Below are 72,089 nucleotides of genomic sequence, written 5' to 3'. Positions count from 1 at the left end.
AGCTCATAGAGTCACCAGAAAGCCTGAAGAATTAGGCTCAAAAAATTGGCTGAAAATGAAAGCATATATCCACACAGACACTTGTACACAGATGTTTATTGTGGTATTATTCATAATGGCCAAAAAGTAGAAAAGGCCCAAATGTCTATCAACTGTTGACAAAATAAACAAGATCTGGAACACAGTAGAATATTATTCAGTCATAAAAAAAGAATGAAGCACTAACACAAGATACTGCATGGATGAAACTTGAAAAAATTATGCTAAATGAAATAAGCCAGTCACAAATAACTATATACTATGTGATTCCATTCATATGAAAGGAATAGGGAAACCTATAGACAGAAAGTGGATTAGCAGTTGCTCCAGGCTGGGGACAGGCATAGGGAGGGAGAAGCAGGAGGGGTGGGAGTGATAACTAAAGAGAATGAGGTTTCTTTTAGAGATGATAAAAATGTCCTAAAATTGTCTATGGTGATAGCTGCACACATCAGTGAACAATCTAGAAAATGAATTGTATATTTTAAATGGATGAATTGTATAGTATATGAATTATATCTCAATAAAAGTATTAGAATAATTGGCATAAGCAAAGGGAGTCAGGGCAGGAACAACCTCATCCCTAATCTACCATGCTACAGAACTAATTCAGTAAGGACACCACTACCATCTCTACGCCTGCCCTGAACACTGGACCCCGAGGCCACCACTCACTCTGCTGGCATTGCTGCCCTGAAACCTAGATGTTGATGCCCCAGCCCCCACCACTGCCAAACTCCATCATCCCTGCTTCTTTGCAATACAAGTGTCTTATTCTAAGTTCTAGGAGAATGTACCTGATTATAGAGTCTAAATCAATACGCATATCCTAGCTGAAAGGGAGAGCTGGAAAGCAAATTTCTGGCCTTTTTTACTTCTATAATAGGAGACAAGATCTGCCTTTCTCCAAGAATCCTAAGGTGGAGAATTCTCCAAATATAAGAAAGGGGTTTAGAGTTGGGCAAGTAGGCAAACCAACCAACAAAACAACAGACAAAAATAAAAAATCAGGCCTCTAGACATATATATAATCCCAGTTAAAATGCAAATATATCAATTAACCTGTCCTTCAAATATTCATTCATTTATGCCTGCAGTCACTGTAAGCACTTACCAAGTACCTAAAAACTCTTTTGAGGGCCCTATGCTAAGCCCTGTGGAATCAGAAACAAATAAAACATTGACCTTGCACTCAAGTAGCAAGCAGAAGAAAAAATGGAGGGTTATGGGACCCAGGCTAAAAGGGTAAGGAGGGAAACAGGGGCACAAATAAGGGATTGGTCAGTTCTCCTTGGGATAAAAGTTAGAAAGTCTTTGCAGAGCAGAATCTTTGAAGAGAAACTCAAAAGGTGGGCTGGTAAAATAATAATAATAATTAATTAAATTAAAATTTTTAAAAGTGGGTTGGTGCCTTGCTAAGCAGAACAAGGGAAATCAGGGCACGGACTAGCCAAGTATATTAGAGGAAACCATGGGCAACACTATGGTATAGGCTTGGGGTGTGAGACCACACAGCAAGAGAGGGGCTGGACAAGTTCCCAAGGGCCAGATCATAAGGGGCCATAGAGTTCAGACTTCCCTCTTTTTCGTAGAGAGCTATTGATGGATATTTTATCTCAAAATATCATTTGGATGCTGTGTAGAGGATGAACTGGAGGAGACAGTGTTGCAAAGAGGTCAGTGAGCAGGTAGCTGCTATAGTCTAGACGTTACCGACAGCAAAGAACTAGGGTGGTAGCAGTGGCAATGGACAGGGACAGAGATGGAGATGAGCAAGGAGAAATTGAGCAGACCTTGTCAGACTGCTTAAGTGAGAACAGGACCCTGATAACCAACTCTCCCATCTACACATTCACTCACTCGACCCCCAACATGTACCGATGTGTAAATGCTGGGGGTGCAGCAATGCCTCCTGCTTTCAAGGGGCTTTGTCTAGAGAGAACAGGCATTTCAATAGATATAAGGAGCACGGTGGCTGTAGGGAGACTGCTGGCTAGAAGATGCTATGGGAGCATTGTGACTAGGGAGTTCAGGGAGGCCTTCACCCAGGTTTGAGACTTTTTTTTTTTAAGATCAAGAGGAGTTAGCCAAAAAGAAAAAGTTGGAAAAGAGGTGTTGCAGGTGGAGAGAAGAGCACATATGGGACCATGAAAAGCTGCCTTGCAGATCTCCAACTATAGGAGTGTAATAGACCAAGGGCCCCATGTAGAATCCACCACCTGTTTGTGCTGATACCACACCACCTTTGAGCGGCTACCATCCAAGGACTGTGTGCAGCACGGAGACTAAGCAAACATATTCCTGAGGGACACAGTCTCCTCTGACAACCAACTCTGGCTTCATGACAGCTCAAACTTCTTTAGAAGTTGTCTAGGACACTTTCTACCCAAACTTCCCTCCCCTTCTGCTTACTTAGGGTCAGAATTGCATGGAGGGTTTATGGTTCAACCAACCTCTCCCTTCTCATTTTTCTTTTTCCCACATGTTGTTATATGAGCAAAATCCTTGCATGTTTAATCTCCTCTTGGCTCTGCTTCTTGGAAGACCTGAATTAACACATCTGTGTAAAAGCACAAATTCTTTAAGAACTCTGGACTTCATTCTGGATGAATTCACAACAGCTGGAATACCTTTAGTATGGTCTATTGAGACAAAATAAAATTTGGAGTTTGGGGGTGGTTGGTTTAGAGTTATAGAGAAAGTGGAGAAGGGATGGGATAACAAACATGTGTAATTATTTTGGGCTGCGGAGTTTTTGGACCGTTTCATGTTTGGAGAGGTCCCATATTATGAGATACATTATAGAAACTGAAAATGCCAGACTCGCTTGCCCAGAAACCCCCGCAACTAAAGCATGGCACATGACCCAAGACTAGTCAGTCAGACGGACCTGCCTTAGGCCAACCTTGAACTAGAAGCTAGTGAGGCAAAGAAACAGGGGTGTGCAGAATCAGTGTGAGCCATGGCTGGCAGCAGAGGCAGCAGCTGAAGTGGTAGAGTCCAGGATCTGGCATTGGCCATCTTGATGTGCAGGCAGTGGAACCCACTCCCTACAACAGTGGCTGTCATGTTTACTGGGCCAGGTCTATATAGTGAATTGGGGAGTTCATCCTGGGGTGAAAGCTTCTCTGGCCCTCCAGGAAATTGTGAGCAACCTGACATCCCTTCAACAAGTCCTTTTCTGTTTTTTGTTTTAAAGATTTATTTATTTATTTATTATTTTAGAGTGCCCTAAAATATGCATGAGCAAAGTAGGGGGAAGGGCAGAGGGAAAGGGAGGGAGAATATTTCAAGCAGACTCCTCACTGAGTGGGGAGCCCAACACAGAGCTCAATCCCAGGACACTGAGACCATGACCTGAGCTGAAATCAAAGTCAGAGGCTGAACCAACAGAGCCACCCAGGTACCTTTCCTTTTCTATTTAAATAAGACAGAATGTGGTTCCTGTTTACAGCAAAGAATCCTTTTTATAAAGGTAAGAAGAAATACGACCTATCAGCAGCTTCTGTGGACGAGGATGGAGGATAGTAGGACAGTGTGATATGACGTGAAAATCCTTAAGCTCTGCAGCCAAGGGACTTAATCTGTATCCTAGCTCTGCCCTTACGCATCAGTTAGCACAGGCTGCTGTAACAAAAAACGTAGACTGGCGGGTTTAAAAAAATCTTGATTTCTCACAGTTCTGGAAGCTGAGAGGTCCAAGGAGAGCCTCTTTCTGGTTTGCAGATTGCCACCTTCTTGTGGCATCCTCACATAACACAGAGAGAGAGAGAGTTCTAGTCTCTTCTTGTCAGGGTACTAATCCTTCCTGAGAAGCTCCACCCTTATGATCTCATCTAAACCTACTTACCTCCCAAAGACTCCACCTCCAAATGCCACAATGGGGATTAGGATTTCAACATATGAATTGGTGGGGGAGACAAATTGAGTCCATAGCAACCTATTATTAGCCAAGCTCTTTCTGAGCTTCAGTTATCTTACCTATAAAATAGGGATACTGAGTTTTACCTCCCTCGGAGGGATGTTGTAAAGATCACATGAGAAAATAGGTATGAAAATGCCTTGCAAATATAAAATGAGCTTTATGAATGCTTACAAATTCTCTTAACAGTGCTTAACACAAGGTAGGGCAAACAGAAGGTCTCTTTAAATGTTTGAAGTAAGGGGGTGCCTGGGTGGCTAAGTCAGTTAAGCATCTGACTATTGATTTCAGCTCAGGTCAGGATCTCAGGGCCCTGAGATTGACCCCCTGCCTTGAGCCCTGCCTAGGGCTCCCAGCTCAGCGGGGAGTCTCCTTGAGGATCCTCTTCTTCTCCCTGTCCCTCCACCCCTCCACCCACTCCACACTGGTGTGTGCTCTCTCTCTAAAATAAACAAATAAATAAATAAATCTTTAAAAAGAATGTTTTAGGTAAGAGAAAAGGATAGTAATTACTGTAGGAGCAATCACAGTGTGCCAGCCACTTGGAGAAATCCTTCCTCAGCATTACTTCCCCAATAGCTCAACGTGACCAGCCTTCCTGGTTTGTCTGGGTGGGACTCCACAGGTTTACCACTGAAAGACCCACACGGGAATCTCCTGAGACACAGATTTGAGTACCATGCCCATTTTACACATTAGGAAACTGAGGCTTGGAGAGACTGTCCCAACATGCCCCAAATCACATTTAGTAAATGGCAAAGTCAAAGTTGAACCCAGATCTGTCCAGAGGAAACATGGGAGGAGAAAGATCTCCAAAGAGATCTTTAGCTGCGTGACTCCAGCTCAAGCCCAGTCTGGTCTTAGAGGCTGGGGTTGGGAGGTTTCCCAGAGAAGGCCCAAAGATGGATGAGCCCAAGGTCACCTGTTCCTTCAGGGCAGTCCCTGGCAGGTCTTTGTTTTGCTTTTACTTCATAGGAACTCTTCTGTTTCTATAGAGTAATTAAGCCCTCATGCCTTATCCTGTTTACATTTTGCTTTTGTGTTTTGTTTTGTTTGTCAATGAAAGAACAGTCAACCTTGTTAATCCAAACCACTTGACCCCTTAAAGCAGGTGTTTTTGGGTCTTAAGTAATAGCATTACTATAAATACTGATACAGAGGTGGGGATTTCTGTGCCCAGCCAGGGTCAGAAGCAGAGTATTTCTCAGATCCTGGTGGGTAAATTTTGCTTGGCGTGCAGAGGAAGGATGGTCAGGAGAAAGGAAAGCCTGGTTAAGCTCAGGGTCGTACTTCCGTTCTGCTCAGATACGTCTGTAGTTACCCCACTTTATCTCCCATCGATTCATCCTATGCCGTGCCCTTGGATCTAGAGTTAGGAGGCTGGCACAGAGTCCCATCTCTGCCCCTAGTGAAGTGTGTGACTTGGACCATCTCCTCCCTCTCTGAGCTTCTCTGAGCTTCCCTCTCTGAGCTTTCTCATCTGTCAAGTGAGGGAATCAAATTAGCAAATGAGGTGCTTTCCTAGGGGTCCTTGTGGTGTTGACACTCTAGGACACTGTAATGACACACATAATTGAACTGCTTTGGAAGGCAGGCTCTGGACTGGTGGTGTGTGTAGATGTGAACATGGGTGCATATTTGTGTAGATGTGAACATGGGTGCATATGTGTGCATGAGAGTTGGAGTGTAAATGAGGATGTTTGACTGGGAATCTGCATGTGGGTTGTTCTCGAAAAACATACACTCAGGGCTTGCTTGAAATTCTAGCTCTGAAAAAAATCTTAGAAAAAAAAATGGGGCGCCTGGGTGGCTCAGTGGGTTAAAGCTTCTGCCTTCGGCTCAGGTCATGATCCCAGGGTCCTGGGATCAAGCCCCACATTGGGCTCTCTCCTCCACAGGAAGCCTGCTTCCTTCTCTCTCTCTGCCTGCCTCTCTGCCTACTTGTGATCTCTGTCAAATAAATAAATAAATAAATAATCTTAAAAAGAAAGAAATTCTAGCTCTGGTCAAATCCTTTCATCCCACTCCCACCTAACTCTCCTGAATCACTTTTCCAGACTCAGTTCTCCCATATAGTGGAAGTAAAAGCATTTCTTCTGGTAGACAGCTCTGTGGACCAGAAGGAGCACTAACTCAGGAGTCAGATTTGGGTTTGGATCCTGACTCCACCTTGTAGCTGGTAAGTAGCCTTCAGCAAAGTATTTACCTAAGCTTAAATTTCATCAGTGGTAACAAGGAGCAGACAGTCCCTAGGTCAGCACAGTTAGAAGTTGGAATGACACAAGTATGCCAAGTACCTGGCTTAGACCCTAACACATGGGACACTCTCAACCAGGACCCACTGTGCAATTTGTGGGGCCCTGTGCAAAATGAAAACATGGGCTTCTTGTTCAGAAATTCTCAAGAATTTGAAGATTAACAGCAGAGTGTTAAACCAAGCATGAGGCACTTTTAAGCACAGGCCCTGGGTTCCTAAAAAGGTGATATCCTATCGATGTTAACTTTCTTTCAGGCAGGTTAGCTAAGCTATTGGGAGAAGAGTGATGGATGGAAGGCAATGTCACAGGTAAGGATTCCCAAATAACTCAGCAAGCAAAAATTGAGGATTAGAAATCACTTCCATGGGGCATCTGGGTGGCTCAGCGGGTTAAGCCTCTGTCTTCAGCTCAGGTCATGATCTCAGGGTCCTGGGATCGAGCCCCACATTGGGCTCTCTGCTCAGCAGGGAGCCTGCTTCCTCCTCTCTCTCTGCCTGCTTCTCTGCCTACTTGCGATCTCTGTCAAATAAATAAATAAATAAAAATCTTTAAAAAAAAAAAAGAAATCACTTCCATTCTCACCCACTCTCTGAAACTACCTTGGCCATGGGAAGGCATAGATGAAGGTCAGAGCAGGTGACTCACTTGCTTCCTTAACCACCGAGAATATTTTTCCCACTCTGAATTCAGCCTCCCTCCCTCCCAGAAACGGAGACTTAGCTTAGGATAAGACACCATGCATCCTTTCCCAGAGAGTCAATCTTCATTTCTTATACCCCTTTTACGTCACCTAAGTCCTTCTGGATCCTCTGGAAAGGAACTGAGGGCCTGGGGCTCAATGACAAGGAAGGAGTTTCTGAGGGAGGTCACTGTCTGCTGGGCAGAAGGGACCCTCCAGACAAGAGTATTGCTGAACACTTGGAAGCTGGGAAGTCAGCCAGTGTTTCATCTTTTGTTTTTTCCTCCTGGGGCTTCCTGTCCCAGAGGTGGATGGAAAGGGGTCATGGGGGACTTCCTGATCGCTACAAATAAACCTTTCCGTTGTCGTTGGTCAGGGAGCACTTCCAGTCCAGACAGACCAGATTAATGGACAGTAGCAGAGAGGAACAGCAAGGCTGTCTTCAGAGAATGCTCAGCCTTAGTTCCATCAAAGGTCCCAGCAAGAGGAGGTTATGCTCTGCTGGGGTAGAAAGGGTGTTCATTGGGGAGGCCAGGACTGACTGCCCATGGGAGTGAGGGATGAGTGGGAAGTGGGTGGGGAGAAGCATGTGAGGGCTGGAAGGGCCCCCAGAGGCCATCTTGTTTGTTCTCTGCTGACTCCCGATGCCCAGAACAGTTCCAGGCACACAGTAGAGGCTCAATGATCATTTACTGAATAAATGTGTGAATCCACTCCTTCATCATCATTTAACTGACCCACGGAACAAAGGTCCAGAATGGAAAAGAAAGTTTCCCAAGGGCATAGTAAGTCAGACTAGAGCTCAGAGTTCCTGAATCCCACACCAATGGTCTTTCGCCTGAATAGCCATCAGTACTTGGAGCAAAGGGTATATTCTCCTCCTTCCTTAAGCCAAGGGAGATAGAAGACTTCCAGAAAACCACTCAGAGAACTTGACACATGATTCTCGAGTTTGGGGATCATAAGACATAATTTGACACAAGCTTGAGGAACTTAGTGATGAGGGACTGATTGAAACCTGTGGGACAGGGGTTCCTGGGTAGCTCAGTTTGTTAACAATCTACCTTCAGGGATGTCTGGGTGGCTTAGTTGGTTAAGCCGCTGCCTTTGGCTCAGGTCATGATCTCAGGGCCCTGGGATCGAGTCCCACATTGGGCTCCTTGTTCAGCAGGGAGCCTGCTTCTCTCTCTGCCTCTGCCTGCCACTCTACCTGCTTGTGCGTTTGTGCTCTCTCTCTCTCTCTCTCTCGCTTTCTGTGACAAATAAAATCTTAAAAAAAAAAAGAATCTACCTTCAGCTCAGGTCATGATCCCAGGGTCTTGAGACTGAGCCCCACATTGGGCTCCCTGCTCGGTGGGGACTCTGCTTCTCCCTCTCCCTCTGCTCCTCCCTACTCCACTCATACTCTCTCTTTCAAATAAATAAATATCTTTTTTTTTTTTTTTTTTAAAGAAAGAAACTTGTAGGACAAGGAGAGAGATGGTTGTGTTAGAGCCAACTGTTGTCCCACTAGCTATGGGGCAAGACAGGTGTGTCCTAGGGACTGATGTGGACTTAGAAGAAGGGCGTTGACTGGGATATTCTTAAGAGACACCTGCCCTCAAAGAATCACATGGAGGGCACAATGATCCCAGCAAAGAGGATGGACTGCTAGAAACTCAGGAGCTAACCTAGAGGAGAGGCCTTGCCTTGTCAAGGGAAGTCCAGGTAGAAGCTCTAGGGGAGGATCTCCAAAAGATCTGCCAAAGCCTTCCAAAGAGAAAGAATTGGTTTAGAACATCTGACCCACCCTACACAGTGACATCATACTGCAGTTGATGGCCTGTGTTCCTCATCTTCCTTCCTTGGAGCCAGAGATGGATATACCTTGAAACTAACAAAGCTCATGTTTCAGGGTCCCTTTAGGCCCCTTTATAACTTTGGATTCTTTTTCTTAAAGAGTATATTTGTTTTCTATTGATGTGTAACAAATCACCCCAAATGTAGCAACTTAAAGCAACACAGATTTATTATCTCAGTTTCTGTATGCTGGAAGTCTGCGCATGGCATGATTCAGTTCTCTGTTCAGGATCTCACCAGGCTAAATTCAAGGTGTTGGTTGGGTCTGGGCCTTAGGGTCCTCTTTCAAGCTCTGATTATTGGCAGAATTCAGTTGCTTATGATTGTAGGACTAAGGTCCCTGTTTTCCTGCTATCAGCTGGAGACCACTCTGAGCCCCTAGAGGCCAGTCCCAACACTTTCCATGTGGCTCCCTGTCATGTACTGAATGTTTGTGTCTCCCTCTCCTCCTATGTTGAAGTCCTAACCTCCAGTGTGAATAATATTTGGAAATGGAGCCTCTGGGAGGTAAAATTAAGCTTAAGTAAGGTCATAAGTGTAGGACCCTAATCCAATAGGATTAGTGTCCTTACTAGAAGAGACATGAGAGCACGCTCTCGCTTTCTCTCCATGAACATTCCCTGCAGGAAGGCCATGAGAGCACAAAGAGAGGAAGTGGCCATCTGCAAGCTAAGAAGCTAACCATGCTGGAATCTTGATCTCGGACTTCCAGCCTCCAGATTAGTGAGGAAATAAATTTCTGTTGCTTAAGCGACCCAGTCTGTGGTATTTTGTCATGACAAAATACCTTAGCGGCCTAATATACCCCCTATGCAGTTTCTGACACAAATGCTTGCTTCCTTCCAAACCAAACAAGGCGCATCTTTCTACTTTTGTCTTCTTTTTGATATTTGAAAGCACTTGGAGATCTCTCATTACCTGAGGACCAAAACAAAAAAATAAAAAACCTAATACGATCTCTCCAAGATTTCATTTAGTAATAAGGGAAGACCTATTCAGTAAACTGAACTTTAGAGAAACTTGGTGAGAGCAAATAAAGTTTTTCTGCCTGCAGAAGTGAGCAGTGTGAGATTGATTTGCTCAACAAACTAGTTACTCTAACATTATGACAGAGGAGACATAATATAATATGATTGATATGATATGATATGATATAATACAATATAATATAATATAACAAATATACAGCACAACAATGACAACAAAAACATGTAATAGTTCAGCAAGTGCTCAGAGTAGAGAAAATCTGGATTGGAAGTTGGGAGATTGGGTTGTAGTCCTGATTCTTTATTGACCACTTTAGTCACAGTGTGGAATGTGTAAAAGGTGAACAACCCACAGAGAAAAATGGGTAGATGTTATGAATAGGTAATTCACAAAAGAGGTGATGCAAATGGACAGGAAACCTGGAAAGATGCTCAAACCCACTAGTTGTTAGGGAATGTTAACTTTTAAAAAATAGGATGCATTTCTACAAAACATGACTGACAAAAATTATTTTAATTTTTGAGAACAGCCAGCTGTTGTTAGAGAGTAAGGAAATAAGACAGCATTACACATTGCTGGTGAACATATAACATTATACCATAATATCTTTGGAAAATATTCTAGAAGAATCTATTAAAATTTTAAATATATGTATTCTTTGGTCCAGTATCTCTCTTTTTTTTTTTAAAGATTTCATTCATTTATTTGAGAAAGAGACAGAGAGTGTGAGAGAGAGAAGAGTGAGTGGCAGTGGGAGATGGGGAGGGCAGAGGGAGAGGAAGAAGCAGGCTCCCGGCTGAGCAGGGAGCCCCATACAGGGCTCAATCCCAGGAGCCTGGGAACATGACCTGAGCCAAAGGCAGATGCTTAACTGATTGAGCCACGCAGGCACCCCTAGTATCTCTCTTTTAACACTCTGTATTACTGGAGTAAAGGTGTGTGTGTGTGTGTGTGTGTGTGTGTGTGTGTGTGTGTGTATCTGTAGGAATATTGTTCACAGGGGCAAAAACAAACAAAAAACTGGATATAACCTGAATGTCCAAAGAAGAAAAATGAGAGCATTTTTGTGCAGTTACATCATATTATGGAATATGATCTAGCTATGTAAAATATGAGGTAAATTTAAGGTCACCTGGGCGGCTCAGTTGGTTGAGCATCCAACTCTTGGTTTTGGGTCTGGTCATTATCTCATGGGTCATGGGATTAAGCTCTGTGTGGGACTTCATGTTCAGTAGGGAGTCTGCTGGAAGATTCTCTCTGCCCCTCCCCCTGCCTGTACTCCACTCTCTCTAAAATAAATAAATAAATCCTTTAAAAAAATAAATAAAATATGAGTTAAATGTATATATCCTGACCAGGAAGAATGAACATGAAACATTAAGCGAAGAAGCAAGTTTCATAGTAGTGTGTACTACATGTAACTGCTTTTGTTAAGAAAAAAATCCTTTTTTTAGGTTTTTATATTTGTATGAGCAAGAAGAAAGGTGTAGCAAGTTATATAGCACAGTGTTAATATTGATAATTAGGGGTGGGATGGAAGATGGTAGGGAGGGAAGGTGAAGGTATTAGTGGGAAATAGGGGGAATTATTAACACGTGTTTTATATGTTAATTCTCCCATTGTTTAACATATTATAAAGAGTATATATTACACTTCTTAGTTTTAAAAAATTATGTTTAGGGGCACCTTCCTGGCTCAGTCAGTGGAGCATGCAATTCGTGATCTCAGGGTTGTGGGTTTGAGACCTAAATTAGGTGTATACATTACTTAAAAATAAAATCTTAAAAAAAACCGGTATGTTCAGGGGTGCCTGGTTGACTCAGTCATTAAGCATCCGACTCTTGATTTCAGCTTAGGTCGTGATGTCAAGGTTGTGAGATTGAGCCCTGCATTGGGCTCTGTGCTGGTCATGGAGCCTGCTTAATGTTCTCTCCCTCTCTCCCTTTGCCCCTCCCCTACTAAAAGAAACAAAAGCAGGCAACAGAAAATGCCTATGAGAAGCCCTACTTAGATGTCAGATTCAATAGACAAAGACTTCAAAGTAGCCATTTTGTTTTATGCATTCAACATTCAGTATTCAAATTTCAAAGAACCCAAAGAAAAGAGGTGGAAGAATTTTTTGCCAGCAGGGCTACCTTAAAAGAAAAGCTGAAAGAAGTTCTTCAGCCTGAAAGTAACTCACCTCACATGGTAATTCAAATCCAAATGAAAAGACAAAGAACACTGGTAAAGGTAATTATGTTATCTTTTATAATGATAAAAGACAATATAAGCGCATAATTCTCTTTTATTCTATTAGCTGATTTTAAAAAGCAATTGTATAAAGCAACATATATATTTCTTAGAGATAACATGAAAAGCTAAAAGAACAAAAGAGAAAACAATTGGGGCATCATCAAAATCTAAAACTTCGGAGCTTCAAAAGATATCAAGAAAGTGAAAAGGGGCACCTGGCTGGCTCAGTTGGTAGAGCATATGACTCATGATGTCAGGGTCATTAATTTCAGCCCTGCGTTGGGCATAGAGATTACTGAAACAACAACAACAACAACAACAAAACACCAAAAAAACCCCTCACCCAAAAAACTGAAAAGAAAGCATACAAAATGGATGCATCAGATAATTCCTTCCACGTTTTTGATTCTTTAAGTACTGTTCTTATTTATCTTTGCTTCTATTTGTTTTTACATATTTATGAAAGGGTCCTGACTCCCCTCAAGGGCAGAAAGTATGTCTTAGTCATTTTAGCATGGTTCAGGGGTTACTTTGATTAATAGTTTTGGTAGTGAAGCTAGTCTGAGCACACCACTGTGGGGAAAGGAGATTTGAATAGGGGAAGGGTTTACACATGGACTTGGGAGAATTTGCCAAGCCCTATTGTAATCTCCTGTGGGAGCCAGACGGGAGGTACCCTGAAGCGGGCTATGGCTCCATCAGTGCTAACTGATTATTTTCCAAAAGAAAAAAACAAAAAACAAAACAATCTCACAGGCTAAGGAATCTTTCTTTCCTGATAACAGTCTGTCCACTTAAGTTTCTGGTAAAATGCTCTGCAAAGTCCAGACAGGAACAAGAGCACTGGCCCTGGGCTCCTGGGAGCAGTATGGGATCTGGGAGCCCTGGGAGCTCTGACAGCAGGTATATCCTGGCTTCTTAATGCTGTCATATCTGCAAGATCCCCCAATGAGCATGGTACCGCTTAGGCAGGTTTGGGAAATGAAGGAATGAAACTTCAAGAGAAAACAAAATCATTCAGGGCCAGAAATAGAATGTGTCAAAGAAGTTTTTCTAATAGGAATACATCAGCCTATACGAGAAAACATCAGGAGAAAATATCACAGTCATCTTCAGGTTTTTATAGCCTGTGGCAGTGGTGCTGGCAAAATGTTTAACCAATCTCTGGAAAAAAAAGCAAGTTTGCAGATTTCCATGGTGTAAATACTCCTCAAAGGCCAATTTACAAACTAAAACATGAACACAAGAAGCTGAGAGCCAGTTCACTGCTGCTTGCACTATATAAAGTGTTTCAGTGCTGGAGCACATGTGTGTGGTCACATTATTTTTCTTTTCTTACTTTATACTTCCCCAGACACTCCCAAACTTTGCACCTTGATCTGTTTAGTCTCCAGCCTTTTACCCAATGCTTAACTCCCCGTGCCTTTTTAAAATTTTTAATTAACATAGAATGTATTATTTGTTTCAGGGGCACAGGTCTGTGATTCAGCAGTCTTACACAATTTGCATTGCTCACCATAGCTCATACCCTCCCCAGTATCCATCACCCAGGCACCCCATTCCTCCCACCACCCTCCCCTCCAGCAACCCTCAGTATGTTTCCTGAGATTAAGAGTCTCCTACGGTTTGTCTCCCCAGTTTCATCTTGTTTCATTTTTCCTTTGTCTCCCCAGTTTCGTCTTGTTTCATTTTTCCCTCCCTTCCCCTATGATTCTCTGTCTTGTTTCTCAAATTCCTCATATCACTGAGATCACTCCCCATACCTTTTAAACTTTTTTTTTTTTTTAAGATTTTATTTATTTATTTGACAGAGACACAGCAAGAGAGGAAACACAAGCAGGAGGAGTGAGAGAGGGAGAAGCAAGATTCCCGCAGAGCAGGGATCTCCACGCAGGGCTCGATCCGAGGACCCTGGGATCATGCTCTGAGCCGAAGGCAGATGCTTCACACTGAGCCACCCAGGCGCCCCGCTCCCCCTACTTTTTAAGACAGTTCAGGAATCAGGGCGCCTGGGTAGCTCAGTGGGTTAAAGCCTCTGCCTTCAGGTCAGGCATGATCCCGGGGTCCTGGGGTCCTGGGATCCCGCATCGGGCTCTCTGCTTGGCAGGGAGCCTGCTTCCCTTCCTCTCTCTCTCTGCCTGCCTCTCTGCCTACTTGTGATCTTTGTCTGTCAAATAAATAAATAAATAAGATCTAAAAAAAAAAAAAAATACAAACATGCATTTCTTTAAAAAAAAAAAAAAAGTTCAGGAATCACCTCCTTTGAAAGAAGCCAAAATATGACTATCCCAACCGGATTAAGTGTCTCCCCTTGCACTCCCACAATCCCCTGCGGTTATCACACCTGTACCATTTTGTTTGCTTGCCTCCCTTTCCAGCCTCTCCCTTCATGCCTGCCAGGTGGTCCTGGTGGGAACTGTCCACTACAATACACCTTCTCCTTAGTTAGTTCAGGGGGCTACAACCCACTTTAGATGAATCTGATCCTGCCATAGTAGGTTTTGAACCCGAGTTGCAGAGTTAAGGCTGTGACGTATGAGATGGGAATTTCGTTCATCAAGGGGAAGGTACTCTGAGAAAATAACTCCAGTATGCAAAGTAAAGCAGAAATGGGTGGATGGTTACTTGACACATTAAATATAACAAAGTGGAACCATGGTAAAATCTAAGCGGTGGTGTACCTGTGTAAAGACCTTTCAACTTTTCTGTTTATTGAATTTTTTTTTTTTTGAATGTAATTTCTATGCCCAGTGCGGAGCTTGAACTCATGACCTGGAGATTAAGAGTCTCATGCTCCACTGACTGACCCAGTCAGGCACCCCTGAAATTTTTTTATAATAAATGATTGAAGAAGGGAGGAAGAAATAGACAAGAGCCAGAGAGTGAGAGAATCCTGAGGAGATTCCAACCTCTGGGTCCAGTTATCTTAAAGGGTCCAGCTGCTTTCTTACCCTGCTCATGATTATATTGGAAAAAATTTCCCTTTATACTCTGCTCTGTCTAATTAGAATTCTGTCACTTACAATCAAGGAAATCCTAACTAAAAGGATAATATAATGCAACTGTTTTCACACTTATTTCCTCCACTAAACTCTAACCTCTGAGAGCACGAAGGTCCTGTAGTACCTGATTTTGTCCTCTCACCTTTCCAAGCCAGGCAATTCAGTGGAGCACTAAGAGCTTGGCCTCAGCCATCAGGGGTCTGCATGTCGTCTGGGCGCCATCTCACCATGGGGTTTTGGGAAACTGCTTCTTTAAATCTTTCTCATAAATGGAGATAATATTTGCTGAATAGACTGTGAAGATAAAAGAGGCAGTGCACGTGGAGATTTCAGCCAAACTTTAGGCCCACGACAAGCATTTGATAAATGTGAGCCATCCTCATTGCTAATGGCTGACATATTACCTCATATTCTCTTATGCTCCGTCCTTGGTTTTTAGAATTATTCAATCCTCTCTAAACTGCCATTGATTAGAGTTTATCATAAAAATAAGAAAATAGGGGCGCCTGGGTGGCTCAGTGGGTTAAAGCCTCTGCCTTTGGCTCAGGTCATGATCTCAGGGTCCTGGGATCTAGCCCCACATCGGGCTCTCTGCTCCGGGGGGAGCCTGCTTCCTCCACTCTCTCTCTGCCTGCCTCTCTGCTTACTTGTGATCTCTGTCTGTCAAATAAATAAATAAAATCTTTTAAAAAAATGAGAAAATAGTAACACACTGTGTATATGGACAGATAGTACAATTTGATGGCTTAAAATATGGGTGCTAGAGAAAAACCATCTGTGTGTGTGTGTGTTTAATTCTTTTTTATTCTTTTTTTATCTTTCAAGTAATCTCTACACCCAACAAGGGTCTCGAACCCACAATCCTGAGATCAAGAGTTGCATGTGTTCTACCAACTGAGCCAGTCAGGTGCCCCAGATTACCTTTGTTTTAAAGACCTTTAATAAATTACTTAACTTCTCTAAGCTCAGTTTCTCTATTCAGAAATGACAACTGTTCCATATGTTCAGAAAGCTAAATACAGGCATGGAAGACATTAAAAAAAAAAAAAAAGACACAAATCAAACCCTTGGAGATGAACCTCAGGTATCTGTGATGACAAATACACTGAGTGGGAGTAACAGTAGATTACACATACAAGAAAAGATTAGTGGATTTAAAGGCACAGCAATATAAACCATATAACGAAATACATAGAAAAAATGAATTAATAATAACAGAAAGAGGGGCACCTGGGTGGCTCAGTTGGTTATGTGTCTGCCTTCAGTTCAGGTCATGATCTCAGGGTCCTGGGATGGAGTCCCACACTCAGGCTCCTTGCTCAGCGACGAGCCTGCTTCTCCCTCGGCTCCTAGCCCTGATCCTACTCTCTCTATATGTATATCAAATAATTAAATAAAATTTTTTTTAAAAAGAAGAAGAAAATATTAGAGAATTTAAAGTCACAGCAATATAAACTGTATAACTGAAATACATAGATAAAAACGAATTAAGAATAACAGAAAGAGGGGCTCCTGGGTGGATGAGTCTGTTAAGCGTCTGGCTTCAGCTTGGGTCATGATCCCAGGATACTGGGATCAAGGCCTACATAGGGTTCCTTGCTCAGGGGGGAGCCTGCCTCTCCCCACCTCTGCCTGCCTCTCTGCCTACTTGTGATCTCTGTCTGTCAAATAAATAAATAAAATTAAAAAAAAAAAAAAGAATTGTTAAAAGGCAGGTAAGATTTCTATAGGTGGAGCTAGCAGAGCATGAGTACTTTGGGCAATAGTCACAAGCAAGGCCATTTGCCTGAGGGTTAGGTTTGATTCCCAATGCAGCCAACTGAGCAAATTCCTTTTACCTCTCTGAGCCTGTTTCTTGAGCTATAAAATTTAGATTAAACTATCATCATGCAAACTAGGGAAGATGAAGTAAGGTAAAGTAGGAAAATTGTTTAACATTAGTGGTGGCTATTGGAACTGTTACCACTATATCCCCAGGAGCTTGCCCAATTAATCCTCACAACAGCCCTGAGATGTAACATTTTATTAGCATAATTGTTTTATAGATTAGGGAAGTATCTCTTGGAGAGATCAAGGACTTTGCTCAAATTGCTTACTAAATACTGCTAAGGTACTAACCTCTGCAGCCTGGCTGAAGGTACATATTGGGGGGGGCAGGGGGAAAATGGTAAAATAAATGTCAGATGTGCCTAACTCTGGAAGATGGAGTTACTTCCTAGAGGTCCTGTGGACTTTTTTTGAACTGCATAAAAATAACCTCTTTCTGGGGGTTATTTTGACCCTAGGTGACAGGAGGAAAGACTCGCTTTAGACTCTAAGAAGAAATTCTTTTTTTTTTTTTTGAAGATTTTATTTATTTGTGTGCCAGAGAGAGAGTGTGCACAGAAGCAGGGGGAACGGCAAGCAGAGGGAGAAGCAGGCTCCCTGCTGAGTAAGGAGCCCGAGTGTGGGACTTGATCCCAGGACCCTGAGATCATGACCTGAGCTGAAGGCAGATGCTTAACCAACTGAGCCATACAGGTATCCCTCTAAGAAGAAATTCTTTTTTTTTTTTTAAGATATTATTTGTTTATTTGACAGACAGAGATCACAAGTAGGCAGAGAGGCAGGCAGAGAGAGAGAGAGAGGAGGAAGCAGGCTCCCTGCTGAGCAGAGTCCGATGTGGGGCTCGATCCCAGGACCCTGGGATCATGACCTGAGCCGAAGGCAGAGGCTTTAACCCACTGAGCCACCCAGGTGCCCATAAGAAGACATTCTTAACAATGAGAATTGTTCACCAAGCAGCTAACAGAATGTTTTTCAAACTCAAGTAATGGATGGGCCATTCTTCAAAATTCTCACAGTCTATGGGTGCCTGACTGGCTTAATCAGTAGAGCATGTGACTCTTAATCTCGGGGTTGTAGGTTTGAACCCCATGTTGGGTGTAGAGATTACTTAAAAATAAAATTTTAAAAAATTGTTTTTAATACTCATGGACTCACTCTGAAGTTGATTTATTTTTATTCTACTGCCACTTACATATTTATAAGCACAAAACTCACTATACATCCCTTGTGCTTATAGTTCTAATACTCTGAACCAAGACAAATGGAAAATAAAACTATAAAACCTATAAAATTCAAATAAAGACTTCAGTTGAATGTGACAGAAGACATTGTATTGCTGAAATGAAATTGCCATGTGAAACCTGGCTGTGCCTCACATAGCTACTACATAGTTCTCTCGAGTCTGCAAGCTCCCAGCACCGTATAACTGCTGGCAGCTCCCACTATGCTTCTCTGGTCAGACTCATGGAAAATCTTCATGTTGCTAGTACTCCAAGAACCCATCTGACTTTCACCTGGCACAGCAGCAGCATTTACAATGAATCCACCCCGCTGTGTTCCTGGCCAGGCTCTAACAATGAAGGTAGCACTCCCGGGCACCAGAGCAATCATAAACATAAGGTCAAGGTCAAAGTGACATGGTAGGTAGTGGTCTTGCAGACAAGTCAGAACATATTTATTTTAATGTATTAGGATTATTACCAGAATGAAATATAACATTTAAAGTTCTCATGGACACATTTTACGCTTTTAAAAATACATCTAGGAGCCCTGAGGAGTGTACAGATTCAGGTTTGAAAAGCTCTGGTCTAATGATTTCCAAAACTCTGGGATGTCTTTACCTAAAGAACTAGAAGGAAGAACATCAGTCCTCTGAGACTGAAATGACAAGGTCACTTGTGCATATGATAGTCTGCTGATTCTCCCCTTTTATCTGCCTGGTGACCTTCTTCTTGTCCTTTGAATGTATTCATCCTCTGGAAGCCTTCCCTGGCTTCTAGAAGCTGAGTGAAGCTTGCCCACTCTGCACCTTTACCATACCCTATATGCTCAGTCTCCAACCCTCTAGGCTCTGGTGGTATAATTATTCATTTACCCTCTTGCCTTGCCCCCATATCATCCCCTCCATCCTTTAGACTGCAAGCTTGGTGAAGGTGAGAACTGCATCCGATCCATTTGTGGTCCTCACTTTCCTACACAAGAGCCAGGGACAGGGTATTGCTCAGATAGGAATACAGAATACATGAACAAATGAATGAATGAATGAATGAGTGAATGAATGAGCTAGGTGACTTCTCTTTTGGCTCCAGGATATTCAGCTCTACCAACGAGCTCAGCATTTTCTTTCCTGTCTTCAACTCCCACTGTTGTTCTCTTCAAGTGCTTGAAAAGAATATATCCTAGACTTACACTATCAGACAGAGCAGCACCTAATGAAATGAATACAACAACTAAAATGCAGAAAGGGGAAATGATTTGCCCCAGGGAACCCAGCTAGAATATGAAAATACTAGACCAGGGACATGTGCTCTGATTCTCATTTCTAGGACATTATTTATTTTTGGTTAGGCTCCCTTGGGGGAAAGCCATGTTCCCTTGTGACCTCACCTCCCCATGGCAATGTTTTGGGAACAAACTGGATTCTCACGGTTCTCCCAATGGTGGCAGGGTGCCCATGTCAGGCAACGTATTTTTCATAATGAAAAAGAAACAAAAATAGCGTCAGACCTCATTTGTAATTTCCCCATAGCAGCCAGAATCTTAAATCTCTTTGTTTCCCTTCTCAGTTTATTATGCTGCCCTTGTCCTTGGTAAAGTGGAGGGAAAGAGTGGATTTGAGGGCTTTTAAAAAAAATCTGTGCTTACTTATTTACGTAATACTTACTCACAGAAGCATTTATTTTTGTAGCATAGGCCAATACAGACATCCTGCAATTCCCACCCGCCTTTCCTTCTTAATTTGGATGTCTCACTTCTCTTCCATGGCTAAAAACACTAGTGTCATCCCTGACCTCCGGATATCCTTCTTCCTTTCAGGCAGAAAGGCAGCCTGGCTCCTTAAGCCAGACCTTCCTGGTGGGCCATCCTGGCTTTGACCCCACCACCACCAGATCCTCATTCAACATTTAATCACTTCCTCTCTCGACACCCATCCTGCTCTCCCTCATCCTGCCTCTTGGCCTTGGCCCTGGACCCCAAGTGAAGATAAATCCAGAAGGAAGGAAGGAGGAAACTCAGAGAGATCACCCACTGTGTACCTGAGACCATGCTTTTTTAGTGCGGGGGGGTAAAGGGGTCTGACTTCTCTCATTCTGGATTGATTGACTGATTGATTTGTATTGTGGTAAAATATACATAACATAAAATTTACCATTTTAGCCATGTTTTAAGTCATTAACGACATTTACACTGTGGTACAACCACCACTATTATCTATCTCCAAAACTTTTTTTATAATCTCAGACTGAAGCTCTGTACTCGTAACTCCCCATTCCCCTCTCCCCAGGCCCTGGTAAAAACTTTTATAGGCATTATTTCATTTAGTCCTTACATTTGCCTTATGAGGGAGGTACTACTATCCCCACCCTTGACATCTGAGAAGTCTGAGGCTCAGAGAGGTTACGTCACTTCCCCAAGTCACTCAGCTCCCAAGAGTCCAGGCTGAGATTAAATTCCAACTGACTAAACTCTTCCATTCTTTTCATTTGTGTGCTCTTTCTCAGGCAGTGAGAGAGTGAGAAGTGATGTGTAAGGAATGGTCTTTGCCATTAAAGAGCCCATTCTTTCGAGAAAAACAAGTTTAGCTTGTCTAAATGTGTGGCTCAACACGCACAGAGCCAATGGAGTCAAGGTGGGGCTGTGGTAAATACCATTGGGACCGTGCATTATCATCCATTCCTTCAATGTTCACTGGAAAATTGCTCCATATCAGGGCTCTGCTGGGCCGGGAGAGCCACCGGACCCCACCTTAACCTGGAAGAAGCTGGGATCTAAACAGAAGTGTACAAGGCAGTATGTTCGTTCTCCTCTCTACAGAGAGCCGTGGTAGGTAGAACAGGAGGCAGAAGGCTGCAGGAGGAGGAGACAAGTGAGGATGAGGAGGAAGGTGGGCAGTGTGGAAGACATGGTAGAGCATTCCAGGCAGAGGGCCTAGCATGTCCTAGAACAAGGCATGATCAGGAAGCAGCAAGAAGGCAGGGGTCCCAGCAGGGAGGTGGCAGGAGATGGAACTGGTAAGATAGGTGGGGGCTGGATGATCAGCGTGAGGGAGTCTGGATTTGTGTTGGCAGTGGGGAGCCAACATTTCCATGTCCAGACCAGACCTCACCTCCCAATTTCTATACATTTATATAGCATTGATGTTTCCACTTGGATGTCTTATAGTCATATCTAAATTTACATTTCCCTCGGGGCACCTGGGTGGCTCATTGGATTAAGCCTCTGCCTTTGGCTCAGGACATGATCCCCGGGTCCTGGGATCGAGTCCCACATCGGGCTTTCTGCTCCGCAGAGAGCCTGCTTCCTCCTCTCTCTGCCTGCCTCTCTGCCTACTTGTGATCTCTCTGTCAAATAAATAAATAAAATCTTAAAAAAAAATAAATTTACATTTCCCAGAAAGAAGCCTGACTTACATGCTTCCTTGCCCAGCCCCACCAGCAGAGATATTAAAAATATTTAGGGCAGAGGCACCAGCAGGTCCCCCGGGTTTGGGATCAGCATCCCAAAGGCCCATAGCTATGCCAGCTATCATCAACACTGTAGATACTGGAGAGTGGGAGGATCTGAGGGTCCCAGGGGAAGTCCAGGCAGCTGCGGTAGCAAGGGGGCTCACAGTGGCAATGGTTTTCCTAACAGGCACAGTCATACTGTGGTCCGGAAATGCACCAGCCGTACATCAGCAGTGCCTCCATCAAGCATAATCCTCCTGTGCTTTCCCCATCTCAGTAATGGTACCATGCAAGGACTCTTGCTGGAAACCAAAGCATTATCTCCTGGCCCAGGCCAAAAATACAATGCCATGATGCTAAATATTTAAAAAGTTATACATCAGATTAAATCAATTACTTGTTTATTAAGAGAAAAGGTCTCCTTAATTTTTTGAGGTATTTTTGCATAGAATAAGATGCACACATTTTAAGAGTATAATTTGAGGAGCATTAACAAATACATTGTGTGGCCATCACCCCAGTCAATTACCATTAGCCTAGCAAGTTTCCTTATGCTTATTTGCAGCCAATTTCCCCTCTTCTCTCCTGCAGGCAACCACCCCTCAAATTTCTATCACCATAGATTAGTTTTGCCTATCACAGACTTCATATAAATGGAATTAGGCAGTGTACTCTGGCTTCTTTTGCTCAAAAGCTATGGCTATTTTATGGTTGAAAGCTGGCAAAACATCAAAGATGACTGAATTTAATGGTTTTGTTTTGATGGGTAGTAATATATGTATAAAAAAGGAATATATGATTTATAAATGATTATATATTTCATAAAATTTGTTCTCACCCTCATTTTAACAAAATCACCAATTACATTGTTATAATCAAGAGTTTCCAAATAATTTTGTTTGATTGACAATAAGGTCCAAAATTAAATAAACTTTGTTGAAACACTGTATATTTTAGACTTTTTTTTTTTTACTTACTAATTTCAATTTGGAAAAACTTTCCACTAGTAACTGGAATTGTCAACAAACATCTTTTTTTTTTTAATTGTCATTTTGTTACTTGCTGATGGTTTTTTAAAAATTTATAAATTTTTTTATTAACATATAATGTATTATTAGCCCCAGGGGTACAAGTCTGTGAATTGCCAGGTTTACTTTTCACAGCACTCACCATAGCACATACCTTCCCCAATGTCCATAACCCAACCACCCTCTCCCAAACCCCCTACCCCTGGCAACCCTCAGTTTGTTTTGTGAGATTAAGAGTCTCTTATGATTGGTCTCCCTCCTGATCCTATCTTGTTTCATTTATTCCTTTCCTACCCCCCAAACACCCCACTTTGCCTCTCAACTTCCTCATATCAGGGAGATCATATGATAATTGTCTTCCTCTGATTGACTTATTTCGCTAAGCGTCAACAAACATCTTAAGACAAAATTTAGGTTAAAACAATGTATCCTGGGGATGCCTGGGTGGCTCAGTCGGTTGGGCCACTGCCTTCGGCCCAGGTCATGATCCTGGGGTCCTGGGATCGAGTCCCGCATCGGGCTCCTTGCTCAGTAGGAAGCCTGCTTTTCTCTCTACCTCTGCCTGCTTGTGAGCATTCTCTCTCTCTCTCTTTCTGACAAATAAATAAATAAAATCTTTTTTAAAAATTTCATTTATTTATTTGTCAGAGATCACAAGTAGGCAAACAGGCAGGCAGTGGGGAACGGGGGGATGGGGGAAGCAGGCTCCCCGCTGAGCAGGGAGCCTGATGCGGGGCTGGATCCCAAGACCCTGGGATCATGACCTGAGCCGAAGGCGGAGGCTTTAACCCACTGAGCCACCCAGGTGCCCCATAAATAAATAAAATCTTAAAAAAAAAAACCACAATGTGTCCTGAATTTTATATATTGTGGTCAAATATTGTTATGGGAACACATAGTAAATTATATATTTCATAATAATTATATATAAAAATAAATTTATATCAAAAGTATGAACAATTATATTTATATATAAAAATAAACATAATATATATAATAAATTGTAAAACTGAGAGCTTTTTCCCTAAGGTCAGGAACAAGACAAGGATGGCCACTCTTACCACTTTTATTTAACATAGTACTGGACATCCTAGCCAAGGCAATCAGATGACAAAAAGAAAAAAAAAGGCATCCAAATTGATAAGGCAGAAATAAAAGTTTCACTATTCGCAGATGACATGGTATTATATATAGAAAACCCTAAGGACTCTAGAAAAAAATACTAGAACTGATAAATGAATTCAGTAAAGTTACAGGATATAAAATTAATGTACAGAAATCTACTACATTTCTATACAGTAATCATGAAGCAGCAGAAAGAGAAAGTAAGAAAACAATCCCATTTATAATCACACCAAAACTAAAAAATACCTAGGAATAAACTTAACCAAAAAGGTAAAAGACCCATACTCTGGGGCGCCTGGGTGGCTCAGTGGATTAAAGCCTCTGCCTTGGGCTCAGGTCATGATCCCAGGGTCCTGGGATCGAGCCCCACATCGGGCTCTCTGCTCAGCAGGGAGCCTGCTTCCTCCTCTCTCTCTGTCTGCCTCTCTGCCTACTTGTGATCTCTGTCTGTCAAATAAATAAATAAAATATTAAAAAAAAAAAGACCCGTACTCTGAAAACTGTAAAACACTGATGAAAGAGATTCAAGATGGCACAAAGAAATGTAAAGTCGTTTCATGATCATTGGTTTGAAGAGTATTGTTAAAATGTCTATACTACTCAGGGCACCTGGGCAGCTTAGTGGGTTAGAGCCTCTGCCTTCGGTTCGGGTCATGGTCCCAGGGTCCTGGGATCAAGCCCCGCATTGGGCTCTCTGCTCGGCGGGGAGCCTGCTTCCCTCTCTCTCTGTCTCTGCCTGCCTCTCTGCCTGCTTGTGATCTCTCTCTGTCAAATAAATAAATAAAATCTTTAAAAAAATGTCTATACTACTCCAAGTAATCTGCAGATTTAACATAATCCCTATAAAAATACCAACAGCACTTTTCTCCAAACTAGAGCAAACAATCTTAAAATTTGGAACCACAAACAACCCTGAAGAGCCAAAGCAATCACAAAAAAGAAAAAAGCTGAAGACATCACAATTTTGGACTTCAGATTACATTATAAAGCTGTAGCAATCAAAACAGTATGGTACGAGGGTATGTGCTATGGTGAGTGCTGTGAAGTGTGTAAACCTGGCGATTCACGGACCAGTACCCCTGGGGATAAAAATATATTATATGTTTATAAAAAATTTTAAAAAAACAGTATGGTACTGGCACAAAAATAAACACAGATCAATAGAACAGAATAGAAAACCCAGAAATGAGCCCACAACTATATGATCAATTAATCTTCAATAAAACAGGAAAGAATAGCCAGTGGGAAAATGTCTCTTTAATAAATGGTCTTGGAAAAACAGCAACATGATAAAGAATGAAACTGGACTACTTTTTACACCATACACAAAATAAATTCAAAATGGATTACAGACCTAAATGTGAGACCTGAAACCATAAAAATCCTCGAAGGGAGTACAGGCAGTAATTTCTCTGACATTGGCTATAGTAGCATTTGTCTCCTGAGGCAAGGGAAACAAAAGCAAAAATAAACTATTGGGACTACATCAAAATATAAAGCTTCCACACAGCAAAGGAAGCAATGAGCAAAACTATAAGGCAACCTACTGAATGGGAAAAGATATTTGCAAATGGCATATCTAATAAAGGGTTAATATTTCAAATAGACAAAGAACTTATACAACTCAACAACCAAAAAAACAAATAATCTGATTACAATGGGCAGAAGACATGAACAGACATTTCTCTAAAGAAGACATACAGATTGCAACAGACACATGAAAACATGTTCAATATCACTAATCATCAGGGAAATGCAAATCAAAACCACAGTGAGGTATCACGTTATGCCTGTCAGAATGGCTAAAATAAAAAACGCAAGAAACAAGTGTTGGAGAGGATGTTGGTGGGAATGCAAACTGGTGGAGCCACTGTGGAAAACAGCACAGAGTTTCTTCAAAAAGTTAAAAATAGAGCTACTCTACAATCTAGTAATTCTACTACTGGGTATTTGCCCCCCAAATTCAAAGGGATATATGCAACCCTATGTTTATGGCAACATTATTTACAATAGCCAAATTATGGAAGCAGTCCATGTGTCCACTGATAGATGAATGGATAAAAATGTAGTATACATAGACAAAGGAACATTATTCAACCATATAAAGGAATGAAATCTTGTCATTTGCAACAACATGGATGGAGCTAGAGAGCATAATGCTAAGTGAAATAAAGTAGTCAGAGAAAGACAAATCCCATATGATTTCACTCATGTGTGGAATTTAAGAAACAAAAGGAACAAAGAAAATAAAAAGAAAGTCAAACCAAGAAACAGACTCTTAACTATAGAGAACAAACAGATGGTTAGCAGAGGGGAGGTGAAGGGGGTGGAAATAAAACTAAATTTTAAAAAAGTATCAAATGTAACAAATTACAACAAAAAATAATCCAAAATCTTTTCATTATATAAACCATCAACAGTTATACTGTGTTTTTCATCATTTCTTAAAGCAATATCTAAGTCCACAAAGAATCAGTATCATGTTCACACATGCTCTAATCAGACCATATGTTTACATATAAACAAATGTAAGAGTAGTATGAATTTTTTATAATCAAAATATTTATTAGCTCCCATGTGCCACTGTTACATATACCAAGCAACTCTTGAGTTCCTCCTAGACCACAAATTGGAACACAAAGAGAAGCAAACACTCTGGGAAATGATGTCCCATTACGCATTCGTGTTATTTGAGGAAATAGATTCCGCAGAACCTATTCGTGTGTTTCTCTCTTCCTCTCCCCAAGATCTCTGCCACTCACATGGTCAGAATAACCCAGAGCAGTGTCCAGCTCTGATGTGGGCAGCAGCACAAGCCACGGAACTCCAGACACAGCTGCCATGTAAAGAAAGTGGTCTATATCCATGATTGAGGGAGATGGTTACACAGATGGATACACTCATCTCCTCACACTGTGTACTTAAATGTGTGCATTTTGTTGCATGTAAAACACACAATTTTTTTGTATTGAGGCTGTAAAGCAAGACAGATGAAGTGTTTCCCTGGGGCCTGGATGAGTTTACACACAGAAGGGAATGTTCCGTGTATAGGACATGCAGCCCCAGCACTGAGCTCCAGCTCCTGAGTGTCAAATCAACCATGCTTTCTTTACTGAACTCTGGGGGGTGTGGGGAGGGTGCATGCCAGCAAGGGAGGGGATACATAAGGCTTCTAAAGTGCAGGGTCCAGGGAAGAGATCCCTCCTGCACTAGTCCATGGGTGGCATTGCATCCTGATTCCTACTTTTTTTTTTTTTTAAAGATTTTATTTACTTATTTATTTGTCAGAGAGAGAGAGAGAGAGAGAACTAGCAGGGGAGCAGCAGGCAGAGGGAGAAGCAGGCTCCCTGCTGAGCAAGCAGCTCCATTCGGGACTCGATCCCAGGAGCCTGGAACCATGACCTGAGCTGAAGTCAGCTGTTTAACTGACTGAGCCACCCAGGTGTCCCTTGATTCCTCCCTTTTCCTCACTCCCCGCATATCCAGTCCATCAACTGGCCCTGTGGTTCTGCCTCCAGAATATATCTTACATCTCTCCTCGCTCCATCTCTGCTGGTCCCCTCCAGCCCAGGATGTCATCATCTCTCACTTGGAGTACAATGATCTCTTGGTTAAACAGGCCTCTCTGCTTCCTCTCTGACCTTCCTCCTACCTGCTCTCCCCATAGCAACCAGCATGATATTAAAACATAAATAGCATCAGAATTGCTATCTTGCTGAAAACCATTCAACTGTATTCCCATTGCTCTTAAGATAAAGACCCACAACTTTAGTGACCTTTAAGGTTCTGCAGGACCGGCCTTGTGCAGTCCTGGCCTCAAGAGTCTGGCCTCAAGCCATCCTCCTGGTTTATTCTCAGTCAGCATACCCCGTTTAGTGATTTGTGTGATTGCCACCAGGTCTTTCTGTCTTACCCGCCCACCCAAGGCCGGCAGGAACTGTTTTGTTCGTGTGCTGTTGCCCATCACAATGAAAGCATTGGATAAATACCGTTGGCCAAATAGGTGAATGGATGTTTTTAAACTGGAGGGTAGCACAGACAAGTCTGGGTTTTTGAAACGTATCTGGATGTAGTGTGAAAGATGAGATAGATGGAAACAGGTTGGAGGGAGGTGGCTGCCATTTATGCATAAGCTCAGGATCTCACTAGACCAACCTCCATTGTTGAGAGTGAATGATAAATAAAGAAGTGACTTTAAGGCTGAGACAGGGAGAGAGAGGCCAAGAAGCAGAGGCATTCTGCCTTATATAATGGAGATCTATGTAAAATTTCAATAAGAAGTCTCCATTACTAGAAACGGATTTCAGAACCACTGGGCTGGTAGTCAGGATCCCGGAGTTCCAGTCGTGTTTCTTTCCCTGAATAGACTTGTGTAAGTCCCTTGCCTTTCTCTTGCCTCAGGGAGAGCAGAGATTGGAATGACTTCTGAGGTCCATACAGCACTGACAAGCAGAGTCTACACAAGTGTGGCAGAGCCCTCATAGGCCTGCTTTGGCTCAAGTCCTTCATTTTACCTGTAACTCCTTAGAAGCTGAGAAGAGGGTCAGTGATACTAGAGATCAGGGAACCAAGAGGTGTCGTCAGGTCTATGACATCACATGCTTAGGGTTGTGCTGGGCCCCTGGCCATTGCCGATCAGGAGGGGGAGGGAGCAGATGGAATCTGGCAAGGAGGCCATGGTTGGCTATGACCCTGGAGCTAACAGTTCAGGATCAATAGTCACAATCAGTGTCTAAGGGGTATGTCTCAATCTAGGGGCATAGAAACCAAGAAGAACACCAGGATTCAGAACACAGACAGTGCTATGGATTCTCAGAGCAAGATGGCAGCCAGCAGCTGGGAAGACACACTATTCTGCCTCCAGCTACATGGACTGGAATCGGGCAGGACCGTAACTACTCATTGAATTGATGGATAAAGGGAGGGATGGATGAATGGACAGATGAAACAACACACTAACCCTATACACTGAGGAAAGGCTGGCAGTCAGGCCCTCCAAACACCCAGCTTCTCAGTTTATTGCTTTTGTTTATTTATTCAACAAACATTTTTGTTGAGTAGCCTCTATGTGCCAAACTATGAGATGCATGCTATGGGGTATTTGGATCCCGGTTAAGGGCAAGGATTCTATAGCCTGATTACCCAGACTTGAATCCTGTCCCTAGCTCATAGTAGTAGCTTAATAGTAAGCAATATATTCACTTTGTGTCTCAGTTTCTTCGTCTGTGAAATGAGGAAGATAATAGTACCTACTTTATGGGTTGTTAAGATATTAAATACATTGATAGTTTCAAAGCTTTTAGAGTCCCGAGCACATGGTGTTAGCTTTACTCTGTATTCTCAGGTCACAGGTCAAATGGGGGGCAGGAGGATGACCAACCCAACCTACAATAACCCAGGCAGACTATATATTCGCAGAGGTACAGACAAGTTGTTGAGGGATGGGCCAGGGTGGCACTATGGAAAGGACAGTCTTTGCACTGAAGCTGATAGGATGATTTGAGGTTGATTCAGCATACTATGAGATACACACTTTTTAGGATGATGGTAACCAAACATCCATCCTCATGTCCTGAAAGTTTAGTATCACTAGGGACCTGAAGGCCACCTTGATCCACTGTTTCCTTTTATGGTCAAGACCCCGGTAAAATGTCCCAGTTCAAGGACACACAGTTGTGTATATATAAATATAAATAAATAGTTATTTATTTAACAAATCATGCCTTCGTTCTCCAAATATTCACTAAAAACTTACTGTGTGCCAGGCACTAGGGTAAGTGGGGATCTAGGGATCAAATTATGTGTGACCTTCCCCAAAGGAGTTCATATACTCAAATAAATAGTGATAGATACAGAACATGAGCCCAGATCCCAACCTCCCAGCCCAGGACTCCTTCTAATTCCCATTAGAACCTTTACAGACTGAGATCATCTTCTCCAAGAGCTGAGTCTTGAGTTACTTTCCTAATCCCATAGCTATTTACTAATGAACTACAGATACCCTGGGACAGGGCTTATGAAGTTTAACCTCTATTCTTCCCTCAGAGCCTGGAGCTATCTAAATGCTATGTTTATTTTTAAACAACAGCACTGTCACTGATGACGCATAATGACTTTTGTAATTTGCTCTGAAACCTACCATTGTATATGTCTGTCCAGGTTATTTTGTCTCCCTTTCCAATTTCTTGGCCCTGAGTCTTATTCTAGTTATTATTCCCTTACCCCTACCTTCCCATTTCCTCCTTCCCCACCCCTGTGGCTATTCCCCAGCTACACAAGGATCAGTTGATATCTCTCTCTCTCTCTGGCTCTTGCTTTTTTTTTTTTTTTTTTTTTTTTTTTTTAGGAGAAGTTGATATCTTTGTCTAAGTGTTTATATTCCTCTAGCCCCACAACTTGCATATTGAAATTGGGCCCAAGTCCTTTGAAAGGCTACCTTCTTGTCTAGGATAGGGGCTGGGGCTGAGAGAGATCATACCTTCCCTCTCTCAGTGGTTTCATTATCCTCAAATATCTTGTATCCATTAGGTACCACAAGCTGGAGCTGACAAGCTTCTTAAGGGTCCCCAAAAATGTTTAGGATCACTCCTCTCCCATTTTTTTTTAAAGAATTCAAAATACAAAAACTATGAAATCAAAAGCAATAAATATTTAAACAAATGTCTACAAATGTATATTTTTTATCACTTTGTTAGTTTTTCAATGTAATTGTGACAGTTCTTTATTTCTTTATTCTTCCTTTATTAATAGATTGCCTGAATTTTAACTAGGCATAAGATCACCCAGCAACTATACTTATAAACTCTCTTAAAGCTAGATGTGGTCATGTGACTAAGTTCTGGACATAGGAAGTAAGTACAAGTGATACCTACTACTTTTGGTTGTGTAGTAGATGTGGGCCCATATTCATCTTCTTCATAGTCATAGTACTTAAGAATCTTTTGAGCCACAAATTATCCTACTCATGCAAGATAGTTTGTCCATTTTAATTCCTGAGCAGCATTCCATTGTATAAATATACTGCAGTATATCCATTCTAATTGATAAATACTTGGGCTGTTTCCAGTTTGGGAGTATGATGAATAAAGTTGTATTGAACATTGTTATAAAAATCTTTTTGTGGTATAAATATTTTCATTTGTTATGGGTACATTCCTAGAGGAAAAAATGGGCCATAGGATGGGTGTATATTTAGTTTCATAAGAAATGCCAGACATTTACCAAAGTGTTTGTACCATTTTAACCCACGGAGCCACCCAGGCGCCTTGTTTGTACCATTTTACACTACCAACAACATTATGTGAGATTTCTGGTTGCTCCACAATCTTGTCAACACTTGATATTTTCAGTTTTTTTTAAATTTTACACGCTCACCAGAGTGCGTAATATCATTTCATTGTGGTTTTGATTTACATTTCCTGACAATGACGTTAAGCACAGGAAGACAGTAAAAAGAAAACAGAGAAATAATAATAAAAAAACAGAACAAACAGAAAAATGAACTTAATATAGAAATATATCAATAATTACATTAAATCTAAATGACCTAAATATACCAATTAAAAGACAGAGATTGGTAGAGTGAGGGGGGTAAAGCATGGCCCAACCATACGTTATCTGTAAGAAACTCACTTTAAATATAACAATAAAGACAAATTGAAAGTAAAAGGATGGAAAAATATATATGATGCAAAAGTAATCAAAGGAGGCAGGAGTGAGTGACTACAATCCAATCAAAGTAAACTTCAGAGCAAAGAATAGTATCAGAGACAGAGAAGAACTTTATAAAATGATAGAAGGATCAACCCACCAAGAAGACAGGGCAATCATAAATGGATATATACCAAACAAAATATGTGAAACAAAGAGTAATAGAACTCAAGTGAGAAATAGGTAAATCCACAATTAAATTTGGAGACTTCAACACCCTTCTTTGAACCATTGGTAGAACAACTAGATAGAAAATCAGCAAGGATATAGAAGAAAACATCAACACCATCTACCAATAGATTCTAATTAGCATTTAAAAACTACTGTACCAGGGCGCCTGGGTGGCTCAGTGGGTTAAGCCGCTGCCTTTGGCTCAGGTCATGATCTCAGGGTCCTGGCATTGAGTCCCGCATCGGGCTCTCTGCTCAGCAGGGAGCCTGCTTCCCTCTCTCTCTCTCTCTCTGCCTGCCTCTCTGTCTACTTGTGATCTCTGTCAAATAAATAAATAAATAAAACTTTAAAAAAAAAACTACTGTACCCAACAATAACAGAACATACATTTTTTTTAAAGCTTCCCATGGAACATATACCAAGGTAGACCATATGAGGCCATTAAGAAACATTTTTCTTTAAAGAATTGGAAACATATAGTGTGTTCTCTGTCCACAGTGGAATCAGACTAGAAATCATTAACAGAAAGATAATAAGCATGTAACATACTTAGAAATAATCCATGGGTCAAAGAGGAAGTCTCAAAGGAAATAAAAAGATACATTGAACTGAATGAAAATGATCATACACTATAGCAAACTTTGTGGATACAGCCAAAGTCATACTGAGAGGGAAAAATGTGCAGCACTAAATCCACATACTAGAAAAGAGGGGGAAAGTCTAAAAGCAATTACCTAATCTCCCACACAGAAATCATTTGGAAAAGAAAAACAAAATAAACCCAAAGCAAGCAGAAAGAGGGAATAATAAAGAGCAGAAATCAATGAAATTAGAAACAAAAACAATGGAAACAATGAAACAGAGAATGAATTCTTTGAAAAAAATAATAAAATTGACAAATCTCTAACAAGACTAACAAACAAAAGAGAGAGAGAGAGACAACACACATTTTCAACATCAAAAATGACAAAATGGACATCACTATAGACCACGTAGGTATCCACAGGATAATAAGTGACTACTACAAAAAACTTACACGTATAATTTGACAACTTAGATGAAATGGACCAATTTCTTGAAAAACACAAACTACCACAACTCACCCATATGGAATATATAATTTTTATTTACTTATTTATTTTTGAAGTTGATAATTTTAATAGAACTACAACTATTTTTTTTTTAAAGATTTTATTTATTTGACAGAGAGAGATCACAAGTAGACAGGGAAGCAGGCAGAAAGAGAGGAGGAAGCAGGCTCCCCACTGAGCAGAGAGCCTGATGTGGGGCTCGATCCCAGGGCCCTGGGATCATGACCAGAGCCGAAAGCAGAGGCTTTAACCCACTGAGCCACCCAGGCGCCCCTAGAACTACAACTATTAATAAAGTCGAATTTGTAATTTTAAAACTCCATGAAAGAAATCTCTAGACCCAGATAGTTTCAGAAATTCTACCAAATGTTTAAAGAAGAATGTAGAAAATCTACACAATCTCTTCCAGAAAACAGAAGAGGAAAAACACTTCACAATTTATTTATGAATCTAGTATGTCCTATACCAAAACAAAAGAAGCACAAAAAAAAGAAAACTTTCAACCAATATCTCTCATAAACTTAGATGCAAAAATCCTCAACAAAATATTAGCAAACCAAATACAACAATGTATAAAAAGAATTATAAAAATGTATAAAATGAATTATACACCATAACCAAGTGGGCTTTATTCCAGATATATATATATATATATTTTTTCATTCATTCATTCCAAGGCTAGTCAACATCCAAAAATCAATCAATGTAATCTAACACATTAACAGATTAAAGAAGAAAAATCACATGATCATACCAATCATTGCAAAACAAAACAAAAAAAACTTTTGACAAGATTCAACACCTTCATGATAAAAAAAAAAAACCCTCAGGAAAACAGGAATAGAAAGAAACTTTTCAACTTAATAAATTATCTACAACAAGCCTACAACTAACAATTTATCTGACAGTGGAAGAGTAAATGCTTTTCCCCTAAGACTGGAAAAAGGCAAGGAAGTCTGCTCTTACTACCCTTATTCAACATAGTACTGGAAGTTCCGTTCAGTACAATAAGGCAAGACAGAGAAATTAAATGCATACCCAATCAGAAAGGAAGAAAATAGAACTGTTCCTTTTGCAGATGACAAGATTATCTACATAGAAAATCCTAAGGAATCTACCAAAAAATTCTTAGGGCTAATAAGTGAATTCAGCAAAAATCAGTTGCATTTCTATATATTTGCAACAAACACATGGACACAGAAATTAAAAACACAGTACCATTTAGAATCACTCAAAAAGGAGAAATATTTAGGTACAAATCTGACAAAACATGTATAGATTTGTTTGCTGAAAACTACAAAATGCTGATGAAAGGAGTCAAAGAAGATGTAAATAAATGGTGAGACATAACCATGTCCATGGACTGGAAGACCCAATATAGCAAATATGTTGATTCTTCCCATATAGATATAAAGGTTCAATGCAATTCCTATCAAAATTCCATCAATATTTTTTAGATATAGATGAGGTTATTTTTTTTTATAATTTTTTTAAAAGATTTTATTTATTTATTTGACAGAGAGAGGAGACACATCCAGAGAGGGAACACAAGCAGGGAGACTGGGAGAAGTAGAAGTAGACCCCCACTGAGCAGGGAGCCCAATGTGGGACTCAATCCCAGGACTCTGGGATCATGACCCGAGCTGAAGGCAGATGCTGAACAACTGAGCCACCCGGGCATCCCTTTTTTAATGTTTTTAATTTTTTAAAAAATTTTAAATAGTCTCACACCCAATGTGGGGCTTGAACTCACGACCCTGAGATCAAGAGTCACATGCTCTACCAACTGAGCCAGTCAGGTGTCCCCTAGGCAAGATTATTTTAAAATTCATATGGAAAGACAAAAACCTAAGACAATTTAGAATAACTAAAACAGTTTTGGGAAAAAAGAAGAATAAAGTGGAGGAATGGGAATAATTGATTTTAAGACTTATTACAGAGTTACAGCAATCAGGAATAAATGATATTGGTTTAAAGAAAGACACATAGATCAATGGAAGGGAATCCTAAAATCAGCCCCTACAAATATGCCCAACTGGTGTGTGTGTTTGTGTGTGTGTGTGTGTGTGTGTGTGTGTGCGTGTTTAGCACAAAGCAGTCTCTATTATAATGACTGAAGTAAACAAAACATGATCATTAAAATAATTTTTAAATTTTTTTATTTTTAAATTCCAGTATAATTAACATACAGTGTTATATTAGTTTCAGATGTACAATATAGTGATTCAACAATTCTAAACATTACTCGGTGTTCATCATAATAACTGTACTCTTAGTCCCCTTGACCTGTTTCACACACCACCAACACCACCACCACCCCCCGCCCCCACTGCCTGGTAACCATCAGTTTGTTCTCTATAGTAAAGAGTCTGCTTTTTGGTTTGTCTCTTTTTTTCTTTGTTTGTTTTGTTCTTAAATTCCACAATAGAGTGAAATCATATGGTATTTGTCTTTCTCTGACTGACTTGCTTCACTTAGCGTTATACCCTCCAGATCCATCCATGTGGTTGCAAATGACAAGATTTCATTCTTATTTTTGTGGCTAAGGAATATTCCACTGTATACATATACATCTTCTTTGTCCATTCATCTATCACATGGGTTGTTTCCATATCTTGACTATTGCAAATAATGCATTTTTTAAAAGATTTTATCTATTTATTTGGGGGGGCACAAGTGGGAGGTAGGACAAAGGGAGAGGGAGAAATAGATTGCCCGCTGAGCAGAGATCCTGACATGGGGCTCAATCCCAAAACCCTGAGATCATGACCTGAGCCAAAGGCAGACACTTAACCAACTGAGCCTTCCAGGCATGCCTGCATGTATCTTTTTGAACTAGTGTTTTCATTTTCTTTGGGTAAACACCCAGTAGTATAATTACTGGCATAGGGTAATTCTGTTTTGGTTTTTTTTTTTTTAAGTTTTTGAGGAACCTCCGTACTCTTTTCCAGAATGGCTGTACCAGTTTGCATTCTCATCAACACTTCAAGAGGGTTCCTTTTTCTCCATAACCTCACCAACACTTGTTGCTTGTGTTTCTGATATTAGCCATTCTAACAGATGTGAGGCCATACCTCATTGTGGGTTTTGAGTTGCGTTTCCCTGATGGTTATTGATGTTGAGCATGTTTTCATGTGTCTGTTGACCATCTGTATGTCTTCTTTAGAAAAATGTCTGTTCATGTCCCCTGCCCATATTTAATTGGATTATATGTGTTTTTCTGGCATTGAGTTATGTAAGTACTTTGTATATTTTGTGCATTTACCCCTTATTGGGTATATAATTTGCAATTATCTTCTACCGTTCCATGGGTTTTTTGTTTTGTAGATGTCTCCTTCACTGTGCAAAATCTTTTTGTTTTACTGTTGTTCCAAAAGTTTATTTTTGTTTTCGTTTCCCTTGTCTCAGGAAACATATCTAGAAAAATGTTTCTACAGCTGAGGTCAAAGAGATTACTGCCTATGTTTTCTTCTAAGAATTTTATGGTTTCAGGTCTCACTTTTAGGTCTTTAAACTCAAAATAGAGTTTATTTTTGTGTACGGTGTAAGAAAGTGGTGCAGTTTCATTCTTTTGCATGTAGCTGACCAGTTTTCCCAGCACCATTTGTTGAAGAGACTGTCTTTTTCCCATTGCATGTTCTTGCCTCCTTTGTCATAGATTAATTGTTCATATAACCAAGGGTTTACTTCTGAGTATTCAGTACTGTTCTGTTGATCTATGTGTCTATTTTTGTGCCATTACCATACTAGTTTGATTGCTACAGCTTCAATCCAAGACTGTGATAGTTTTGTTCTTCTTTTTCAAGATTGCTTTAGCTATTTGTGTTCTTTTGTGGTTTCATACAAAGTTTAGGATTATTTGTTCTAGTTCTGTGAAAAACGCTGTTGGTATCTGCTAGGGATTTATGCCCAACTGGTTTTTGACAAAGGTGTGAGAGCAATTAAATGGAGGAAACATAGGCTTTTGAACAAATGGTGGTGGAGCAATAGGATATCCATAGGCAAAAAACAAAAACAAAAAAACTCCAAAAAAAAAGCATGACCAAAGTTTCCAAACATAGGGAAAAACACAGGAGAAACTCCCCAGGATGTAGGGCTAGGCAAAGAGTTTTTAGACCAAAATCTTGATCCATTAAAGGAAAAGTAGATAAATTGGACTTTATCACAGTTACAAACATTTGCTCTTCAAAAGATATTAAGAGGATGAAAAAACAAGCCACAGATTGGGCAGAACTATTTACAAACCATGTATCTGACAAAGGACTAGAACTGAGAATATATAAAGAATTCTAAAAACTAAACATTAAAAAGCCACAATTAGAAAACGGGCAAAATACATGAACAGACATTTCATTGAAGAGGATATTCAGGTTGAAAATAAGCACAGTAAAAATGTTCAACATCCTCAGCCATTAGGGAAATATAAATTAAAATCACAACAAAATACTACTACTAGAATGTCTTTTAAAAATGATGACAATGTCAAATGCTGACAAGGATGCAGAGAAATTAAATCACTCAAAGATATATTGCTGGTAGGAATGAAAATGGGACAACTACTCTGGAGAGCAGTTTTTCTAAAAAACGAAACATGCAAGCACCATAAGACCCAGCAATTGTACTCCTCAGCATTTATTCCAGATAAATGAAAACCTATGGTCACACAGAAATACCCTGTATACAAATATTTGTAGCAGTTTTATTCAGGTTCTCTGAAAACTGGAAATAATCTAGCTATTTATCAGTGGGAAAAGAGATAAACAAAATGTGTTCCATCCTTACCATGGAATACTACTCATCAAAAAAAAGAAACAGACTATTGTTACATGCAACCACCTGGAAGAGTCTCCAGAAAATTATGCTAAGGAAAAAAAAAGTGAATTCCAAAAGTTTATACATTGTGTCATTCCATTTATATAACACAGATTTGTGTTTCCGTGGGAGTGGGGGTGGATATAAAAGAAGAACATGAGGGATCCATGTGATGATAGAAATGTTCTGTGGGGCGCCTGGGTGGCTCAGTGGGTTAAAGCCTCTGCCTTCGGCTCAGGTCATGATCCCAAGGTCCTGGGATTGAGCCCCGCATTGGAATCTCTGCTCAGCGGGGAGCCTGCTTCCCCCAATCTCTCGCTCTGCCTGCCTCTCTGCCTACTTGTGATCTCTGTCAGTCAAATAAATAAAATCTAAAAAAAAAAAAAAAAGAAAGAAAGAAAGAAAAAGAAATGTTCTGTATCCTGACTATATCAATGTCAATATCCTAATTGTGACATTGGCAAGACATTACCATTAGGGAAAACTGGGTAAAGGGTACAGAAGATCTCTCTGTATTATTCCTTACAACTGTATGTGAGTCTACAATTTTCTCAAAATAAACAAAATTAATTAAGATGTTACCTTTGTGGTTTCTCTCTTGTCTGAACCCTGAATGATGCAATACCCTTCATCAGACTGGGGAATTTCTCTTCTCTTCCTAGTTTGTTCCAGTTTGTGGGGAGTTTTAGTCAGGGTGGGTGTTGATTTTTGCCAACTGCTTTTTTTGCACCTACTGAAAATAATCATATGGTTTTTCAAATTATATTATTTGATTTTATAATGTTAAACCAATCTTGCATTCCTGGGATGAACATTACTTCATCATGATGTATTAATTCTTTTATACATTGCTGGATTCAATTTGCTAATATTTGCTTAGGATTTCTACGTCTATATTAAGAAATGTCTTTCAGATAGCTAAGGGAGGGAAGTTACTAGTTTTCTAAAATTGAAAAAGACCTAAGCAAAAATAGTAAAATATCAAAATTTGACAAGGCTGGATGGTGGGTAAACAATAATTTGTTACATTATTGTCTACAATTTCCTGCTTTCTTATTTTCGTTTTTCTTTCTTTTCAATTGAATAATCCATGCCTTTAGCTTGGAAGATAAATTCAGAGGACAGATTGAGGATCTAATAACCAAGTTGTTTACGCTATTAGGACTAAGGGGTGGGATAGCCTTATGTATCCTCTTCACCTGGAAATAGGCCTAACAAAGTTGGTACTCAGTGAAAGTTTATTGAATTAGTTCAATTTATTTGAATGACAATCTGAAACAACAGAATGGATACTGTGGTGCAGCTCCACCCTCAGGACCCAGCCGGTCATTCCCCCAGCTTCTGATAGTAGGCTGCTTGTGGCTCATAATTCTTCTCTGGGAATTGCCTTCCACAGAAGTTGCCTTGCCGAGAGTTACAGATAGAGCCTCTATCACAGCTCAGTGATAGGAATGAAAACTTCTGGCCCGTTCTTTAATTCGGAATAACTCTTAAAGGTCATCCCCGGTTCAGAGCATTCTTTGAGATAGGTTGAGGCCTCTACAGCAACTGTTTCAGGTTAACTTCTCCCGCTGCGAATCCTGGTTCCATCACTCTTAACAGCTTCCCATCATAACTTTCTGCACGTTCACCTCCTTTTCGCTCTCTTCCTCGGGTAATTCCACCCAGGACACACATTACCCTATTTTATATTCTTTTCCTAACAGTTTTCAGTATGTGAGATAACCTTATTTATTTAATGCTTTAATACTTGCTTATTGTCTGCAATTAGACTGTAAGCTTCCCAGCACAGACTTTTCCCGCCATACACTGTGCACCACTGTATCAAGCGCCCACTGGTTGTTGAATGAGTGGAAGAGACACACCTGATACTGGGTCTTGGGCCGACAATCTCTCTATAGCCTGCGACCAGCGCTTAGGAGCGGCCACTGGGGACGTGCCTCTGAGTCCCCGCCCCTTCTGTCTTGCTTCCAGCCCAGGCAGGGGGCGGGACCTCGCAGATTCCCCCGCTGAAGCTATGCGGCAACCAGCGGTACGCCTGGTGCGGCTGGGCCGGCTACCCTACAACGAGCTGCTGGCCCTGCAGGAGCGCTGGTTGCGGCGGCTGCAGGCCGAGCCAGGCACTGAGGCCCTGTCAGGGACTGAGGCGGGCGCACTCCTGCTCTGCGAGCCCGCGGGGCCCGTCTACACGTCCGGGCTGCGCGGGGGCCTGACGCCGGAGGAGACGGCGCGGCTGCGGGCTCTGGGCGCCGAGGTACGCACCACAGGCCGCGGCGGCCTGGCCACCTTCCACGGCCCAGGCCAGCTGCTCTGCCACCCAGTCCTAGACCTGAGACGCCTGGGCCTGCGCCTGCGCACCCACGTAGCGGCGCTGGAGGACTGCGCCGTGCGCCTGTGCGAGTTCCAGAACTTGCGGGGCGCCCGCGGCCGGCCTCCGCCCTACACCGGCGTCTGGCTCGGGGAGCGCAAGATCTGCGCAATAGGTTAGTGCGGTGGGCCGGGGGCGGGGCTTGGTGGGACTGGACCAATGTAGAGGAGAGCAAACTTGGGCTGGGCGGAAGTGTATCTGGCGCGGGCTTTGAATCAGAACTACCAGCTGCGTTTGATGTTTTAAGCTTTCTCACTGATCTCATATTCGCAGCCTTCAGGAGGGCCCTCAGTGGTTATCCCATCCAACATTCATCTTTTCGAGAAGTGAATTGCCAGGTTACTTCCAATGAGTCACAATGCCTGGACGATAATGGAGTTTGGTAATCTTAAAAAAAAAAAAATTTTTTTTTTTTTAAAGCAGCAGAATCTCTGTTAAAAGACATTTTCTGGAATCTCCATAATAAGTGCAGGAGCTGTGGAGCCACACACCCCTCCCCAGCCTCCCCCCCCCTCCACATCCATGCCCAAGCTCTTGGGTGGCTCAGAAACAAAGCTGGAAAACCAGTGATGGAGGCCAATTCCTTCATCAGACTGAGGGGGATCCTGAAGCCTGCGAAGGGTATCTACTCTGAGGCCCTTTTTCTTGTCTTGCAGGAGTCCGCTGTGGAAGGCACATCACATCCCACGGCCTGGCTCTGAACTGTTCTACAGACCTTGTGTGGTTTGATCACATTGTCCCCTGCGGGCTGGTTGGGACAGGTGTCACCTCTCTGAGTGAGGAGCTCCAAAGGCATGTCACTGTGGATGAAGTAATACCACCTTTCCTTGATGCCTTTAAAGAGACCTACAAGTGCACGTTGATCTCAGAAAACAGCTCCAACTGATGAGTGTTCATGTTATCACAGCTGGGAGGTCCTGCTTGAAAAGCACCCAGACTGACTTGGGAGTCACTGAAACCCAGATTCTAGAGTTGGCCCTGTCATTCATTCACTATGAGACTATGAGCGAAGTATGAGCTCTTAACCATTGTTTCCCTATGTCTGCTGGCTTATTTATATCTTCTCACCTACCTCAGATATGGTAGATGCAAAAACATTATGAAAAGCAACACATGATGTATAAATGGAAGACATTAGCACTACTATTGACCCCCCATTTTCTCAGCTTAGAGAAACTCAGATATAGAGAATCAGTTTTCAAGTATTTACCACTTTCTAAATAATGTATTTAATTTGGTGATTCTGGGCTCTAATTCCTTTGATTTTGGGGGGAATCATATCTCTAGATAGCCCAGGTGAAAGTGATATGGTGGGGAGCTTTCCGCAATAAAAGGAAAAGGGAAAGGAATCTTTAAAGAATAAAATGGGATCTTGACTTCCTGCATTGGATTGCCAAGCCTGATAGCTATTTTTAGTTAGGTAACCTGAGCCAGACCAGAGGCCAGGAAAAGACAAGAATAATTTCTCACACTGTACAAATGCCAAAGGTAGAAGTAAGTTTTCCTTAAGTGAGATCTCTAAATTTATAAGGCTGTGTATTAACTACTCATTGCTATGTAACAAATCACCCCAAAACTTAATGACTTAAAACAATAAACATTATCTCATATATTCTGTGGGTCAGGTATTTGGGAAAAGCTTAGCTGGGTGATTTCTGGGTTGAGATCTCTCATGAGGTGTAGTTAAGATGTCTGCAGGATCAACTGTCATCTGAAGGTTTGACTGGGAATAGAGGCTCTGTTTCTAAGATGGTTCACTCTGCCTCGTTGGTACTGGTTGATGATGGGGCCTGTGTTCCTCACCATGTGGGCCACTCCATAGAGCTACTTGTTCCCCCAGAGCAACTGATGCCAGAAGAGATAAGGTGGAAGCCACAAAGTCTTTTAACAGAGCCTTGGAAGTTACACAGTCATTTCTACCATTTCCCAGTAGATGAACCCGACTCAGTGTGAAAGGGACTACACAGGGTGAGGGAAAGTGAAGATCATCAGGGACCATCTTCGAAACTGGCCAACATAGGCAGTTACGGTGGAAAGATCCTTGAATGAAAGTCAGGTGACCCAGGCTTCAGTCCCAGCTCTTTGGGCAAGTCATTTACCTCTCCGGGCTTCAGTTTCCCCTATATAAGCACTGTCCAATAGAAATATAACATGAGCCACACTGTAATTTTGCTTTTACAGTAGCCACATAAAAAAAGGAAAAATAAACAGGTTGACATTAATAACACTGTAATTAACCTAATATAAAGATGTTTTACATTCTTTTTTTTTTATTTATTTATTTGACAGACAGAGATCACAAGCAGGCAGAGAGAGAGGAGGAAGCAGGCTCCTTGCCGAGCAGAGAGCCCGATGCGGGGCTCGATCCCAGGACCCTGAGATCATGACCTGAGCCGAAGGCAGCGGCTTAACCCACTGAGCCACCCAGGCGCCCCGATGTTTTACATTCTTTTCTCCATGCCATATCTAGATATTCAGTGTGTATTTTCCTTGTAGCTCATCTCATTTTGGAATTTTCACACTTCAGAAGTTCAGTAGCCACATGTGGCCAGTGGCTACCACATTGCAAAGCGCAGCTTTAGGCAATGTATCTGAAGACCTGAGCTTCCAGGGTCCTATGGCCCCATTGGCTTCTAGAAGAAAGGTGAGTCTTCCCACTTCTGAGGTTTGATGTTTAACTCTGCACACAATTTTTATCAGTTATTCAAGCTGGAATGGACTTTGGAGGTATATACCTGCCTCCTCATTGTACAGAGATGAAACCAAGACTTGGGAAGAAACTTATTCAAGGAACACAGAGAGTCAATCACAAAGCCAGGATTGGGTGCCAGATATAAGCCCATTCTCATGTTCTTTTCCTGCTGTGCACATTGACTTAGCACTCAGGACAGTATGATTTATAAGTCATGAACACTTGGTCAATATTAGTTGATTGGTGGTTTGTCCACCCATTATTTACCCATATCCCTTTTCTTTTGTTTTCCCTCTATGGAGCCAACAGTGCTATTGTAGGAATGTGGGGGGTGGATAGTAGTTGATAATTACTTTGCAGTATTATTGCCAAAAAGGGAAATAATTATTCCAGGAAAAGTGAGTTAGATTCTCATGGTTGGAAGGCTGTGCACAGTGTTGCTCCCCATCTAGTGTTCAACTACCCTCTCTAGCAATGCTCATAAAGTGACTATACAGGCTCGTCTTGAATTCCTCCAGAGACTGGGAAAGAAACATTTATTCAGCACTTATTTTTAGTACCAGGTACTGTGTTAGCCCTCTTAAGTACATTGTCTCAGTCAGCAGCCTGTCCCATGTTTCTGGAACACTGGGAATCATTCTACATGGTGTAATGACTGAGTTATCTGATCTTCCTGAGCCTTCATTTCATTAGTCCCAAGGCTTGGCACAGAATATACATCAGGAAATATATGCTAACTATTAATGTGGTTCACCAGATATTTCAGGCAGGACTGTACTGCGTGACTCCCTTGTGGTTGGTAGGGGCCAAGCAACTTGTTCTGATCAATGAGTTATGAATGGAGGTGACATACCATTTCTGAGCTGGAGCACTGAATTGCTGGTGTCAGGCCCCTTGGGGTTTCTCTTTCCCTCTGGAAGGGTGACCAACAGGACAATGTCACACACTCTAACGGGAGCCTTGGATTTCCAGGCATCCTGGAAGAGCCAAGCCTCCAAGAACAGGTGGACTGTGGGTCACCAGAGCCAGGAGGATGCAGAGCAGAAGGCCAGGAGTCCGGCGGAGGCCAGGCCCATGGGATCAGGTCAGGCGGCCGCTGTGGGTTCCTGGCTCCTCTTCCTGCCTGGACAGAGCCCACTTCCAGTTTCCCACAAGGGCCCTTCCTCAAGGAAGGAAGCTGAGCTTATGAAGAAGGATTTTTAACACCCTGGTTTTCCTATCTCCAGAAGGCCTCTTCTTGTTTGTACAGAATCTCTTCCTCATAAATAAACAGATTGTCCAGGGTGTGCTACATAGGTGCTAAATGTAAGGACGTGACCAGCCACAGTGACTGGTTCGGCATCTCGTTCCTCTGGTGACGCTGGCAGGAAGCCACAGGGAGCCAGCTCCAGCAGCGTGTCTAGATGTAACTTCTTGCAAAAATCCTCTCTCCAAAAGCCCTGTGGAAATCAGATATTTCCAGTCTAAATCTGATTCTTCTTTTTACCAAATTACAATTTACCATACATATAATCATATCATATTATAGTATCTATAAAATTTAAAAATAAAACGCTTGTACTCCCACCTGACAACAAATCCCCTACATTTGTGTATCATTGGTGCTTGATCACAAACATATATTTTAAGTACTTGTCATTATTATGTGGATAAAATTACGTATCTTCTTTTAAACTAAACCTAATATTACATACATTTTCCCACATTGCTACATAATCTTTACAATTATATTTTTGAATGTCTTAATTTTGTTTTTATTTCTTTTAAAACTTAGAATTCAAGGTTTTTCTAAATATAGGTAATGCAAATTAAAAAGGTACAAAATGGTAGCATTGAAATGTAATTTTGCTCCTATTCTTTTCCCCTGTAAACTCAGTTTCTTTTTCCTGGAGGCCCAAGTGATAGTAAATTGTTTTTTATACACTTCAGAGATATTTTATGCATATATAAGCATGCATGATTATATACATTTTTTCATCTATTAACATACTATACTCATAGCATTGCACTTTGGAGGTTGTTTCAGATTAGTACATAAAGAGAATCCTCATTTTTAAAAATGACTGCAGAGAGGGGTGCCTGGGTGGCTCAGTAATTAAGCATCTGCTTTCGGCTCAGGTTTTGATCCCAGGGTTCTGAGACCGAGTCCCACATCCGGCTCCTTCCCCAGTGGGAAGCCTGCTTCTCCCTCTCCCACTCCCCCTGCTTGTGTTCCTGTTCTGTCCCTCTCTCTCTGTCAAATAAATAAATTAAATCTTTTTATTTTTTTTATTTTTTTTAAGATTTTATTTATTTATTTGACAGACGGAGAGGCAGGCAGAGAGAGAGAGAGGGACGCAGGCTCCCTGCTGAGCAGAGAGCCCGATGTGGGACTCTATCCCAGGATCCTGAGATCATGACCTGAGCCGAAGGCAGCGGCTTAACCCACTGAGCCACCCAGGCACCCAAATTAAATCTTTTTAAAAAATGATTATAGGGCGCCTGTCAAATGAATAAAATCTTTAAAATCTTTTAAAAAATCTTTAAAAAAATGACTATAAAGTATTCCATTCAGTGGATTTCTTATGATTTATTTAGCTATTTCCCTATTGAAGTCATTTAGGTTATTACTAACCTTTTGCTTTTACAAGCAAGGCTGCAGTGAAAATTCTGTGTGTGTGTGTGTGTGTGTGTGTGTGTGTGTGTGTGTGTTACATCATACATGGTGAATACAAGGTTGCATCTTTAGAAATGATTTTCTGAGTCAAAGGATATGCGCATTTTTATTTTATTTTATTTTTTAAAAGATTTTATTTATTTATTTGACAGAGAGAAAGAGATCACAAGTAGGCAGAGAGGCAGGCAGAGAGAGGGGGAAGCAGGCCCCCTGCCGAGCAGAGATCCCGATGTGGAGCTCGATCTCAGGACCCTGAGATCATAACCTGAGCCAAGGCAGAGACATAACCCACTGAGCCACCCAGGTGCTCCATGTGCATTTTATTTTAATAGATACTGTCATATTGCCTTCCATAAAAGTTACACCAATTTATATTCCCATCAATATAATGTAAAAGGGAGATGCCTGAATTTTTAATGCTCCAGCATCTTAGATTTTTTTTTTCATTTTTTAAGTTGTTTGATATAAAATCTTTTTAACATACAACAGTGAACCCCATTTATCCATCAGGCAGCTAAAGCAATCATCAACTGATGGCCAATCTTAATTTGTTTAAACTGGGAAGTACTTCTGGCTTACTCCCTGGATTATTGTGAAGCAAATCACAGAAACCATATTATTTCATCCATAAATACCTCAGTATGTATTCCCCAAAGATAAGGGCTCAAAAAAATACTTCAATATCAACAAATATTCAGTTAGTATTCAGATTTTTCTGTTTGCTGAACTTCCTCTTTTTTTTTTTTTTTTTCCACAGTTGGTTTGTTCAAATCAGGATTCAAATACTGGATTTGGTTCACATGTCTCATAAATGTCTCCTTAGTCTCTTCACCTATAGATTCCTCCCACAACCTTTTTTTTTTTTTTCTTTTAAGCTTTTTTCCCCTGTGTTTCCTGAAGCTTGAAAGATAAAGCCTGACACGTGATACTATTTGGCAAGTCAGCTTCATAAGTGCTGGTGTGTTCTTAAGGCATGCAGTATCTTTGTGTTTTTTTTCTTTTTCATGATGATTTTTTCCCTAGATTCATTATTTGGTTAGGGAGTTACAAAATTTAATACTCTGATTCTGATACGCTTCTTCACTTACTAGCTGGAGTATGTTGATATAACTCAACACAACCAATAGCATCAGTGTTATTGGTATTTTAATTGTTTTATAGTTTTGTTCATATTCAATAAAAGTTTGTATTGAATAAAAAATTATCTATATAAAATATTTGCTCTTATAGTTGCATTAGATTTTATACCAAGTTAAATTTGAACATATTTAGATTGCCAGCTTTGAGTACCTCAATAATTTTTGAGGAATCCATATATTATTCAAATTCAAGAGACACTGATATAAGGCTAAAGTGTTATATTTTTGTAATACCTAAATCGTGGGTTTTTCTAAGCCCGACACTGTTTGTTTGTGTTTGAACCTAGTACGCAGCATGTAAAAGGAAGCAAATTTCATATCTATGTTGTTACGAAGCGTTCCCTATCGCCTCCACATTGGTTCTTTTGTTGACAGACATCAGTATCCAGTCTGTGTTGTGCTCATTGTGGCCATGCTCAGGCAGCCTTCCATTTCTACAGAATTCCGATTGTTAGACAGTTATTCCTCCTCCTAAACTGAAACCCGCCTCCAACACGTCAAAACCCTGCCCTCCTGCGATGCCTTCTCTGAGAGTCCTTTCCTGGCCATGTCCTACCTATATCCCCCTCTAATAGCAGTGACCACACTGTGTTATAATTACTTTGTTCCACATCTGACACTGTCCAGACTGTGAGCTCTCCAGGCAGGGACTGTAGCGGCATCCTCTGTGGCCTCTTCAGGCCCAGCCTAGGGCCTCACACAAAAGAGGTACCCAGAAATGGCCTGTTGGGCCAGCAAATGAATTCTATTCCAGAAGTGGTCTCTTCTTCAAGTTTAACTTTCCTGATTCTTCTGTTTTTCACATAACATGGCTCCAGACTCCACAACTCTGCCCTCATCTCGATAGGCTCTAACTGGCTACCATGCCTTTAATCTGTGTTACTGGGAATTGAAGATAACATGACTGGTTTGGGATGGCCAGTGTGAGGTGTGTCCACTTGCGCTGGGCCCTGAGGACACAGAAGAGGACACAGGGACTTCCTCCCTGTCTTCAAGGAGCTCACAGCTTTGTGGAGGAGACATACTATAAATAAAATCCATAATAAACTGTTACAAGTACCATCAGAGAAGTTTGCACAGAGTACTATGGAAACATAAAAGTAAAGGTGAGAAATCATAAAAGAGAGGAGGGGCAGAAAAGGCTCAAGGTGACGCTGAATTAGAAGGCCAGGCTGAGTTTTTGACAGCGCACTGGAAGATCAGAGCTGGCAGAGGCCCCAGAGATCAGACAACCTACCCCTTTCTGTGTCCAGGAGGAAACAGCCCCAAGTGGTTCCCCTTAGCTCCCACTAAGGGGTTCCTGCAGGAACCAGAATTAGAATCCAGAATGTCTGCAGACACCCTGTAAACATATCAGGGGGGAGGATGCAGCATTCCCCTCAGAGAAGAGAGAGGAGAGAAAAGAAGGGGTGAGGGATCTCAGAAGACAGAGAAGGGTGGGGATCACGATCAGAGCTTGGACTATAGGATTTCAGATTTGTGGGATGCAAGGGATGTCAGAGCCCATCTAGAAGACTTCTCTGATAGCACAGCTCTCCCAGCCCAGCCCAGCCCAACGCAGCCTGTTACACTCCCTGTGAGTAGAGATCTAGGAACTGTGACTCCCCATCCCCAAGCACACTTGAATCTTCTCTCTGGGATCCATAGGGCATATCTACTCCCACTGCCCCAGATATGGGAGACATGCTCACAGCACACTTAATCCCCTCTTCTCACTTTCCCTTGGCTAGGAATCTCTGGGTGCCTTCTCCCTCCTCTCTGTCTGCCCAAATCAGGGTGTTCTCCAAGGCCCACTTGTTTCAACTTGTACAACTATTTACCCCACTTCCACTAAAAACATCCATATTTTCCTTAGGGAATCACATCCCCATCAACTTTAAGTTTATGCATTATTTTTCATTAAGGTATAATTGGCATATAACATCATGTTAGTTTCAGGCATAAAACATAAAGATTCAATATTTACATACATTGCAATGCAATCACCACAGTAAGTCTAGTTAATACCTTCCATAGTTATAAAATTTTTTTCTTGTGATGAGAACTTTTAGTATCTACTCTCAGCAACTTTCAAATATGCAGCACACTGTTAGTAACTGTAGTCACCATGCTGTCTATTACGTCCCCATGACTTGTTTATTTTATAACTGGAAGTTTGTACTTTTTGATCACCTTCCCCCATCTCTCCCACCCAAGTTTTTGCAGTTTGAATAAAGATGATGCCCCTGTCAGGTTCTTTCCCTGGCTTTCCCTGTTCTTTGCCTGTGATGGGTGCAGCGATGGCCACTGGGCCTCTTTCAGGACAATAAGAGTCAGACCCAGACTTCTGCCAGGAGGGCTGTGGGGGAAAGAAGCTCTTCCTAACGGTTTTACAGACAGGTTAGAGTGTATACATGAAATTGCAGGCAACCATCTTGTTACCACAAAGTGGGACCCTGCCTCTGAATGGAGCAACAAGCCCAAAGATGCAAAGAGGAAGCTTCCTGAAGACATCATCTAAGTTCCTGGATCAAACCATGCCTGATGCCAACCCTCTGAGTTTTGTAATTCCATGAGCCAATAAATTCCTTTTTCTACTTAAGTCAGTTTGAGTTGGGTTTTCTGCCTGTTGCAACTAAGATTCCTGATTGAGACTTACTTCCTCTGCAAATCTTAGTCCTCATTTATCCTTTCTTCAGCCTTCCCATATCCTTATTGTTGAAGATCATAAGATTCAAAAGTCCATATTTACAACACTATGAACACACATACCCTCATTAATAGTCATTCTTTATGAAACACTTGCTATATAGTCATTCTTTACAAAACACTAGGTACCAGGTGAAGCATTTTATAAATAATATCTTATGGTAATCCACAGATGTAGCTATTTTTAATTGCCATTCTACAGATAAGGAAACTAAGATTCAGAGAAGGTAGGCTCTCATTCCTCTGTCGGACCACAGAGGCAGTGTTCTAGACCACTTGCTTCCCAGGACGTAGCATGTGTGAGGGGGAGGTGGGGAGAAGATGCCATGGAGATCTTTAGTCTCCTGACACCACACCATCCCACCCTTGCTATCCCCTCTTCCAGGTGTCTTTTCACAGCTCTGTGCTGCTTGTAGGGGCAGGAGAAAGGTGACGCTCAGAACAAGAAGAGAAAGCGTTCTGACAGGCCAAGAGAAGACAAATCACAGAAGTACATGCTGCTGGTGAGTAATAGAATAAGACAGGATGTGACCATTAAGCTTTCTCTGTGTTTCATGCTGTATTTTCCTTGGTGACTTGGGCTTTTAACACTATCAACAGACACAATCTGTGCTCATCCTACCTCCCAACCCTTCTCCCCCTACTTACTAGGCAGACATGGAGTTACATCCTGTGTGTTCTGTGGTGAAAAAGGCACACCTGGTCTGTTCTCTTGGAGTGCTCACACTCTGATGGGAAAGGCAGACCCCAAGTCCATACACAGGTAAACCAAAGAGCACGTGGAGTTCTCTGAAGAAAACAAACAGGAAACTGGAGGGGTGATGGTTCCATTTACTGAGAGAATGAAGACTTAGGGGAGCCAGGGAAGGAAGTCAAGGGTCCCAGTCCCCATGTATCATTCAGAGATGTCAGGTACATAGTCAGATATGGGAGTCTAATGCTCAGAGGAGAGGTCTGGCTTAGAGGTTGAAAAAGCATCCGGTTAGCCTTCCAGCCTCTTGGGTTCTTTCTTTCTTTCTTTCTTTTTTTTTTTTAAAGATTTATTTATTTATTTGAGAGAGAGAGCACATGGGGTGGGGGGGAGGGGGAAGGAGAGTGGAAAAGGAAGAGAGAGACTTTCAAGCAGACTCCCTGCTGAGCACAGAGGACAGAGCTCATGAAGGGCTTGATCTCACCACCCTGAGATCACATCTAAGCTGAACCCAAGACTCGGATGTTTTCATCCACTGTGCCACCCAGGCAGCCCCCAGGCTCTCCCAGGTTTCATCTCTTCTTGAAAGTTTTCCCTCATAACATAATTCCTAAGGAATTTCACGACATCCATTCATCCATCCGTCCATTCATTCATTAAATCATTCAACACATTCTCAGTAAGGTCTACTGTGGGCAGACTTTGTATTGCCCTAGCATCCTCTAGGAGCCAATCTTCTAGGTGTGGAGTCAACAAATAAAGTAGACAATTAAATAACAAACAAACAAACAAATAAAGTAGACAATTACAACACAGACTGGTAAGTGCTGTGTTCAGGGGAAGAGCAATGGGCCTAGGCAGATGGGTCAGCCTGGGGCCTACAAGAAGCAGATGGCCATCTCAGGCCAGTAATTTGAGGAGGCTCTATTCACAGAGGTGGGCAGGGAGTAGGGAAACCACAAGGGATAGATCACAATGTACCCTGGAGCTGGAAACATTTCAACATCATTACCTCCCCAGGCCTGGAGAGGAGAAGGAAGGGGTGGTCCCAGGAACATGGAAACAGGGAGCACTCTGACATGGGGCTGATAGACAGAAGCTGGGAGCCTCAGTTGAGGCAGGTAGCAAGAGAAAAAATAGCAAAAGGTTTTTGTTTTTGTTTTTTAAGTTAACTATATCAGATGATGTTAGGTGTTACTGAAAAACAAGGCAGAAAAGGGAGTTAGGGAGGGCAGTGGAAGGAGGGCAGCGGAAGGGAGGGATTACAATTTGTAAATTAAATGGTCAGAGAAGACCTCAGCAAGAAGAGGCACTTAAGTAAAGACTTGAAGGAGCTGTATCTCCAGGTGAATCTTCCCCTGACCCCTTCAGTCATCCCACCCCACTCCCCTGCCCATCCTGTCCTAAGGTCAGGGCCTTGTCTCCAACGTTTTTGTATTAGAGGTCCCTGAAGATCTGTCTCAGACTTTGGTCTCCTTGGGACAGGAATCCTGTTCCACCCTTTCTTTTCTCACCTAATAACAACAGGAGCTGTCATTTATGAAGCACATATGTCATGCTGGGCTCAGCTCTGGGCCCATTACACACACTGGGTCATCTAAGCCTTGTAGCAAATCTGCAAGGCACAGATAAAGAAAATGAGTCATCTCAGTCCACTTTCCAAGAACCCCTTAGCCAGCTGGCTTCCCTAACAGGGTTTCTGCTCCATCCTCACTCCAGAGAAAGGGAAGTGGAGAACAGGCCTTAAGTTTCTTTCTTTCCTTTTTTTTTTTTTTTTTTTTTTAGATTGTATTTATTTATTTGACAGAGAGAGAGAGATCACAAGTAGGCAGAGAGGCAGGCAGAGAGGGCGGGGGGAAGCAGGCTCCCCACTGAGCAGAGAGCATGATGCAGGGCTCGATCCCAGGACCCTGAGATCATGACCTGAGCCGAACGAAGGCAGAGGCTTAACCCACTGAGCCACCCAGGTGCCCCAGGCCTTAAGTTTCTGAAGGACAGAAAAGGGGAATAGAAATTAGGCATGTACTTTGTGTCTCCAGTGAACACAAGGACCAAATGGTAGAAGTAACTAGGAGGCAGTTTTTGTTAAAACACGAAAACGTCCTAATAATCAGTGCCTTGGCTGCCTTGGAAGGAATGAGCTCCTTGTCACTAAGGGTGTACAAGAGAAACTGGACAATATCATGTCAAAATGGAATATAGAGGATGTTTAGGTAAGGGATTTGACCAGATAACTCTAAGAGTCCTTCCAACTTAGGTTCCATCACTAAATGACTCTAGAATTCTAAGACAGTGTGATTCAAAGACTAGGATTCTAAATCCCTATCTTCAAAGAACTCACAATCTAATAAATGAGGTGGGCAAATAGTTACTTTTGATAACTGTAGTAAATAATCCTATAGAGGAAATGCAGGGCCCTGGGCAGCAGCCCTACCTGAGCTGGGGCTGGTTCCTCAAGGCTGATCTTAAGAAGCACTGGCATCAGAATCATTTGGGAATCTTGCTTGCTTGCTTGCTTTCCTTCTTCCCTCCCTTCCTCCTTCCTCTATTCCTCCCTCTTTTTCTCTTTCTTTCTTTCCTTCCTTTCTTTTCTTTCCTTCCTCCCTCCCTACCTCCCTTTTTCTCCCTCCCTCCTTCTCTTTCTTTCTTTCTCCTCCTCTCTTCCTTCCTTTCTTTGTTCTAATGTTTACACTCCATTCCAGATCTCCTGCATCAGAACCTCTGGAGCGGGACCCAAAAGTCTACTTTACCAGAATGAGCTCTGAGGTGATTTCTAGGCAGACTGAAATTTGATTCTTCATGCCCAGAGTCAGGATGACTTCCTTGAGAGGTGATTAATCAGACTGAGAAAAAGGAGTAGGTGGGTCAAAATATGCAACCACAGAAAAACAGGGAAGTAATGTGTTTTGATAAAGAATAGCAATCTTCTATAGTGTTCTCTCCATGCAGTGGGTCTTTTTAAAATGATAGCACCTCTTAAATATAATCTGAGATTCTGTGATAAGGGTATGTGCCTCAGATCTCCTGGAACAGATCATTGTTTGCAAGGGAGCAAGAGCTGGCCTCAGTTTATTATTAATTATGCCAAGGTGGGAGGCTGTTGAAAAGGATTCTGATAAGCACTCCCACAGAGTCCCAGAGAGGCTGCTCCTGGCCACTGTCCACTCCTCTGCCTACAGCCCCCAGCCCTCATTCCCCAACTGCCCCTGGCTACTTCTCTTTTCTGGAGCCTGCAGTGTCACCAGCAAGAAAGCAAGAGTGTGGGGAGGGCCTGGTGGCCAGAAAGTGCAGGGTGTTCTGGGGCAGGGACCAGTGGAGGTAAGGCTGGACAACAGTCGTCCTGGCATATGAGAGCTGTTGAGACTTGGAAGGAGGGGACACTGCTGGGGTGAAAGACAGAAAGTGGCACAGTGAATTCTGAGTTGGAGCTCTGCCACTGACTTTTGTGGGGAGCCTGGGCAAGTCCCTTCCCCAGACTGGGCCTCTGCATTCCTGTCTGGAAGAGACAGTTTGTGTTAGAAGCAGATGACTTCTCCAGTGACCATCGGCTTTAATATTTTGGATTCTACAATCCACCCGACCCAACCCATCACCGTACAAAGCATACAGGCAGGACCTTGACCCATTTTACAGCGAGGAAGCTGCGGCCCAGGGAGGAGCATTGATTTGCCCAACACCACACAGCCACTTAGGAGCAAAGCCAGATTCCACCGGCACCCAACGCTCAGCCTGGCGTTTGGGAGATCAGTCTCATGCTGGGCAAGCTGAAGCAAAGTGAGAGGCACTCGGTCTCCGGTCCAGGAAGCAGGCGCTGCAGGGTACGGAAGGGTCGGAGCCCACGCCGCGTGAGGCCAAGTAACTGGGCGGAGGCGCCCGAAGCCAGCCTGGGGAGAAGTGGGTGTGCTGGGGGCCGGGCGCGGCCGTGGGAGGAGGCGCCCTGGGGAAGGTTAAAGGGAGCGGAGCGCGGGTCGGGGCGCAGAGCCGAGGGGACTCGGGCTGTGTGTGGACAGGTAGACGGAACGCGGAGGGCAGCTGTGCGGGGGGCACCGAGGAGCACAGGGGGCGGGGTCCTACCGAGAGACGGGCGCCCCTCGGAGTCTTGCCGAGAGGCAGGTAAGGCGCACTCGCAGGGCCGGGAGGGTGGGCTGCAGCCGGGAATAGAAGTCAGAGGTCTTCCCGCCTCCCTTGGGAACACCGACGGGACGTGGGGGGCGGCTCCCATACGGAGCTGGACCTCCCCAGAACCGAGCTGCAGGAATCCCGGGGCCCCACTTGGGAGTACCAGGAGCCCAGCTGAAGACCCGGGGGGCTTGCACCAGCACCCGCGGGCCCTGGGACGGCGGCTGGAAAGCTCTTTCCACGTCCACAGATAGGCATGCGAACACCGGAGGGGCCGCAGCGAATGCACACGCAGAAACGGCCCCCGGGGACCCCACGCGGTCTTCTTGTTTGGCCAGAGCTGCTTGCTCCGTGGAGCCGACGTGCCCTTTCGCTACTGCATTGTGCCCCGAGCCTCAAGACCCCTAAAGACACCCTCTGTTGCTAATAACAGAGGTCTAGGTTGGGAGTCAGGAGAGTGGGTTCTAGTTTATAGGTTGTGTAAACCTGTGCAGGTCCCCTACCGGCTGTATGCCTTGAACTTTCTTTTCCTGGGTCACCACTTGTAAAATGGGCTTCTTGGTCCTGTTGCCTGCACACTTCGTGGGACATGAGGGGAAAGGGGTCTGGACCTGGGATGCTCTTATCTAGAAAGTAGATGAGTTCAGACAGGCCCTTGTAGGAGGGCCCATAAAGAGCATCTCCTCCTATTCCTCCAACCCACTCTTCACCAATTTGCATGTGGGGTGGCTGAGGCCCAGGGGGGAGATAGCTTGCCCAGGGACACACCAGGACCCTGAGAGAAGCAGAAGGAACCCAAGTCTCCTTACTTCTAGTGCACGGCTCTCTCCACTTCACCTATAAAGGTGCATTATAAATGTGTAAGTTCCTCATTATCTCCTAGCATCCATCCACTTTGCTGGTTCCAAATGGAGCAGATCCCTGCTTGAGACATAGAAATGGCTTTCAGATTTTCTCGACTCCTTAAGATGATAACCAGCAACCTTCTTCATCCCTCACAACCTCCACACATCTCAAAACACATTTCTCTCCATAAACTGAATGGGTGGGTGCTCCAGATACCTACCAAGAGAGAGGTAAGACAAAACCCCCAACTTACTGATGGGGAACATGAGGCCCAGAGTGGAGAAGTGACTTAACCAAGATATATGGCTAGACATGGCCTAATAGGAGCATGTCTCTTGATTCCAGTTCTGGTGTGTTCTCCATCAGCCACAGGACTACTGAATGGTACTGCTAAATAGAAGGGGACTATAGAGCTGATCAGAGTATGAGAAACAAGGAAAGCTTTTTAAAAAAAATTTTTTTTTAAGATTTATTTATTTATTTTAGAGAGAGAGAGAAAAAACATGAGCAGGAGGGGCAGAGGGAGAGGGAGAAAGAATCTCAAGCAGACTCTGTGCTGTGTGCGGAGCCTGAGGGGGGGCTCATTTCATGACCCTGAGGTTAGGACCTGAGCTGAAACTAAGAGTCAGATGCTTAACCAACTGCACCACCCAGGCACCCCAGGGAAGGCTCTTGAAGGAGGAAAGTATGTCTGAGAATCAAGAAGAGTCATAAGAACCTGCTGACTTCTCCCAAGAAAAGAAAGCCAAAGGGAGGAGGGAGGGGCAACATAGGGATGGTTGTTCTCGGTAATCTAGAGGTGGGGTTGGGAAATAGAAAAGGAAATGCAGTGCTTGAGGTCACATAGCCAAGCATACAGCCAAGATTGGAACCATCAAAGGCACACATGAAAGGCAAGATCACAGGCTGGGTGATTGGGAATTGGACTGTTTGTGTGCTATGGGTGGGTGTGTGAGGCCACACCCTGGGTAGGTACACAGGGAAGAGGGTGGCAAAACCACTGCTAGTGTTTTGGGGCCAAGAATGTTTGCCCTTTGGATTCAATGGGGTTCAGGTCCAGGAAACATCTGGGCTTCCAAAGAAGGCTTAGAATTCCTCCTCCTCTGAGTCACTTCTCCACCTAACCAAGATGGCTTCTTTTCTTTGAGTCTCCCCTTTCCCAAACCAAATGGTATCTGTTTCTGCTCTTGAAGTTGCTTTTTAAGTACTTACTATAAACCATTTTCATGAATGTGTATGTGTGTGCTGGATGGGGGATGGTCTAATAAGAAGAGGCATTGATTCATATGTTCTTGAGTGCCTACTATGTGCTCAGGCCCAGGGAATAAAGAAATGTATGAGGTACAGGTCCTTGCCCTCACACCTCACAGAACATGGTTTAACCTACATATTTGTAGGTATCAATACCCACACACACACACACACTTTCAGTACAGTCCAGTGTTCAAATAGGGTTTTATGCAAAGTACTTTAGGAATAGACAAGAGGGAGAGACTAACTGGTTAGGGAGTGGGGAGGGAAGGGGGGTTGTCTCAGGAGAGGGTCTACAGAGGTGACATTGGAGCTGTGTCTTGAAGGATAAATAGGAGTTCACGGGAAGATAAAAAGAGGAAAGGGATTCCTCTGCCTAAGAAAACAGCATAAACAAAGGCAAAAAGTGTGCAAGTGCAAGGAATGTTTGGAGAATGGCCTCTAGTTCAGTATCATGTGGCCCAGGGTACTGGGGACAGCTGTGGTGAGATGGGGCTAGAGGCAGGGTCACACCCAAAGAAGCTTAAATGACAATTTGAGGAGGCTAGATTGTCCTCCAGGCAACAGGGAACTAAAAGTAGAAAGGTCTGTGGATGGGATACCTGTTTGTGGTCCTGGCTCTACCCCTGGACTGAGGCCTTGTGCAGGCGATTTCCTCAAGATGGGGGTGCTCTACTTTGCTCTGGTTGAATGTGGTTTGTACCAACAACATGATTATTAAGATCCCTTCCAGTCAAATTTTACTCCTGTGTCTCCTTCCAACTCTGTGCTAAGGTCCATTCCTTTAATTCCTCTCCCACTCCACTGCTCCCCAGTCAATGGTAGTGATAAGTCCACCTGAGGGAACAATGGCAAAATTGTGTGGTCCCAGGGGTTGTCTTTGGATCCCCCCTATTTTCTTTGTGTGAACTCCCCCCTTGCCTCTCTTTACTACATTCCCAGGCACTTAAAACATTCATTCTGAAAGAGTAGCTGAAACAGAGCAGTGTGGAACCAAAAGAACCAATGGTGGAGTTTCTCTTTTCCCCAGAGAAACCTGAAGGAAAACCTAAGATGCCCAGTTCATCCTTCAAATCACAGCTTTACACCTCCACCCCAACTTGGACACCTGTGAGTTCAAGTCAAGAACATTCAGGGATGGGGCACCTGGCTGGCTCAGCTGATAAAGCATTCGACTCTTGATCTCAGGGTCATGAGTTCAAGCCCCACATTGGGCATAGAGCCTACTTTAAAAAAAAAAAAAAAAAAAAGAAAAGAACATTCAGGAGGAACCTGTTAACGTGCAAGAAATAGCAACAGAGTGTAGAGGAAGAGAGTGCTCCTGGCTTGTTTGGGGTAACAGGAGTGTGTCTGGAGCAGAAAGGACCATAGGAGATGAGATTATAAAGGAAGGTTAATTCCTCCTCCCACATGCCAACTCCCCCACCCCACCCCACCCCCGCCACCACAGCCCTTACCAGATCCTTGATTGGTGAGAATATGGAGTTCGAGGACCTGATACCCCAGAACACAAGGAGACTGTGTTCAGTGTGATGCACAACTCAGACGCCAGCGAATGTTACCATTGGTAGTGGAAAAAGCACCCATATGGCACGTGCCCCCAAGTCCTGGTTCTCATTGGAGTTCTGCCCTTCACCGGCCCTGCCATTCTGGGCAAATCACCTTTCCTTCTGGAGCTTCCGTTTCCCTGTCTACAAAATGGAGCAGCTGGCCTAGAATCTAGATTCTAAATAATCTTTAAAATCTCTTTCTGTGTGGTCAGTGACTATTCTCCTTCCTTCTTAACCGGCCTATCTTCTGTTTCAAGTTAGGAACTCTTCAGAGCAGAGCTCCATCTCCCACCATTATGAACTTTATAATCAGTGACTTATCTTGATGAGTGCAGCCAAGGAGCACAGAAAGAGGAACAAAATTCTCAGTGAGGCCAACAGCAATCCTTGGACCTAGAGGTGGTGCAAAGAGAATCAACCTGTCCCTTTATCAGCTCTCTGTCTCTCCTGACCCAGCAGGATGCCCCTGTGCCCAGGCCCTCATTCCTAACCCCACCCAGCACCTACAGTGGCTTCTTTGCCTCTCCTGCCAGAACCACAAACATCCGGGTCTATCCAGAGAGGCTCCTGGAGGATCTGAGGGATGAACGGTTTCATGAACCTCTACTCCACTCAGTGAACCCCACCTCAGAGCCCCCCACCCCCCACACTATCCCTCCACCCCCACTTTCTGCACAGAGTCTGCCTTCTTCCCTGGCTACATCACCCAGGTAGATGGGCTGTTAAGAGGACAAATGAACAAGTCAACCATTTTGGCTCTCTGTTTATCTAGGCAGGAATATTCAGTGCAACTTGGTCCTGGGGTTCAGCTACATCTTAATCTGTGAGAACAAAGTCGGCAGCCTTCTCTATCTTGTGATTTAGGGGCTCTAGAAAGACCCCAAAATGCCTCTTCCACCAAACTATCCAACCTCCCATAACCTCACAATGTGGTTTTGTGATCTGTACCCTCGTGGGGGTGTTAGAGCTGACTTTACCAGATTATGTAGATAAAACCCCTTCATTTTATAGATGCGGACGGAGGTGGAGGCCCAGAAAAGGGAAGTCACATGTCCTACGTCACACAAGTAGCCGCTGAACCAAGACAGCTCTTTAGGTTTCCATTTCCTTCACTATAAGATGAAGGAGATTAACTAGAGGTTAGACCAGATGGACTCTGAAGGTCCTGCCCACCTCTGCTTTGCAGAAATTAAACTGCCTCCCCATCTGTGCCATTTTCTTCTTTAATTGTCACAATGAGCTGCCCTACCGATAGCACTGATGCTGTAACTGTGTTTTACCCAGTCTGTCCGAATAGGTTCATTGGGGACATCATTGTATCGACCCCACGGCCAGCTGCCATTCTGCCCACACACATCGTTCCCTTGGGTCTCAGGCTCTTTCAACCTTTCAGAGGCTTCTGCTAAGATACCTATACCCTTGGGACAAGGAATATTTGAGTCTGCACTATTGGCTGGTCCCTGAGCACCAGTCCACCTGTTAAACCGAGGCTTCTCATAAAGTCACCCAGTAGAGACGTTGCAGGCCTGGAATTGAGGGACAGCAATCAGATGTCCCTTGGCCATGGCACAGTTCCTGTAACTGCTACTCTAGACTGGCCAGACCCAGCTGCTGCAGGGAGGGGAAGGGGAAATGGGAGGGGGTTAGCAACCACAGCAAGGCTATTGCACAACACTTGGGGCCCCAGCCTTGGGAGATCCACCCTGGTTCTGAAGAGTTTTCTGGGCGTCTGATTCCTTCCTTTCCTGCCTTGTCCCCTGCTTTCCAACTCTGGGCCTTCCCAGCTCCCAAAGTCAATACTGAGACCTGAGATGTGTCCAGAGACACCCTGAAGAGGCTGAGGGACTGAGGAGCCCGGAGGCACCCACAGGAAGATTCCTGAAGCTGACTTGGAGCCACAGAGGATCTGCCTGTTATTTGGTGAGTCTTCCACATTCAGGTTGCCCTTCCTCTGCCCTGTCAGTTAAAAGTACCTTGTAAGGATATCTAAGAAAACTGGTAACAGGGACTGTTCTGGGAAAGAGGCCTGGACCCCTGGGAACGGGGAGACTTCATCTTCATTGTATGTAGTGTGTCTATGTATTTACTTCTCAAAAATGGAGAATAGAGGCACCTGGGTGGCTCAATGGGTTAAGCCTCTGCCTTTAGCTCAGGTCATGATCCCAGGGTTCTGGGATCGAGCCCCGAATCGGGCTCTCTGCTCAGCGGGATGCCTGCTTCCCCGCACCCCCCCCCGCCCGCCTGCCTCTCTGCCTATCTGTCTCTGTCAAATAAATAAATAAAAATTTTTAAAAAAATGGAGAATAGGCTGGGGTGCCTGGGTGGCTCAGTGGGTTAAGTCTCTGCCTTCGGCTCAGGTCATGATCTCAGAGTCCTGGGATTGAGCCCCGCATCAGGCTATCTGCTCAGCAGGGAGCCTGCTTCCCCCACTTTCTGCCTGCTGCTCTGCCTACTTGTGATCTCTGTCAAACAAACAAATAAAATCTTTTAAATTTTTTTTAAAAAATGGAGAATAGAGTTCAAACATTTTTTTCACCATAATAAAACTGTATGCTCAAGCTAGCCTGGAGGAAGGCAGGGCAGGGATGATGTTGTTTTTAATTGTGGTAGGAAAAAAATACATAAAATTTACCCTAGTGACCAGTTTTAAATATACAAGTCAGTAGTATTAACTGTATTTATATTATTGTGCAACAAATCTCTAGAACTGCTTCATCTTGCAAAACTGAAACTCTGTACCCGTTGAACAACTTCTGATGATAATCATTCTGACAGATGAGGAAACTAAAGCCCACACAGGGCAATAAGGCCATTTCTTTCAAAGTGGGCTCCTTCAGGCATCCCATCTGTCTGTTAATCTCCCTGTAAAACTGTCCGAGACCTCTTCATCCCTAAATGTTTCCCCACATGCCTCTCACATCTCACATCGCTTCCCACCCCCACCTTGTCATCCCTGGGGCCCCAGCTCCAGACTCTGTGTCTTCTACCTGAACTATTTTCAAGACCCTTGTCACCAGCCTTCCTGCCTCCGTTCTTGCTCCCTCCAATCCACATAGCAGCCAGAGTGTCCTTTCAAAGCACAAATCTTTTATCATTGTATCCCCTTTTAAAATACTGCTCCATGGGGCGCCTGGATGGCTCAGTGGGTTAAAGCCTCTGCCTCTGGCTCAGGTCATGATCCCAGGGTCCTGGGATGGAGCCCCGCATCCGCATGGGGCTCTCTGCTCTGCAGGGAGCCTGCTTTCCTTCCTCTTTCTCTGCCTTCCTCTCTGCCTACTTGTGATCTCTGTCTGTTAAATAAATAAATAAAATCTTTAAAAAAAATAAAATAAAATACTGCTCCATGGCTCTTCCCTAGCTACAGGATAAAGTTCCAACTCTGCAGCCTGGCACTCAAGGCTGTCCATGACCTTATTCAGGGCAGCGTCTCTATCCCATGTCCCATCTTATCCTTCCACACATCTTACACTCCAACCCCTTTATGCTATTTTCTCTTCTTCTAAACATTTCTTTTTGTCATTCTTGTTCACCTCTTTGCTTTTCTTACCTTCTCTACTTCAAAAAAACCCTTCAACGTCCAGTTCAGATGCCTCTGTCACTGTGACACTCTCTGAGCCCTGATCAGAATTTGTCCCTTCTTTCTCTAAGCCCCAGTAGTCCCTGATCAGTTTCCTGCAGTATAGATCACCTGGCAATGTGTCCCTAACTGCAGAGACTGGGTCTGAGCCTCCCTAAGCTCCCAGCATGAGGCCTGCCCAAGAGTGGGTCTCCGTAAATGATGACTGGCTGTATGATCAGTTGAGCCATTAATTTATTGTGCTGCTGTTACTTCCCATAGGCTGATATGAGGGAAGCAGAAGGCAGAAATTTCTTACCTGACAAGTGGGGTGGTAGATGAGAATCTTTGCTTCCTGGATCTTAAGTCCATGAGCCCTTGTTATCTTCCCTTCCTCCATCCAGACAAGGTAGTCCCAGCACCAAATCGCAGGGAGCCCCAAAGGCCTTGTATGAAAGATAGGACAGTCCTGGATGATTGCTGTATTTTTTAGATTCTTTGCTCCCAACTTCTATATTCATAGAGTTGTTCATAAATACTAATCATGGGGGCGCCTGGGTGGCTCAGTGGGTTAAGCCGCTGCCTTCGGCTCAGGTCATGATCTCAGAGTCCTGGGATCGAGCCCTGCATCGGGCTCTCTGCTCAGCGGGGAGCCTGCTTCCTGCTCTCTCTCTGCCTGCCTCTCTGCCTGCTTGTGATCTCTCTGTCAAATAAATAAATAAAATCTTTAAAAAAAATGACATAAGTAGAAGTCTGAAAAATAAATAAATAAATAAATAAATACTAATCATGGTCATAGCTGTCATCTTTTCTGGGGAAGAGACCATATGGTTAAGAGTCAAGTTTGTTAACTGGTTGACTGACAACTCTACCTGGATACAGGAGGGCTTTGGAACTGGTCAGTGAACACTTGAGTGTTTGGCCTATGGAGAAGCCCCTGAAGTAGCCATCTTTACTGGAGCCCGCTGAGGGAAGAACACCCAGCCAGTCACAAGGTAGACTCTGGGGAAGCACAACAGCCAGCCAGTTTCAGGGTAGTCCCCTAGACTTGAGGGAGAGACTCAGTCCTGCTGACCAGGAGCATGTGGTCTGCTTATCAATAACAAGAAAATAGCCACACATTGCCTTATCTGTAATTGCTGGCCAAAAGAGAAGGCTGTGCTGGTAAAACTTGTGGAGTATGGTTAAGGGGTAGGGAGCACTCAGGGCACCTGGTTGGCTCAGTTGGTTAATCTGCCTTTGGCTCAGGTCATGATCTCAGAGTCCTGGGATCAAGCCCCACATTGTGCTCCCCGCTTCTCCTCTGCCTCTTGCCCCCTCTCATGTTCTCTTTCTCTCAAATAAATAAATAAAATCTTTTAAAAAGGTCGGGGGGTGGGGTAGGGAGCACCATTGAAATCTTCCAGAAAGAAGTAAGTGTGGATCCTTGCTTAAAGGGAATGACATAGTTTTTCAATACAAGGCTGTTTTTGGATATTTTATATGCTATAGACTAAAAATCTCTGAGAGAAAGGAGAAGAAACATTTCAATGATTTATAAAATCAAAAAAAAATTCATATGGGTTACAGTGGTCAAGGAAGGCTTTATTCCACAAGTATATGCTGAGCATCTGCTGAGTGCTGTCTTAAGTGCTTGTATAAAGCAGTTAGTAGAGCAGACATGCTCTTTGCCTTCATCGACCTTACCACCTAGTGGAGAAGACAGACAAGTAAACAAGTAGGTAGAATAAACTGTGACGTTGGGATTTTAGTTGGGTCTGAAGGGGTCGGGAGGCAATTCAAGCCACAGGTGACAGAAGCCATCTCCTCTCTCTTTTCTGTCACAACAGAGCATCCTCCACTTCTTTGCCCATTTGGATCCCTGTTGCTATGGAGACCACCAACGGGACCGAGACCTGGTACGAGAGCCTGCATGCAGTGCTGAAGGCTCTAAATGCCACTATTCACAGCAACTTGCTCTGCCGGACAGGGCCAGACAGCCTGCCTGAGGGGCGGAGGGCCAACATACCTGGCCGTGATGACAACTCCTACATGTACATTCTCTTCGTCATGTTTCTATTTGCTGCCACCGTGGGCAGCCTCATCCTGGGATATACCCGCTCCCGCAAAGTGGACAAGCGCAGTGACCCCTACCACGTGTACATCAAGAACCGTGTGTCTATGATCTGAGGCTAGCGGGCCGGGAAGGGCAGCATATCAAGACACCAGAACTCAGTTATGGACCACATCAAGCCTCAGTGTCCCCATCTGTAAGATGAATGAGAAACAGTTCTAAGGGAGATCATCATTAGGGTGGGAGGAGAAGGGCTGGCAGACCTGGGCCTTATGGATAAAGACTTTTTTTCCCCCAGTAAGGGTAGACTTTAGACAATGGGAGCCCCGTGAACAAATATATAGAAGTAGCAAAAGATAATAACCAATAATTGGCCCAGTGGCTGGAGTACTGGGGTTTAGGGGCTAGAGGCTGGAGGAAGGAGAAAAGGAAATTGTAGCAATGGGAGATGAAACAGGAAGATGCACTGAGGACACATTTTTTTAAAATTTTTTATTTTTTATAAACATATATTTTTATCCCCAGGGGTACAGGTCTGTGAATCGCCAGGTTTACACACTTCACAGCACATACCCTCCCCAATGTCCATAACCCCACCTCCCTCTCCCAACCCCCCTCCCCGAGGACACATTTTTTAAAAAAAGATTTTATGTATTTGAAAGAGAGGCAGAGACAGAGCACAAGCAGGGGGAAGGGGCAGAGAGGGGAGGGGAGAAGCAGGCTCCCCACTGAGCAGGGAGCCTGACCCCGGCTGGATCCCAGGACCCTGAGATCATGACCCCAGCCAAAAGCAGATGTTTACCGGACTTAGCCACCCAGGTGCTCCTGAGGACACATTTTTTTGATGTGTTATCTTCAACGACCATGAAGAGCAGCAGTGATTACTGCATCACAGATAAGAATCTGAGTAAGGTGACTTATTTATATTTGTTCACATTTTATGTGTTCCAAGATATTTAACATTTGTGATTTTCCCCCCTGTGAGGGAAGCAAAGTAAGTACAATTCTGGCCGTTTGGGCAAGAGCAGGACCATAGGACTGGAACCTAGGAACTCTGGTTTCCTTGCCTACCGCTTTTCAAAACTGCGCCACACAGGACAGGATCCAGGCCTGAAATGTCTGCAATTCTGGGGGCCCTCCTTAAGAAAAATAATTCAAAAACATCCTCCTTTTGCAAATGACAAACACACATCACCATGTGGATACATGACTAGGACCCCTCCTAAGATCCTAAGGAGTGATGTGTTTCAGCTCCATGGGTCATGTGCCTCTCCGGCCGTGTGACGGCGCCCTTCCCAGCCACATCTCCAGTCATTCCCTCTAACACAGCCTCTTCTGATATGATGAAGTTCTGTGAGAAGTTTTCTGATACCAAATTGTAATCTTCTTCTACAAGATTACCATCACATCTAGAAGATTACAAAATTAAAAGGAGGTTTTGCAAGGCAGGTATCCATCTGGTTCAGTGGAAGGATTCTGGTACGTGAATGAGCTGGTTACCTCTCTCTTTGATCCTTTTCCCTCTTCCGAAATGGAATAGTTAAGACCTGAAAGTCTCTAAGGGCTCTACCAGTTCTGACATTCTGGGCTTCACAGCTATTGGGTTAAATCATAAAATTGTGTTTGTAGGTCAAAAAGCAGCTATCAGTGGTTTTCATATGGTTCGGTCTCATATATGCAATGCCGCGAGTGAATCCCCTACAAGCTACAAATCCCAGACTGGGACCTCCCACTGTTCTGTTTGATTCTATTTAAGGGATCTACATGGGTTCTCCAGAAGGCCCTATTGAAACATATATATTTGTATATAGCAAAAACTCTGAAAGAATATTTTAATTGCCATTATCTCTGAAGAGAAGGACTGTGGGTGATTTCCCCTTTCTACTTAAAAAATTTATGTGATATTTGATTTATTGGACCATAAGTATGTTGCTTGTACAATAAGGGGAGGGGGAAGCTACTTCCACTTTGAAAAAATAAAAATAAATGCCTATGTGTTTCTTGAGTGAAGGATCACAGAACAAATTCACTCCTATGAGCAGTTAGTTGAGTTCTCTCCCTATAAAATCTGTGCTGAGCTCCCTGTGTGCTCAAGCCTTTCCTTAGCTCTTCTTGAGGGAGAAGGCAAAGACCTACTTTAGAAGATTTGACAAATAGGAAGACAACAGATTCAGAAATCTCCAATTGGATGGGACTTTAGAGATCACCCAGCCCAAACTCCCAGATAAAACAGGAAATACAATCAAGTATAGGAATGGTCTCAGGACGGTTTTAAGAAACGAGATCGAGTAGATTTAGAGGACTCAGAGAAAGGTAGAATTTGAACTGGGCTTTGAAAGAGGACTGATCTAAATGGGCCAAGTGAAAGAAGAGAACAAGACAAAGGAAGCTTGGGGGTAGACATGCGGTGAAACCACTTTTTTTTTTTTTAAGAATTTATTTATTTACTTCACAGAGATCACAAGTGGCTCCCCTTCACACAGTCCTTACACTTACAGGGATTAATAATAAGATAATAGAAATTCTGCTTGTAAGTTGCAGAAATTAATGTATATTAGCATTGAACACAAGTTCAAAAGAAGAGCTACTGACATCTGGGCAACTCCAGGGCCCAGAGTTACTTATTGGTCTGAATTCACAAAGTAAGGGCTCAATCTACCTCGGTACTCACCTCCCCCCAGTTCTACCCAACACCAACTATCTGGAGTTCAGTGGCCCTTCCTCTTCTGAGCCCAAGATCTTTTATCTGCACCGGTTCTGCCCTCTGCTGGCCAGATCCCAGCACAACATGTTAAGCCCTCAAAGCAAAACTTCAGGAAGCACTCATTCAACAAATATTTATGGAGGGCCTACTATGTGCCAAGCACGCATCTCGGCACTCTGGGGATTCATAAGTAAAAAAGATCAAAGAAACCCCTGCCCTAACACTTTCGAGCATTTACTATATGTCAGCTAGTGGTCTAAGCATTTTATACATTAATTCATTTAGCTCTGAATACCTTTATAACAACCATAATTAGTAGGTATCCCTTACAATTACTTCAGTAGAGCCCACCAGTTCTCCATATAACTGCTGCACCACCTTTAACCCAGTTTTGGCACCACTGAACACCCAACCCAGGGTGTAGATCTGAATAGTCCCCAGAAATGAATGGGAAAGTGATCTGGGGAAATGATAGCAGAATACTGATGCTGATAGCTTGAGGCTGGGTTCCCTAGAAAGAGAGTCTGAGACAGGCGTTTATTGACTGGGCAGTTTTCAGAAAAAACTTGCAAGGGAGAAAGGACGAAGTGTGTCTCAGGTCATGTCTATCCCTGGTCTGATCAACAGGGAACTGGTCTACATGGCTGGGGCAAAAACTGCACAGCAGGATTATACCCCCTTGAAGCCAGGGGTCTGGTCCTTTATGCCCCTGTATCAGTAAGGCATTGATTATGACCCACTCTGGTGGGGAGAGGGGACAAGGGGAGGGTTGTAAGGAGGTTCTCATCAGCTGAGAGCAGTTCTCTGGAGACAAGTGGCACATGTGAGCTTACAGCAGGCTAGCACAGTGGAAGAAAGCTAAGCAAGGAAGTTATCTTGGTTGGAGGTCTGCAACAGCCTGAGTCCTCGGGAAGGTTCTGAAGCTCAGTATTCATCACAGAATTGCTCCACCTTTTTTGGCTATCATTTCCTGCTCCATGTCACGCATCATTGGCTGCTGGCTGCTAGAGGGGGCACTTGACCTCCCACGGATGCTCACATTTGGCTGAAGCCAAATCTCTGGAGAAGGGAGCAGCTCCAAACTGATGGCAGCAACACCCACAGCAGCTGGGGAAGGGGGCCTCTTTGGGCTCCATCAGTGTCCATGACAGATGTGCTACTGGGGAAATGAGAGCAGAAGCAAAGGAGTCACCTCTTAGGATCTCCTTCTGTTAAACCCACAAGAAGCACACACCAAAAAAAGAACAAAACAAAGTAACACCAAACAGCACCACATAGGAAACAATGTAGTTTACAAGAAAAAGTGGGGAACAGATATTATAAGTGATGGTCAAGAAGAGGAGAGAGAAGTATTGGTGGATGTTTCCTGGAGATTTGAAGAAGGATTTGAAGAACTATAAGGATTTGATTAGGAGGTCGAATTTAGTATGATCCAAGGCAGCATTTCCAGTAGGTGGATGGTGCTGCTCTACTCAGTCATTCACGGAATAAAGATAATGACTGCCATCTTCAACAGGTAGCTTCCAAGTGCACTCTGTCTGGAGCATTTCTAGATAGAGAGGAGAGAGAAAGAACAGAATTCCAGAGCCACAGATTTACTCTTACACAAGCAAGGCAAAAGCTGCCTATATCCCATCTGCTCACAACCGCTGATAAGGGCTTAGTAACATGACCAAAACTGGCTGCAAGGAGAGCCAGCAAATGAAGTTTCTATCCAGGCAGTCATATCCCAGCCGAATCTCTATGGAAGGGATGGATGGATTTTGGAGGACAGCTAATGGTCTTCACCCTACCTTCCCCATTCTTTCCCCCAGGACTGGCCTTGAATAACAACAACAACAAGAAGAAAACACATTCAGCCTCGTCAAGGAGAAAGAAGTGTTGTTACTCTGATTTGATCATGTTTTGAGCGGGGGCAGTTTGGAGCCTTGTGGGTATAATTAAGCCTGTCCTGGTAGTGTGACTTTTGCTCATTTTTTTCTGGCATTGCTGAGTCTTGTCTCATCTCTCCCTGGAATGGTAATGTCCAAGATATTGGTTTAGGCATAAGGGAAATAGACCAAGCAAGGCTTTCAGCCAACCTTATATAGGAGAAAGAATCCTCTTTCAGGTGTCACTAAGAAACCAAGAATATGATCTGCCTGGATGAAATCAGAGAACCCATCTGTGGCAGTGGTTAAACTCTGACAGAGAATGAGCTCCTGGGGAGCAGGAAAGTCAGAAGTCAGGATCAGGAAAGAAAAAGGGAAGAAAAACTAGTTTTCGATGAGCAAACAGCCTCTGCTAGGCACTATGCTGGGAATTTCCATGTTACCTTATTTCACCTTTTCAAATGCTCTTAACTTTCTTTTATTTTTATTTTTTAAAAAGATTTTATTTATGGGACGCCTGGGTGGCTCAGTTGGTTAAGCAGCTGCCTTCGGCTCAGGTCATGATCCCAGCGTCCTGGGATCGAGTCCCACATCGGGCTCCTAGCTCATCAGGGAGCCTGCTTCTCCCTCTGCCTCTGCCTGCCATTCTGTCTGCCTGTGCTTGCTCTCTCTCCCTCTCTCTCTCTGACAAATAAATAAATAAAATCTTTAAAAAAAAAGATTTTATTTATTTTATTTGACAGACAGAGATCACAAGTATGCAGAGGCAGGCAGAGAGAGAGGAAGGGAAGCAGGCTCCCTGCTGAGCAGAGAGCCTGATGCGGGGCTCGATCCCAGGACCCTGGGACCATGACCTGAGCTGAAGGGAGAGGCTTTAACCCACTAAGCCACCCAGGCGCCTCTTAACTTTTTTTAAATCACTATTTCATAAATGAGGAAACAGAAGCTCAGAGGTGAAATAGCTTCTTTAACATTCATTTAATACATGAGGCTGTCTAGATGTTAACACCGATTTGCCCACATTCAAAGCCCATGTTTTCCCCCCACTGTATGTAGCTGGTTCCTTTGAGAGTCACATTAGATGGCTTTCTTACATCTAAACCTCCTAATCCCCCAACAGACTGTGACCGGCCTCTCTGTTCTCCTTCAGGGAATAAATAGGGCAGTCACAATCTCATCCCTGCCCAGCACCTTCCATCCCCAATTAAGATGCCACAAAGAGAAGAGAGGACGTTGTCACAATTCTATGGGAATAATAAGCCAATTGGGACAGTTCTTGGGCGAGGGTCCCTGAGTCCCACGGCACTGACTCTGAACGCTGGAGACAAGGGGAACAGAAAGACCAGCCACAGCATCTGCTGGGAGATTAGAAGAATTTAATCTCAAGAAAGCATCTAATGTGAATCACTGCTGCACCTCCCTTAGTCAGAGCGAGGATGGTATTATTTAAGCACATCTGAAAAGAGCTCTGTGGAACAGCTACAGGCTTACAGTTCTGCTCTTGGTTTATCATTTATTCGTTCGTTCAACAAATATTTATTAAGTGCCTAGATGAAGGCAACATGTTTGATTCTAAGAACACAGCAGCAAATACGGTAGGCATGGTTTCTGCCTTCATGGAGGCAAGGATTAGCTCTCCCACTTCAGTTTTCCTACCTATAAAAACGTTCTCTTTCTATGAAGCTTTACATTGACCCCATCTATGCCCCTCCTCCACATAAACTGAGGCTTCTTTCACTCATCGCACTGCCCTGTTTATAGTTCTATAGTTCTTACCACATTGTACTCTCTTGGCATGTCTTTTCCCTTCCTAGAAACAATGCAAAGGCACAGGCAGGGACCACGTCTAATGTATCTCTATGCCTCCATCAACTAGGAGAAAGCTTGGCACAAAGTAGATGCTCTATAAATTAGAGAACAAATCAACGTTATGATGAGTATTGTGTTATATAATCTCTCACATGTGTGTGGTGCTTCCAGTCTTTCAAACTATTTTTGTCTCCATTTTCTCATTGGTTTAGAGAGTTTGGTTCAGTGGATTCAATTTAAAGTGGATGTGAGAGCACTTTGTAAAATGTAAATGAAGCATTGCTGTTGAACTCTCTTCCTAGCCCTGAGGCCACGGTAACTTAGGTGACATCCTTAAGATCATGCAACAAGAGTCTGTGCTAGAATCTGAGACTCTTGACTTTTCATTTCTGGGCTTTCCCTCCATGCAGCAAGGAAAAACTGACAAAAGAGAGGAACTAAGTGCTCAGGGAGCCCCATGAATATGAATGCAAACTCCCAGGAGTGGATACGGTGGTGTTCTGCCCGGATCTTTCAAATCACCCAACTGCTGGGAATGCGAGCTGCTGAGGGCTCCCAGCTTCATCCTTCACTGTGTGCTGTCCTGGGTCACAGCTAACTATTTCATCCAAGGCTAGGACCCCTCCTGGAGGTGGCTCACAACCAATGACAGACTGATGCAGGGATACAAAGTTCTGGTTCCATGGCATCAGTTTGGGAAGAGTCAGGTGCCACCTCAACTCTAGAACTCCCGTTAGGATCAGCGGAGGCTTCAGCTGCAACCACATCAGGAGATAGCTTCTCCCTCTGCCCACTCCTGCTTCCTTACTTCTTTACTGGGGTACTCCCCTCCAAACCTGCATGCCACTCTCCATCTTGGTTTGTTTCCAAAGGAACCAATATTTTCCTCAAGATCTGTGCCCTAGCTCTGAGCCAGTAATGATAGAGGGATGGGAGGACAGAATATAGATGGAGGACTTAGTGGTTCTAACAAAACCAAAAAGAAGACAAGACAGTGTGATGTAGACTAGAGAAAACAGCATTATGTTCATTGAATTCGAACTAGCCACTAGAGGGCCCAGCACGACTGGTCTAGAGCTCTGTTGCTACATTAGAGCAAAATTCTAATTTTGCTCTTCATTTGGCAGACACCTAGCCTAACTGTGTGCACTAGGGGAAAACGTTTTCCCAATGACCCAGCACTTCCTGTCCTTTTACCTGTTCCATGGACATCAGTATCCTAACCTGTTGCAACACCCTATTACCAAGCCCTCTACAATACAAACACCACTACACATAAATGTACTCCTATAAATCAAGGCTTCCAAAGCCTGTGTTTTTTCCACCCACTGCTCATTGTTCCCAAGGGGTTCAGAAGATCTGAAATATGTAATTCCAAACAGTTGGTTGTGAAAATTCTCACCCAGAAATGGGGAGAATCAGCAACATATTCCGTCTAGTGCTGTCCTTTCCCCAAACCCTTTACTTCCCCAATTTGCAGTAAAGGTAAGACATGCAGGCTTCAGTGTGAAATACAGTGGCCAAGGGAGAAATAGGTTACAGGAGTCTTCCTAGAAGATGAAAAAGTTTGAGAACATGATGTAATTGAATGAATTAATCAGTTAATTTTTTTCTGCTGTGGACTTAGTAAAAAGACATAGAAAATTTTCCTTTGTACTCTTTTTGGAAAGACAGTTAGTCCTTTGTAGGTTGGGAGGCTTTCTTTACCTCAGAGGAATGCATTTAGAGGTCCCTGTTTCCAACCTATATGTTCTTTTTTTTAAAGATTTTATTTATTTATTTGATGGAGAGAGAGATAGCAAGAGCAGGAACACAAGCAGGAACACAAGCAAGGCAAGTGGGAGAGGGAGAAGCAGGCTTCCTGTGGAGCCAGGAACCCGATGTAGGGCTTGAACCCAGGACCCTGGGATCCAACCTGAGCCAAAGGTAGACACTTAATGACTGAGCCACACAGGTGCCCCCAACCTGTACATTCATGAAGGGACAAAGCTGGATTGTTTGGGAGGGGTAAGCAAGCCTTGCTTGGAGGGTGGAGGGGTGGTAGGGATCCATACTTGGCTCTCTGCCAGTATCTCTACAGGGATGACTACAAGGACACATGGCTCCCAGCCATGGCTTTGGGAGCCATGCAGGAGCTCTTGGTGGCCAGGTATAGAACAGGAGTAGATGCCTTGAGCAACTGGGCCAGATACATCTGACTGCAACACACCTGCTTGGACAATGAGCTACGACAACAATGGGCTGAACACAGCTGCCCACGTTTCCCAAGTTGGGTAAGCCTTGAGGTTTTTTGAATCCTAACGAAAGCTCCGAAATGTTATGTCCCACCAACCTGGTAAGTGAGAGTGAAGCCAAATTTAATTTGATTTGAATTAGAGAAATTAAAATTTGATTTGATTTAGTAAAAAGTAAAGAAATCTAATGTTCTTTCATTTGTTATTGAACAAATCAAAGGTGTTCTAAAAAGTTGGTGTTCTCCTTCAGCTCGGGTCATTATCTCAGGGTCCTGGGATCAAGCCCTGCATTGGGCTCTCTGCTCAGCCGGGAGCCTGCTTCCCTCTCTATCTCTTCCTGCTTCTCTGCCTACTTGTGATCTCTCTCTCTCTCTGTCAAATAAATAAATAAAATCTCTTAAAAAAAAGTTGGTATTCTGTTATCACAACAGCAAATCTAGTGTGGTTAATAAAAAGGTTAATAAAAAGAT

General features: G+C 43.2%; 2 protein-coding genes and 1 non-coding gene across 3 annotated transcripts; 2 read left to right on the top strand and 1 right to left on the bottom strand.

Moving 5' to 3' along the window:
- Window positions 1–34,308: 34,308 nt before the first annotated feature.
- On the bottom strand, window positions 34,309–34,381 carry TRNAK-CUU. The gene has a single exon. It is a non-coding gene; the product is annotated as a tRNA-Lys (tRNA).
- Window positions 34,382–39,409: 5,028 nt separating this feature from the next.
- On the top strand, window positions 39,410–41,490 carry LOC111159508 (lipoyl(octanoyl) transferase 2). Its single transcript, XM_022522031.1, has 2 exons — window positions 39,410–39,875; window positions 40,417–41,490. Exons 1-2 carry the CDS (start codon window positions 39,410–39,412, stop codon window positions 40,644–40,646), a joined length of 696 nt encoding a protein of 231 aa, XP_022377739.1. The 3' UTR covers window positions 40,647–41,490.
- Window positions 41,491–59,154: 17,664 nt separating this feature from the next.
- On the top strand, window positions 59,155–63,476 carry LOC111159579 (potassium voltage-gated channel subfamily E regulatory subunit 3). The gene is made up of 2 exons (XM_022522110.1): window positions 59,155–59,312; window positions 62,778–63,476. Exon 2 carries the CDS (start codon window positions 62,818–62,820, stop codon window positions 63,115–63,117), a length of 300 nt encoding a protein of 99 aa, XP_022377818.1. The 5' UTR covers window positions 59,155–59,312; window positions 62,778–62,817; the 3' UTR covers window positions 63,118–63,476.
- The last annotated feature ends 8,613 nt before the right edge of the window (window positions 63,477–72,089 follow it).

This window comes from Enhydra lutris, unplaced genomic scaffold, assembly GCF_002288905.1.
Source record: "Enhydra lutris kenyoni isolate GAN:26980312 unplaced genomic scaffold, ASM228890v2 scaffoldscaffold68, whole genome shotgun sequence".
Classification (NCBI taxonomy): Eukaryota; Metazoa; Chordata; class Mammalia; order Carnivora; family Mustelidae; genus Enhydra; species Enhydra lutris.
Note: the sequence above shows the minus strand (reverse complement) of the source record. Positions and strands in the feature narration are given on the sequence as shown.

Bases quoted from the DNA above. Each gene is read 5' to 3' on its own strand.
- LOC111159508 (XM_022522031.1), top strand. From the start codon at position 39,410: ATGCGGCAACCAGCGGTACGCCTGGTGCGGCTGGGCCGGCTACCCTAC. The intron at 39,876-40,416 runs GTTAGTGCGGTG...CTTGTCTTGCAG, and splicing joins GCGCAAGATCTGCGCAATAG to GAGTCCGCTGTGGAAGGCAC.
- LOC111159579 (XM_022522110.1), top strand. From the start codon at position 62,818: ATGGAGACCACCAACGGGACCGAGACCTGGTACGAGAGCCTGCATGCA.